Consider the following 72,089-nt stretch of genomic DNA (forward strand, 5'->3'; position numbering starts at 1 on the left):
TTCCAACCGCAACTTGCACATAGACTTGTACATAGACTTGTACGGAGCACGCAGTCGTGTTCACACATTGCACACGCTCTCTGTGGGGTCCCTATCTACTTACCCTGGGTGGTTCTGTAGGTACCCAGCAATTCTACGTCCTCTCGAAATTGTCCTGACTCGAGTCATGGTTCTTATACCACTTTCTTAGTATATGGTTTGGTCCCCCCCTGGTGCCCACTGTGTATTAGTGCTATTTACTGTGATTTCTTTGCTAAAGTATTGTGCGCTTTGTGTCTATCTCGTGTAGGAGATACTGTCACGTACTAGAGAGTGTTTTATAATAAATACATATTTTTATAAGTACTATGTCTGGTTCTCCTTTCATTTAATCTATACTATAAGATTACATTCTGGTAAAACAAGCTGCTTTACACTCCTTCAGGACTAAGTCTGAAGGCTGCTCTCCACAGCTACCACTTGGATAGCTTTCTAAGGTTGTCTGAGTCCTCTTAAATCACCATAAGGGTTGTCTGGGCTGGTGCAAGGTGCCCACTTACATTCGTGGGCATCATATACCAGGCCAGCTTCTCACAGTGTGGATACATAATAATGTGTTTTTTGAATGAAGAACTGTCACATAAATGATAATTCTACAAGTTGGCTCAATATTAGAGTTTATAAAACTCTTCCTCCTCCTCCCCCTCCCAATGATACTGTGAGTTACCAGAGATATAATCTAATAGGCAAGTGTGTTTTCCAGTGATTCCTTTGGATTGTATGTACATTTACATCACTTAAATGAATCTGCAGAAAATGATCTATATATTTACACATGTACACACACAAATATATATGTGCACTTGTTAGTGTGGATGTATACAGGTATGTCTCTATTTATAAGATTTGTGCACAAATTAAAACAGAAAAATAATTGAAATTTGCTAGTTATGATCAGCTCTGTGGTCCATAATTCTCATAACAGCTACGGAAACCATAACTCGCAAACCAAATCCAATCCTCCTGTGACAGATACAATTACAAAAGATATAATGAATATTGCAGGTCAGATTACTTATCACATTAGTAGTAACACTACGATTGAGAGAACAATAAAAAAAAATCTTTTTTTTAGATTATCCATTATTATGTATTGCTGTTGTATGTTTATGAGGCGTTTATTGGTTTTATTTTTGTGCGGTCACAAGCATTGTATTTGGTGTGCAAGTTATGATTTCCATGGCTGTTGTGAAAATTATGGATTGTGACATAAAGCATAACTTGTGAATTTCAGTATTTTTTTCTGGGCTAACTTTTTTCAACTAAAATTCATTGTGTTTTTTAAACATACATTAAGGTTTCATAAATAAAACTAATTAAAAATTGACTTTAATATTGGTTTTTCTCAGTGCATTTCTGGGATTTTCTTTGCATGTACCATACTCAACAATCAAGCACAGGGGATGGTGCTGGGCAGAATGTGCTTTGGGCCGCCAACACTCGCTCCGCAGAGTTTTAGGACAAATTTTACTTTACCCTCTAAAATATAGGTTTATTCATCATAATGACAGCCCCAAACCACTCTGCAGACCTTTCCATTGTCAGGGTTACTAGGATTATGATGCCTGGAGAACCAAATTATACAGCAAAGTTTTGTAAATTATGGTGCAAAAAATTTAAATTATATGGCATATTATTTGGCAGTACTATTTTCATCAATTTGAGCTATAAACAACATTTCTGTGAAATCCATAATTAGGCAGTAAATGTTGCAAACACAGAATTGCATGAATACACTGGCCCTCACCGTAGTACATTTTAAAATATTTTATCAACAATCTATTCATGAAAGATAAACATAAAAATTCTAATTAAAATGAGTGGTGACTGGTGGCTATACTTTGCATAAAACAGACTTTTCAAGCTATCTACACCAAACTGAACAGACCTCATTGTGTATGTTACCACCAGAACCCATGCCTCAAACTGCACTCCAGAAGGTATTTACTGAAGCCCCCTGCCGCTCTTCACAACAGGAGGTGTTTCCCCTCCTGCTGCTGGTCCCTGCTAAGGAGCGCCTTGCACCTCCTCCCTTCCACCACCGAACCACCGCACTACATGTCCTAGTGGCCCTGGAGGTGGGGCCAGCTGGGTTCCTAATTTGTATGCCTCCCAGTGCCTTTATAGGCCAACTGCAGCTCCCGCATCGCGGGAAGAGATCTGCTTCAATCAATCAATCAATTATTTGTAGAGCGCATTAATCACCCGTGAGGGTCTCAAGGCGCTGAGCGTGGGGAGGGGGTGCAGCTACTGCTCAAACAGCCAGGTCTTGGGAAGTCTGCTGAAGGTCAGCAGGTCCTGGGTCCGTCGCAGCTGTGTGGAGAGGGTGTTCCATGTCTTGGCAGCGAGATAGGAGAAGGATCTACCGCGGGTGGAGGTCCTGTGGATGCATGGGACGATGGCGAGGTCGGCGGAGCGAAGCTGGCGGTTCGGGGTGTAGAAGATGAGAAGCATGTTGAGGTGTGCTGGTCCGGCGTTGTGTAGTGCTTTGTGGGCGTGGGTGAGGAGCTTGAAGGTGATCCTCTTCTTGACTGGGAGCCAGTGCAGGTCTTTCAGGTGGGCAGTGATGTGGGTGTGGCGAGGAATGCCGAGGATGAGGCGTGCGGAGGCCTTTTGTATGCATTGGAGCTTCTTCTGGAGTTTGATCGTGGTCCCTGCGTAGAGGGCGTTACAGGAGGTTTCTTCCATCCTGCTGCTGATCCGTGCTATGGAGCACCTCGGACCCCCTTCCTCCCACCACCAAACTACAGCATTACATTTCCCAGCAGCCCTGGAGGGGGGCCAACTGGGTTCCTGATTTTCTCAACTCACGTTGCCTTTATAGACCCCCATGCGGCTCCCACATTACAGGATGTGCGCTGGTGGCGCTCGGCAAAGTCCATGTCATGGACGAGCCTGTCTGCACTCTACAGAGCTGTTGAAGAGGCAGGGATGGGCCACCCCTCTTTGACTGACCCCAGCCTATGGTACTGTACCCAGCCCCGTCCCTGAGCTGCTGCTCCCTCTGTGCTGTCTCTGCACTTATTTTCACTATATTTCCAACTAAACTCACACTCATTCAAGCTAACATCGCTCATGGAGGGAACAGAATAACTACACGGCCACATAATGACACAGTTCTTTTGTCTGTTGTATGTACTCTCCCTTTTTAATGTGTTACATGTTTTTAATATGAAATTGTATGCAATTGATGTTTTTATTATGGCAATGATGTTCTGATCAAACAGAAGTATTGATTACAAATATATTATAAAGCTTATGCCTCCCTTTTTTTAAAAGATACACCTGGATAAAATTGATGAATAAAGTGATATATTTTTATGAAACAATTTTTATCGACTTACAAGTGATGGTTTTGGGCGTGTAGTTATACTGTTCCCTCCATGAGCGATGTTACCTTGAATGAGTGTGAGTTTGGTGTCTAGTTGGACATATAGTGAACAGTATTAGCCTTAGAGTTCTTTCCAAAGGAAACACTTTTGTTAAAATGACTGTATAGTACCCTATTCCTTTGGTATAAGGGGTCCTTCTCAGTTTTTTACAATTACAACTGTCTCTGCACTGCCTGCTCCTCCTGCGCTACCGCTCCCACGGTGCTGACCCTGCACTGCCTGCTGTCCCTCTGCTGCTGCTCCACCTGTGCTGTCCCTGCGCTACCTGCTGTCCCTGCCACGACGCTGTCACTGTCCCTGCACTGTCTGTCATCACTGGGCTACTGCTCCCCTGTGCAGTCCCTGCACTGCCTGCTGTCCCTGCATTGCCACTTCCCCTGCGCTGTCCCAGCGGTGCCTGCAGACCATGTGCTGCCACTACCCCTGTGCTGTGTGGTGTCCCTGCCTCTGCTACCACCCCCCCTGTGCTGTCCCTGGGCTGCAGCTCTGTCTGCACAGTTCATCCACTGTCTGCTGTTCCTGCACTACCGCTCCCCCTGCGCTGTCCCTCATTGCCTGTTGTTCCTGCTCCTGCTCTCAAGCTCCTCCTGTGCTGTCCCTGCACTGCCTGCTGCCCCTGCGCTACACCCACCAGAACCACCAATACAGGCCGCTGCATGGTCACACAGTGGACACGTGCATCGGGCACACTGACAATGCAACGCCCTTTGGACAACAGCCAGCACCGGGACCCTTGGCCCTCTCACCACCCAGAGGTATATGCCAAGAAACTCCTGTACCTGGACCCCAGATGCCGAAACAACAGCTGCGTCTCCTCCTCCCCGCTATCCACCAAAAGACCCTTCACCGGCCGACACTGCCATCTCCTGCAACACAATCTACGAAAGATCTAGCACCACTTCTGTACACAAGACAAAAAGACACCCTGCAACCGCTCCAGTGTATCCTGCTCAACGCCTACTCCCTCAGCAAGCACGCCACGGAAATCTGGGACACCCTTACCACCCTCGCCACGAATGTTGCCTTCATTGCTGAAATGTGGCTTAACCACTCCTCGAACCCTGACAATACCACTGTCACTCCCGAAGGCTATAAGATGATACACTGAGACCACACCAACAAACAAGAAGGCATCACCATCATCTTCAAGGAAACCATCAGATGCAGCCTCACCAGTGATGACCCCACGCCTCTCATGGAACACCTCAACTTCCTACTACAAACTGACGCAAAGACCAGGATAAGAGGCACCCTCGCCAACAGACCTCTGGGACCCCGAACAACATTCTGTTAAACCATCCCTAACCTCATCACCCAGAGCAATCAACTCTCAACACTACGTCCTAATTGGCGACCTCAACTTCCACATCGACGATCCAACGACACAAAGTCTATCGCCATCCTGGAGTAAATGAAAAATATCAGCCTCACCCAACTAACCACCGAACCCACACATTAAGCTGGACACACACTCAACCCCATCTAAACCTCCAGTGACAGAATCAAATTCAATCACACCACAGAACTCACCTGGACGGACCACACCATCGTACACTTCACCATCACCGAAGCCCGGCACACCATCACCAGGGGTCAGATACACCCCAATGCAGAGTGAGCAAGGACACTGAAACTCAGTGGTCACAGGCCCTCACCACCTCCCAACCTAAGACCTCAACGGACCTTGACCAAGCAGTCCAGAACTTCCTCGCCTGGATCACCAACAGCACTGACAGAGTCGCCACACTGAAAGCTACAAAATCCGACAAAACCTCCAAATGCTATGATATGTTATGTTATGGCAGTTCTTAAAGTGCATTGGTTACTCCATTATGGAGTGTCCCCGTGCTGAATTCATTCAGAGGCTAAGATCATAATTAAAAGCAAGTGGTTAAAAAAATTCTAGGGAGCAAGATTTTTCTTAAACAACCAAGTTTTAATTTGCTTCCTAAAAACTGATTCTGAGGTCTCCTATCTTTGGTATATAGGAAGAGAATTCCATCTTTTAGCTGCCAGATACCTAAAAGATACCTCCAAAGCGTTTCCTGTTGAATTTAGGGATGCAGACCAGTCCGGTTCCAGCTGATCTTAGACTGCGCTGGAATGATAGGGGTGTAACAAGGGGTGTAGGTATTTCGGGCCCTTGCCCTGCAGTATCCTGTAGACATAACACATGGCTTTGAAGGAGGTCCTCTCCTCAATAGGGAGCCAATGGAGAATCTCCAGAGCATTCCCTGTTGGAAATAATCTAGGGATGTTTAGAAGCATTCGAGCTGCAGCATCTTGGACCCATTGGAGCATATATATGCTCCTTTTTTGTTCCCCCAGATTTAGGACATTACGGTAGTCCAGTCTAGATGTCACAAGCACCTGTACCACTGTCTTTCTAGCATTGTCCGGGTTATGTCCTAGGATTTTCTTCAGCATCTTTAAAATCCCGAAGCAGGTACCTGTAACAGTTGAAATCTGATCAGAGAAGGATAGGGTGGAGTCAAACCAAACTCCAAGATTTTTTAATTTCTGACTCGGAGTGGGAGGAGATGCTAACAACATAGGCTACCACCTTGCGGACCAGATGGAGGGTTGTTTTCCTACTACTAGAATGTCAATTTTTCTGGCATTAAGCCTGAGGCAACTGTGTTTCATCCAGTTAGCCATGTCCTCCATGCAGAGCTTAAAATCCTCTGCTGCTTGCCATTGTCCTGGGCCAAAGTGAGGATCAGCTGCATGTCATCTGCATATGACAATCCCTGCACCCCATGTTTGCTCAACAGATCTGCCAATGGCCGCATATATAGAATAAACCGGGTCAGGCTCAAGGCGGAGCCCTGAGGCACCCCTGTTTCAGATGTTGAATAGAGGAGACATAGGGTTGCAGAGTAGTTTGAAAAGTGCGACCCTCCAGAAAGCTCATCAGCCAGCCCAAGACCAGACCTCCTATACCCGTCTGGTGTAGTCTGTACCAGTTGGTACACCCCAGAACTCAGGACTACCAAGCGCAACTGCCATCAGCAGGAGAAATGATGGCGCACCACTAAAAATCCCGCCGACAGAGCAGCTAGCAACCCAGCCCCCAGCAAATATCACTGGCACATCAAGGAAGCTCAGAAAGCAGCCATCACCACCGCATCAGCTCCGCGGCCAACCACACAAAGGAACTCTTCAAAATAGTGAAAGAATCTTCCAACCCAACAGCTACAGAGAACCCCATCCACCCCTCCCAAGAACTCTGTGACACCCTCTCAGACTACTTCCACAGCAAGATCACCAACAACTAATAATTTCAACCTCCAACCTGCCACCCTCAACCCCAACGACCTCTACCAACCAGCGAATATCAGCCAAACCATCACCACCTGGTCTCTGCTCGCTGCTCTGACCACCTCAGCCATAATGTCTACCAGCCACTCCAAGGCGCTCACCGAACCCTGCCCCCACCACCGTTACAACCTCACAAAGAACCCAGTCAGCACGCAACTCACCAGCATCCTCAACACCTCCATCTCCACAGCAACCTTTACGGACAGATGGAAACACTCAAACGTCAGAACCCTCCTAAAGAAAGCCTCCGCCGACCCCAGAGATCTCAAAATGTATTGTATAGCGCCGAGACACCTCCTGGTATTTGTGCGCTTTACAAGTTGTTAAATAAATAAATAAATAAATAAATTGACCGATATCACTGCTCCCCTACCAATCCAAAGGACTGGAGTAAGCCATTAACCAGCAGCTCACATAATTCTTGGAACAAACCCACCTACTAGACACCTCACAATCAGGATCCCATGCCAACCACAGCACTGAGACCACACTGCTTGCCACCATAGACGACATCAGAACACTCCTCAACCACAGAGAAACGGGGGCCCTGATCCTCCTCCACCTCTACACGGCGATTCACACTGTCTCCCACAACACCCTTATCAACAGACTCTACAACATAGGCATACAGCAAGACGCTCTCAAGTGGAACACCTCCTACCTTACAGGATGCACATAGAGCATCCACATCATATGTGGCATATCATAAGGATCATCCCTCAGCCCCACCCTTTTCAACATCTACATGGCCCACCTCACAGACGTCATCAGATCCCACAGACTCAACTTAATCTCCTACGCAGATGACACTCAACTGATCCTCTCACTCACGAGGACCCCTCCAATGCCAAAAAAGAATTCTGGAACACCATGACCAACGTAGCCAAATGGATGAGTGGCAACTGCCTCCAACTCAACACCAACAAAACTGAAGTACTAATTTTCAGGAAGAACACCTCTACATGGGACAACAGCTGGTGGCCTGCAGAACTCAGACCTACATCAACACCGACCAACCATGCACGCAATCTCTGCATCATCCTCGACAGCCAACTGACCATGAAACCACAAGTCAATGCAGTCACATCCTCCTGCTTCCAAACACTTTACATGCTCCGCAGAATCTTCAGATGGATCCCTACCACCACCAGAAGGACCATCACTCAGGCCCTAGCCACCAGCCGCCTCGACTATGGCAACACCCTCTACACTGGCATCTCCACTCAGCTCCTCAGAAGACTCTGGACCACACAGAACTCCACACCAGACTCATCCTGAACCTCCCCAAACAAACCCACATCGACCCCAACCTGAGAGACCTCCACTGGCTCCCCATCCAGAAGAGATGCCAGCTCAAGATTCTCATAAACGCCTACAAATCCCTCCACGACCTAGTACATGCCTACACCAACCCTCTAGACACCTGTGCTCCTCTTCACTTGCCCTCACATCCGTCACACCACAGCGGTGGCCTCTTCTTCTCCTATATTTCTGTCAAGACCTGGAACAACCTTCCCCTCCAGCTCCGTACATTCCCTTCACTGGCAGACTTCAGAATGAGACTCAATGCCTGGCTCTTCAACAGAGACACAGCGCCCAGCTACCCCTAGGGGTGACAGTGTTGCGCTTTACAAATGCTGATTGATTTTGATGCTTTTTTCAGTGATTACTGAATAAAGCATCAAAATACCATCAGGGTAGGGCTTTTTAGGATGCTGAGAGGCCCAGTGTTTATTTGGAAAACAGAACCTTGCACCAGATGACTGTAACTGGAGGGGTTGTAAGGAACATATATATCAACAAATACTATTTGGCTTGTCAATGAATTGTGCTTACACAGGATGCTGGTATTCAAAGTGTCTATTCAGGTAATTTCAGCTTGCTGACACATTTCGGCACACAAGTCTTGGCCACTGTTTGTGAATGAGGCCCTTGTGCTGAAGCATGTCATCAAGCAGCAATCACCTGGATAAACACTTGGAATACTAGCATATTGTGTGTAATTCATTGTGGAGGAGAGCAGGCTATGATTGTTGATTTCTCTGCAAGGGCTCCTCTAGCCCAGCCGCATTTTCACGCTTCGATCTTTCCTTGTCTGGGTCCAATTATGACATTCATGGAAGGAAGCATGATATATATATATATATATGTGTGTATGTACACACACACACACACACACATATATATATATATACATACACATATCTCTATATGTACACACACACACATATATATATATATATACACACACACACATATCTCTATATGTACACACACACACACACATATATATATATATACACACACACACATACCTCTATATATATGCACACACACACACACACACTTTGGCCTTGAATATAAATGTGACCCAACAATACCACCTTATTTGGAGCAACTCTACTAATAATAAACATTCAGACAATTACTACTATAGTGCAAAGGTTTGGGTTCATTACTACAGTAGAGCAACATTGATATGAGAAAAATATGCTTGCTTGCCTCACAGATTGCATGTAACAAATAATGTACAAGGATAAACAGCTATTATAATAGTTACACAGCTTCTTTAATGTAATTTTAACATACAGAACAAATACAACCCCTTACATCCCGGTTTCTGCTAAATAGCTTAATATTTAAACAAATTATCATGAGAAAATACCATGGTGTAAACCCTATATTCAGATGTGCAGAATATAATATTCTATTTATTTTCACTGTTGAAGGCAGGGAGGGACATCATGACTCATTCCAGGCTTTGCCTCTCCTGATTCCCTGTCCCTGCCGACACTGAACAATGGTAATAAACTGCATCACACACACACATATATATGCGTGTGTGTGTATGAGTGCAGAGAGGAGTCATAATTCATTAGAACCCACCACGCTTTTTTTGTGATGGTACCCACTTCACAGCCCTCAACAATTAAAATAAATAGCATACTACACACACTACATGGATTTGCATGTATAGATTATGGCAATCTGTCTTTTTATGTGCCAAGTAGTTCTGAAAGAAAGGTATTTAACCATAACCACAACACAAGAGTTTAAATGCAGGCAGCCATTTTGAATAACAACAACACTAGGCCATAGATGGATGGCCTTGCTTATTTTCTTCTGCAAACTTATTCTACAAAGGAATCTGTGAGAAGATAACCATTGTATTCTCAAGGCACAAGGTATACCTTGGTAATAACAAAGTAATATTTTCACTGAAGCAATTGTAATTGCATTTATATAGCGATTAATACCCCTGACGAGACGCTGAAGCGCTTTTCGAGGAGTAGCATGCTACTCCAGAACCCAAAATGCTCAGTAGTGAGTTAGTATAGGGAGATATGAAATTAATTTGAGCAGTTGACATGTGAGTTTGTTATTTGGTTTGAAAAAGGATATTGGAGAGATGGAAGAGGGAAGGGTTTGCATTTATATAGTGCCTGCTACCCCTGATGAGGTGTCAAAACGCTTTTTGGCGGGTAGCAGGCTACTCCAGAACCCAAACAGGATTAGTGGGGAATTAGTATAAGGAAATATGAAATTCATTTGAGAGGTGGACATGTGAGTCTGTTAGTTGAACTGAAAAATTTAGTGGACGGATAGAAGAGGGAAAGGTCTAGAAAGTGTTCTTAATTCTTTTTTGGCGAGCATAGAAGTAGGAGGAGGTTTGGGGTGAGTAAAGGGGAGGTGGAGGTGGAATAATCAGAGGGAAGGGTTTAGAAAGGCTTGTTGGTAGATCTGGATATTAAAAGAGGTATGACATGATGCAAGAAGAGGTAGAGGAGGGAAGAGTACAGACAGGGTTATTTTGGGGATCATAGTAGTAGAATGGGCGATCTGAATTTTAGAAGAGTTTTGAGATGATACAAGCAGGGAAAAGTCTAGAAAGGGTTATTTTGGGGATCATAGTAGTAGAATGAGGTTTGGGATGAGTCAGAGAGTGGAGGTAGAGGATATATTGAGAGAGGTATAGGGTGAGATACAGGGTAATATTTGGAAATGCTGAATTAGAAGTAAAGTCATAAATATAAAGATACATATGAACATGGAAAGTATATATGTATAAGGAAGGTGTATATGTAGATTTAAGTTACATTTAATAAACTCAGACTTTCAAATGTTTCTGTACTGTAAGCTAATTGTATTTGTTGTTATAATGTATAGATTTTTCTGAAAGAAATGTCATGATTCAATGGTGAAGCAATTGTAGATAAAATAGTTATGATAAAAATGTACTTATTTATGCAGTGACCTATATGCATGTTAAACATAGAATAATATAACTATAAGTAATATGTAAATTTGTTAAGCAGAACTAACGAATATCAAAATATTTATAAACATAATTATTATACATGTTCATACAAAGGAATATACATATCTAGGCACAGATTTATAGTCCCAATAAATGCTGATATACACAGGGATATGCTGTATATTTATGTTTGAGTATGGTGGTTATGTGGGCAAGAGCCAACTCTTGCGTAGTCTTCTGAAGATAAGGTAGTAATCCGTGGATCTTATGCTTAGCAGAGGCGGCTCCTCCGCTAAGGCGGAGGAGCATTGCCCCAATGGGAAAATAAGATGATAATAACTTGCGTTATCATCATTTTATTTTCTCCTACTTCCGCCCGGTTTGTGTTAGGGCGCAGGGTTGGAGTGGTAGCACCCTCCTAAAGTGCACAGTGACTGCTTGGCCGGCCCTCTCGGGCCACCCAAAATAGTCTTGCACATTTCACATGTTCTCCATGCAGGCTGCATTACAGCCTACTGGAGTACATGCCCAGGCCCCCACCGAAACAAGGCACTCAGACCAATCACAACGCTGCTAAGGCAGCGTTGTGATTGGCTAACTGGTCGCCTGGGTGTGCTTCCAGTAAGGTCGAGCGAGGTAGGACTACAGAGGCGAGGAAGTGGCAAAAAGGTACGTTTTCATTTTCTTTTTTCATTCATGCTTCCCCACATGTCCCCCCTCCCGCCCCTACCTCCGGCATACTCACCCCTGCCACCCCCACTCCCCTACCTCCAATCAGGGCCGGTTGCTGCTGAAGCTTGGGGGATAAGAGTTCCATAGTTTGGCTGCTTTTACAGAGAAGGATGTGTGCCATCTATGGGTTTTTTAATTGTATGGTGGGATTTTGTGGGAAGGTGCCAACCTACAGCGAAGGTTCCTTTTTTAAATGTATTTAGTGATTTTACTCCTGATGAAGAGCGGTCCTGTTCCATATATTGCTTTGTGGGTGATACACAGCAGCTGGAATGTGGATCTTCTGGCAACTGTTGACCAATGTAGGGCTTTCAAGGCAGGGGAGGTGTGATAATGTGGCTTTATTTGTAAGAGCAGTCTATCAGCAGAGTTCTGAATCTGTTGGAGTCTTTTCATGGTCATTAAAGGTGATCCATGGTAGAGGGTATTGGCATACTCGAGTTTAGACAGTTCAAGAGAGATGGTACCCTGGGCCATGTGTGGAAATCCCAGGTGGGGAGAGATGCGTCCCAGAGTTTTTATGGTAACAAAGCTTGATCTTGATAGTTTGCCCACTTGGGCATTCATTGATAGTTTGGAGTCCATGGTCATTCTGAGGTTTCTTACTTCCTTAGATACTTTATGCTGTGTTCCCAGCTCGTCAGGCCAGGTGGCGAGTGGGTCATAATTTTTCTAATCGCCACATGTATTTCTGTTTTGGAAGCATTCCATTTGAGATGGCTCCATGTCATCGACTGATCAACAGCTCTGAGACAACTGAAAAATTGTTTGGTTCCAATTTTTAGGGGCTTTCCAATTTAAGGAGTACTTGTGTGTCATCTGCAAAGTTATAGCATGTGAGTTGAAATTGATTGAGCAGGGCTGGTAATGACTTCATGTAGATGTTGAAAAGCATGAGTGAGATGATAGAGCCTTGAGGGACCCCTTTTGTGAACTATGGTTTGGATGAGAAAGGGGGGTATGGATGACATCAATTCTGTTTTGCATCTAGGATGTGACCCAGTCGAGAGCAGTCCCCTCTATGTCTGCTTCATAAAGTCTTTGTATCAGAGTGTCATGGTCAACTGTGTCAAAGGCAGCCGAGAGGTTCAAGAGAAGTAGCGCAGCAACCCCGTTCTGGTCAACTGTGTTCTTAAGGTCATCCCAGATGGCAAATAGGGCATATTTTTTGCCTCTTCCTGGACGGAATCCTGTTTGGAAGTCTGAAAGTATGGCATTCTCTTCAATGAACTGTGACATCTGGGTGATTGCTGCTCATTCTATCAGTTTGCTCAGTAAAAGTCCATTTGTAATTCATCTGTAAATTGTCGAGGTTAAGCGGGTCGAGGTTTGTTTTCTTTAGTAACGGGCGCAAGTATTACTTTTTTTTAGATCTTCTGGAAATATTACCGTAGTTAAGGAATTGTTGATGATTCTTCTTACTGGTGCAGCAGCAGAGGGAGTTAGTAGAATAATCCTTAAGGTCTGTGGTGGAAAGGGTCAGAAGGGCTGCCAGTCGGCCTGTTTGCTTTGACCAGGTCCATAAATTAATTGTGTGATATTTGTTAGAAGGAATGCAGAGACTGGGTTAGCCTACTCTTAGCGGGGGGGGCTGGACAAGGGTTGGTGCTGGTTGTTTTTCTTTTTTTTAAATAGCAGTCCGTATCCGTTTTGGTCGTGTAATGATTAGCCAGTTTGTTTATGACATCTTGAGTAATGGGATGAGCTCCTTTTTTTTCTACATCTTTATTTTAGACATCCAACACATACATTAGGCTTAAAATAATAATACATTTATGCAATGGGCATTTCCGTGCCTATGTACAGGATGTCAGTTATTTGTCTTAATCCCTCCCTTCCTTCAACGCTAAACCCCCCTAACATACCCCGCCCTCTCCACGAAACCAAAGAGAACTGATTTGGGTTACACCTATATGTGCTCTAAACCATGGAACTTAGATTATAATAACAATAAACATGTAGCCACCTTTCTTTGGTGTCTCAACTAAAAATGAACTAGCGTACTTTAAGTTATATCAAGCTGTGGACTCGTTGACCCAGTTGGTTATTGTTGCCCAAATTTCAAGCCCCCTATTCTTGACTTTTGAACCAGATCGTGCATATATCGCTTTCTCCCAGCAATAGGTGGCTAGCAATTTCCCCAACCAGCAATGAACTGAGGGGGGTTCTTTATCTAGACAGACAGTAGCCAAACATAGCCTAAACATTGTCATCGCAACAAAAAGCAGAACCCGATTTGGGTCTGTCATTACTTGATTGCTTACTCCCAGCACAATAACTTGCGGCGTGAGATCCACCTCAAACCCCAGCATGTGCTTGATATAATTGCCCACTTCGTCAACCAAAGCTGATATTTTGGGGTAAGTTGCGAACATATGTAACTATCTGCGGCATGGCTGCTGCAGCGAGAACATTGTGTGCCAGTGGAACCGCCCCATTTAAAAATCCTCGCTGGGGTAATATATAGATTCAGCCAAGTTTTAAAACATTGGACTTGTAAGTTAGCCGAGAAAAAAGCAGTCTGGCTCAATAATAAAGAATCCTCACATTCCCCTACCCCTGCTTGTACCAGATCCTGCCAACGATCAGTATGTTTTGTGAGATCGTCCTCCCTTAGATTACTAAGTAATTTACAAAAATTGGATATTGATGTGGGAGCCCCTAGAGCCAGCTCCACTAAGGGAACTTTGTGACCCCTGATTGCTTTCTTAGATAAATAGTCCCTAACTTGTAAAATTTTAAGAAATAGTTATTTCTGATCCCAAATGTCCTCTTGATTATATCAAACGAGTGTATAGTGTTATCCACCATAAGGTCACCAATATGTCTGATACCCTTCTCCATCCACATTTTCGTATACCCGTCTCGGAAATTTTCCGGCAGTAAATCGTTATCCGCCAGAGGGGTATATCTGTGTATCCTATTCATTTTAAGTTTCTGCCTTACTACTGTCCATGTCTTGAATGCTCCCAACAAAATTTTAAATCTCATTTTTTTAAAGTAAGCAAAATCGATGTGACGCATAAGACACCCATGGACCTCCGCCCCTAATACTAACCTGTATATTGAGGTATAGGGTGTTTCCTCTGTTACTACACTCTCTTTTCCCAGCAGTTCAGACATATGTTGTAAAGCTGCAGCCCAGTAGTAAATCTGGAGATCGGGAACAGACCACCCCCCCTATCTTTGGATAGAGTCATATATCTTAGCGCTCTACGGGGGCGTTTCCCGGCCCACAAAATTTTTGAAATTAATTGATTGAAAGCAGAAAACCAGACCTTGTTCATTTCCACAGGGATAGCTCTAAAAAAATACAAGATTCTAGGCAAAAATAGCATCTTAGTAGCAATACACCTTCCTAGGAGTGTAAGCTGAAGACAGTTCATTCTGTTAAAATCGGCTTTAGTCTTATGTAACAGAGGCTCCAGGTTAATTTGTGCAATTTCATCCACGTTAGCAGAGATCTCAACCCCTAGGTATCTAGCATTTCCCACTACTTGTGTATCATTCAGGTCTGCTCTGGAGTTTTTCACAATCATTGTCTTAGTCCTATTGAGAAAGTATCCTGAGATGTTGCCAAAGTCTTTGGCTTCCCTTTCTACCTCCTTGATAGCCCCCGAAAGATTAGCTGTTATTATAGCGAGATCATCTGCATAAGCTAGTATCTTTGTATCTCCGCCGATACATTGAATGGCCTGTATTTTGTTATTCTCAGCAATTTTGCGAATTAGAGGATCTATATACAGCACAAATAGTAACAGGGAGCAGGGACACCCTTGCCGTGTACCACGGGTAACTTTGATTACATCGGATGTAACAGTCATCAAAGCTATCCTAGCCACGGGTTCCTCATACATACATCTAATGGCTCCGATGAAACCTTTACCCAGACCTTTCCTTTCCATGATTGACCATAAAAAGGACCAAGAGACCCTATCAAACGCTTTTTCAGCATCGAGTAGTATTGCAGCCATAGGGTCTCCTGACACCTTTGTATAATCAAAAAGCGTATTTATGCGTCATATATGTTCAGTCGTGCCCCTTCCTGGTACAAGCACATGCTGAAAAGGGAAAATTAGCTTTGTGATGACTGTAGCTAATCTTTTTGCTAAAATGTTTGAGTATATTTTAACATCGCTGTTCACCAGCGTAATTGGCTGATACAATCCCAATTCTGAAGCTGGTTTACCTTTTTTAAGAAAGACTATAATATTAGCATTTTTCCAGGAATCAGGGGCAGCCAGATCTAATTGTGCACTACAGAATACCTCCAGCATTAGTGCCGATAGCTGAGTCTTAAACTTTTTATAAAATTTCCCTGGAATTAAATTAGTGCCCGCGGCTTTGCCTGATGGGAGAGAATCTATAGCTTCGATTACTTCATCTATTGTTATTGGCTCATCTAGACTGCACTCTCCTCATTAGATAGCTGACCCAAAATTTGCCCCCTTAAATAATCCTCGATTTCTTGGTCCCCTGCCTGGACATCCTCCGTATATAATCTTTGATAAAAAATTTGAAAAGCAGCGAGAATAGCATCCGGCTCGCTTACCATACCAACAACAGGACCTCTAATTTCCCTGACCTGGGTTTGTACCGTTTCCTCCCTAATGCGTATAGCCAGCATATGACCCCCTCTCTCGCTGTTCTCATAGACCCTACTCTTCCAGGCCATATATTTACCAGCCGACTTTTTGAGGGATATCTCAGTAATGGCAGATCTACCAATAATAATCTTTGATTGAGCCACCTCCGAATCACCCCCTACAGACAGTACCTCAATCAGCTCGTCTTCTGCCTTAACCAAATACTCATACAAGGTCTGTAACAAGATTTTGTCCCTTTTTTGCTCCAACCAGCCATACTTGGATGTTTCCCCTCTAACCCCTGTCTTTAGTGTATCCCATACTATACCTAAATTATTAAATGTCCACCGTGTCTGTAAGGGTTGGCACCCGATATCTAATTCAATCAACAAGGGCTTGTGATCTGACATGACTTTGGGAAATGTGCCTATCATACAGCCTATTAAGAGCTCATGTGACACTAAAAAGTAATCCAGTCTTGTGTGCATTTGATGAGGTGCAGAGAAATACGTAAAACTGGGTTCCAGCTCCCTTTTCGCCGCCCATACATCTACTAGCCCATGCAGTGACTTAAGTTGTGACTATGATTTAAAAACTCTGGGTTTTCGACTGTGATACGTTTCCCTACGGGTGGTGACCTGGCAACTCATATTGATGTTCAAATCCCCGCATAAAATCAGAGGGAGAGGCCACCCCACAAGCTCCACCTTCAACCAATCGAAAAGTGCAGGGTAATCCAGCACTGAGCCATACACTGAGCAGAGAGTAAGCATTTTGTTATCAAGGCAAAGTTGCACAATTGCCCATCTTCCCATTTTATCTAGGAGCGAGCGTGGAAAGCTACCCATTCCCTTTCTGGCCAATATCCCCACCCCTTTAGTCCGAGTTTCTTGTGTCGTATTAGCAATAAGTTGGTAACCAGCCATCTCTAAAACCCCTTTCCTAAAGCCTTCAATATGAGTTTCTTGTAGGCATAATATATCTGCCTTCAGAAATTGAACATCAAGACTAATTCTCCTTCTTTTTTGGGGGTCATTTAGCCCACATATATTGATGGATGCAAGTCTAATTTTCCTCATTGCAGAATCAACAGCAGTTCCCAGACATACAACAACACCATAAAGAAAAATACCAAACTAAGATACCAGGTGTTCTCCCCCCCCCCCCCCCCCCCCGTGAAAAAAATCCCTCCCTGCCTTCGTTTGGTTTCTACCGCCCTGCCCCCCTCTCCCCCTCCACATCCCTTGTGATGCCTCCTGCATGTCGTTGTGCCCCTAGCCGCCTCCTACCAGAAAAACCGAAAATATGAAGAGAAAGAAAAACAACCTAAAGAAAAAAAAGAAACAGAAAAAGAAAAAACAAATCAACAGCAGCTTATTTGTAAGCATTTACAAGTCTCGAGCATAACTCAGTTCCTAGAAAGCTCCAGTAAATACTCCTGGGCCTGAATCTCCGATGAAAATACTCTCGTTGAGCCGGGATGAGCTTCTTCTAGGCAATTTGGTTAATGAAATTCGGGAGAATTTTATAGAATTCTTTATTTGCACATTTAGCATTTTGAATTCTGCCTGAATAGTATCTTTTCTTTGCTTTTTTGATTTCAGACTTGTATAATCTGCTAAATGTGTCTTTTTTCGTGTTTGTTTTAAACCAGGTGCATTGCAGCTTTCTAATTTGCAGTTTTAAATATTTGAATCTTTGCTTTTCAGTAAATCACGCAATTATTTTAGCTGGTACACCAATAACCTCTCCCACTGTTGTGCATTCACCCTAGTATGGTATGCACTGTGGTCACACTGAGAAGTCTTTGCCCCTCCTCACACTGAGCAATGGTAATAAATAACATATTACACTCCTACATCTGTGTATAGATGCTTCTAGGCACATACCACGCCAGGCTTGTGCTTCTACATCCAAAGTCACAACTCGCTGTGAGATGACAAGCATTCTAGTTTGAAAGCAGCATGACTCTTGTGCTATTATCCATGCACACATTACAAATGCGACAGTATCGGGTTATGCTAAAGATGGTTCCAACTGTTAGAAAGGGGCTGTGGGTTAGTGTCATGCCATACTCTCTTCGATATCATGGTTTGTTGGGGTATGTGTATTTTCCTACTGGTCATTTGTAACTCAGAAGGAAACACAATATTTCTAACACGTGCTAGTGTAATTTGCCTGCAGCTCTGACGCAAGTAAAATAATCCTCACAAACCCACCATTGTGCACTCCATATACACAGAAAAAGTAAAAAAACCTCCCATATATACTCAAGCCCAAACATAATCCAAGACTCCATCCATGCATATACAACAAAGCTGCATACAAGCAGCACCCCACAAGCCAAGGCACCCTACCGCGCGGACGTCCACAAAATACACGAACATACAGAGAGACGTGAAGACACCCACAGCAGTGGCAGAATTCTTACAAACAAAACGAACATGCGTACACAACGTGCCGCACGAAAACCCGATGCCCGCATCACGTCAGCACGCTTAAGACACACAACATTCCTACCGACACACAGCAAAGACAACAAACCCACCCATGAACACAATGCACACAAGTCCACATTGGAACAGAACACAAATACACCCTCCATGCACACATTCCAAAGCACAGAGAGCACCCCACACGCTCTGCTGGCACAGATGCGCAATATACACAAACACACACGGAACTATGTACACAATGCCAGCAATAGCTACTACACACAGGCCCAGCCCACACAAAATATACACCACGACCCCTCATCCGAGCACGTCGCACATAACACCACAGCAACACACGACATACAAATTCAGCTTGCGGCACACAAACGCAACACAACCCCACCCTCACGTACATGCATGAATATAAATTCAAATGTGTGTCGAGTGCAGGGTGCGGACCTCCGTAGAAAGAGTCGTGTCCTTCCTCCATGGCTGACACTTTCTTCCACCTCCTTGGTAGACTGTGGAATTCAATGGCGCCCGATCCCTCGTCTTGCGAAGGGACCCTTACATAACTGGTGTGTAAAGTCCGCCACGTCTGTAAATCTGCACACACTGGCGCTGCTACTTTGTATTTCACTTGTGTCTTTCTAGTAGTGTGGCCAAATGTATGTCCTGGCGGCAGACTGGCTTAATTGGAAGGAATCCCGTCTTTTGAGATGTTTCTAAATGTTTGGAGAAAACTTCTTGGAATTTCTAGATAATTGTTTGTCGAGGGTTCCGGGGTCTCGATGGAACCGCTCCCAGCAATATATAAAAATCAAACGATGGCAGGTTGAAGGTGGGGGCCCATCGGTGCCAATGCAACGGGTTTGGCAAAACAAGTGGGTTCATGAGGAAATCTGTAAAGTCGAGGAAAGGGCCAGGACTCGGAAATGCCAAAGGACGCGACTGGGGGGAAATGAAAGTGATATGTTGTGTGCACTGGGAGTCCTGTACATGCATTGTAACAAGGCGCAGCGTCAATCTCTAAAAGCACCGACTATTACACGTTTGAGAATCAAGGACAGAGAGACAGTTATGGAGGCTGTTACTGCGTCCAATTCATGGTCCGCGTTAGATCCGCGGACGAGTTTCTAATCACTCGAACTGAAAATCGTACTTCTGTGTGTTTTTTAAACGAGAAAGAGGCCGTCTTTGTACACGAAAGCTGCCAGCTGGGATCAGATGCTGGGAAATAGCAGAAAGGGATACATGTGAGTGGGGTGGCGGCTGTTTGCTGAAGCCTTAAGTCGCCAAAGGATCGACTACTCCATTTCAGAAGCACGCCAACACGGCCTTCTGCCCCGGCTGACATCAAAACAATAGTGTGGGTCTCACCGAAATAGCGCAGGGTTCAGTTACCCGAATTTCGGCGTAGAAATGATCCTAGCGCGATGAAAAGAGCGTTTCGAAAACACGCAGAACTAGTGAAATAAATATATTTTTCCACATACAACCTGATTTGATTTTACTTAAGAAAGAATAATCATAAAACGACGTTTTATCCATATAGGAGTTACGATTAAATACGCGCGCGCCCAGCTGCACGGCCACGTGGACTTGGGTTAGGATTCGTTCCTTTTTTACATTTCAGCTTGTAGAAATGCTGCGCTAATGGCGGGCAACAGGATAGATAGATAGATAGATAGATAGATAGATAGATAGATAGATAGATAGATAGATAGATAGATAGATAGATAGATAATCAATTAATTAATCTCGGGTACATGACTACAATACATGAAACGCATTGTATAAGTGAATACCATTTTTAGCTATACACTCAAAATAAATACACACACATTAAAAAGCGCATACATTAGTACACGAAGCCACGGTTAGTTTTTATGTTTCATCTTTTTAGGGGACTAAGAACATAGATATCAGTAGAAGGCGAAATCTCTGTTATAGAGAAATATGTTTGTGTTGAGACACAGGCAGGCATGCAGAGATAGAGAAATAGACAGGGAGATAGATAGATAGATAGATAGATAGATAGATAGATAGATAGATAGATAGATAGACTGCTTCAAAGAAGAACAAAAAGCGGAAAGGCATGTACAATAAAACCGCGGAGAGAAGAAAGCGCCGCTGGATTTGGTATTTTGCCGCACATTCAAATTGCCCTGGATGAATTCCATGTAGACTCCTTTTTTCGTGGCGTCCTTGTTCAACTCTCGGGCCGGGCCGCAGAGATCTCTTTGTCGTCGAGTGAATAGTGGGAGTAAACAGTGCACAGTAAACAAGAAAGTGCAGATGTCCAAAAACAAAGGCCTTGCGCTGTAAATGCGGAAAAATATAATTCTATATTAATATTTCACAAAATCCATATCACCTAAAAATTATCACATCAAAAAAGGACCTTAAAACGGCAAAACAATCATAACTTAAACAACCACGTGTGTGAAGGAAAGAAACGAATTCAGATATTCTGACCAATCAATAACAGGTGTCTGAAGTGTATTTAAATACAGGAATATATATAGGTGTATACATATACACCTTACGTAGTAGTTTAATTATTCTGGTTAAGTTGCTCTTTTTGAAGGGTTTCGCCATACGTTCGTGTACATATATTTTTCTTAATTTCCGTAGATTTAGTCCCCAGAACCCTGGCCGTATGTTCTTGACCGTAAGCAAGCGTTCACGTCTTGAGACGTTGGCCATCGGAGCAGAGGCCGCCTCGGTTCACACAAACATCCTAGTGTCGTGTCGACATCTCTGTCCTTTTCGCTGGTGACTGCTGCGTGACATTCGTCCTCTACTCTTCATTTTTTTCCTTAGGTTCTGGTTCACCCGCTGCTCGGGCTGTCGCGTTATCAGTGCAGTTTCATTTTTAGTGAAAACGCGCCGGTCGCGCTCTTGAGCCTGGGTTCAAGGGCTGCCCCCACACACACCGCCTCCTCTGCCATCCGAGAGCACCCCGGAATCTTGCCATCTTATTTTGGTGTTGATTCCGAGCCCCCACCCCATCCCCGCTGGTTCCCCACTCTCCTCGCCTTCCCAAAGGCCGGCTCGGGGAGCAGTGACGTCACTCGGGGCTACCCTTGACATTGACTGTGTGCTTCTGGCCGCGCTGACCTTGACATCACGTGAGTGACACTCGGTGGGGCGACGCTGTCTGGCACACAGCAGGCTCAGCGCCCCCTGTTTACAGACAAACACAGTGCCAGGCCCTGTCTAGACAGAGCGCCTAATGACGGCCAATAAAGCCGGGGAGGAGGCCCCCCCAAGTCCGGCCCTTTGTCTCGGAGGCTTCTGTGCCACCATCTCCGGCTCTGCCACCGTCGCGGGGAGGAAGGACGGCGTGTGACACCTGGGAGCAGGTCCGCGGCTCTGGAAGTGTCTGCGGGGTGAGTAGACGCGCCATTAAGGCTGTTTCCGCCGTCTTCCGAGAGATAGCCAGCTGCACATTAAACTTAATGCTTTTTTACCACTGTGTGAGAAATGTTGTCTGGGAGAAAAAAAGCGCAAACTGCCTGTAATTGCACCGAGCCCCGAAATGCAGGCACTTGTGTCGGGAAGCTGAGTGTGACATCTTATCTCGGGGCTTGCATCTTAAGTGCCGGCTAATGTCATGAAGACATGCCCCTTCCCCCTTTTAAAAACACAACATGTGGCTTTGCTGCGTGACGTGCTTCTGAGTCTGGCTTTGCACAGAGATGCTTTGCGTGGGCAGTTTTCTTGGACTTGTAAAACTCACCCCCAGTCCTACGAGACAGCCTCACTGCGCCTTAGAAGACGTGTTTCTTATTAACGCCGTGGCCTACCTGCTATTTAAAAGGGGGCGGGCCGCGCTTTTTTTCATGGAATTTAAACCTTGGAAAAAAAAAAGTGGGACCAAGTGAACATGTGACGCGCTTGCCACATTTGGGGTTTGGCAACAAGGGCGGCCTAGCGTGATACAGGAATTGTGGTGTTTCCGCTTTCTAAGCGTGTCACTGGGTGACTCGATAGTGCCTACCCACTGCGTCGTGTCCTAGGTCGAGCGGGAAAGAGGACCGGAAATTAGGCTTGGAATAGAAGCCCCAAGACGACTGGGCCTGTAACTCCTCGTGAGCTCGAAGTCTATTGAAATGTATTTTTTTCATCCGTCACTTGTTCAACACTTTTTGGAAAAAATTGTCCGATACTTGTCCACGGCTCTAAAAACAAATTAAAATTATTCGTATTTTTCTATTTACACAAATTCGAAATCAAACAAGACACCAGAGATTTTGAGAGTCAAAGGTGGAATTAGATCCCTACTGCTAATTACCCTGAATTGAACTAATTTGTGCGACATTATGGGATGGTGGTGCAAGACCTGTGAGGGCCTAGCCAGGCCAGTGGGATACACAGAACTTGTTTGTATTCATTTAAATAACTCCTCGCTCCGTTCATGGCAGAAGCGACGGTGTCTTATTCATGTCTATCTGGACACAGGCGCTGCTGTTCTAGGACTGCGGCGCGCTTTCCACAGAAGTAGCAGCAGAATTTACATTTTGATTTATGAAAAGCAAAGCTGCCTCGTTCCCACCCGAAAAATGCATTAATATAAAGAAGTATGCACTGGTCCGTGATTATGTGCCCATTTTAATGTTGAATTGTCCACGCTAACAACACTCAGCGTAAGGTAAAGTGGCACGCGACAGGCTCACCGCGGAGAATTGCCTACACCTATAGGCGTGAAGCGCGCACCATAGCTATGCAGACGAGTACACGTACTATATATATATATATATATATATATATATATATATATATATATATATATATATATATATATATATATATATATATAAATATATACATATACACACACACGACGTGAGCACCATAGCTACGTAGACGAGTACACACACACACATATATATATATATATATATACACAATATATATATATATATATGTGTGTATGTATATGTATATATGTGTATGTATATATATATATATGTGTGTATATATATATATGTGTGTGTGTGTATATATATATATATATATATATATATATATACACACACACACAAATGACAGGGGCACCATTGCCACGCAGACCAATACAAACACATATATTTTGTCCTTGGCGAACCAAGGAAAAAACGGGCACTCCGGACAGCATGTGCGTGTCTGTCTCGTTACAAACATGTTATTGGCAGCAACTCCAACACGGACGTGTTTCGGCTTCCACTAGTCTCTCTCAAAGTGTGTGTACATATATATGTGTGTGTATATATGTGTGTATGTATGTATGTATATATATATGTGTGTATATATGTGTGTATCTATGTATATATATATATAATCTATATGCCGTGAGGAATATCCGAGCTGCCCGAGCGGGTTTATTCCATTCTCTCTACTCCTTAAGTACGAGGGTTTCAGGATTGTATTCACGTTGGACTCGATGTATAGAATGGGCGTGTTGTTCGGCTGAGCGCACACACTATATGATTAATAGCGTCTAAATATATAGCTAAACAATGGGGCCCTCGTATGTAATGACAAAACGTTTAATTTTCACTAACTTTATGAATGAGCGGTGCCTCGCACATGGAAGAATAAAGTGCATGGACACATCTATAGGCAGGGTGGGTGGCGTCCCTCTACCTCAGGTCATATTTACGTCGCCGAGTCCGGTGAAGTCCAGGATTCGGAGCTTTTGGGGCAGCTCCCCGGGTGAGAGTGCTGAGGCCCGGGGGCTCGCACCGAGAGGGTCGGCCTCGCCTCGCTCCTGGGCGGCATCGGCCCCTCGTGGCAGTCAGACGGTCCTGCCCGTCTCCGGGCCGGCGAGACAATGACCTTGAACTGAGACGGAAGGCGTTGCGTTTTTCGGTTTTGTTCGAACATATCGCCCCTCTCCTTAAGTTAAAATACATCCATTTATGGATTCGAAGATATGAGTCACTCAAAAATGTTCCCCTGCTATTTCAACACATTTTTATACTTCAGGTTTGTACGGAATTTCAAATCATTTTTTTCCGAAATGTCCGTGTCTGAAATCACCTTTTCCATGATGTCGGCCTTTTTTTTTGTTGGAGACGAGGGGTTAAGCCCGGCCCCGGTTCCACAAATAACGAGTTCCCAGGCCGCGCTCTCACAGTCAGTAAAGCACGTGACTTGTGGTGTATTTTTCTTCCTCCCGAGGCCTGCGGATGTCACTGTATGGGAGCCCGGATTGCCCCATTCGCGTTTACTGGAGTTACAGGAGTCAAAGTCATGTGCGTGCAAATGTAAACATCGGCCTGCCCTGGGTTCCCGGCGCAGCGCGCGCGGGTGGGGATAGGCGCCACCTGGCGCGGATTTATTGACTTACATTCTGAAATTTCGAGCGAGAACTTCAAGCCCTAACGGCAACTCCTTCTCAGAGAACTGGAGACAAAGATTTCTAGGTCCCAATTAGCGCACACAGCACCACGGCATGTTTTTATTTTTAACGTATACACAACTGTGATTTTTTAATTATTATTATTATTTTATTTAAAACTGAAAAGGAGGCACAAGGGGAAATTATATTTAATCCCAAAACTAAATCAATCGCAACGCATTATAGTTTATCCAGGGTGTATATTCATAGCGCCCTGAGGCATACACACGCAGCGCAGAATGCCCCTTCATTATCCTCTTCAGAGATTACTTGGAAATGAAATACAGAGCTGAAAACCGGGCGAGGCAGTCATGTATGTACTGTGCATCTGAGCAGAGGGTCGGTAAAGCAAGGTCGGAAGTGTGCACTTTATTTTCGTTTATTTTTGCAGTTGTATAGAACACGGACATGGCCCGAAGGCATCAGAGCGCTTTACACACGCAGGAGATGAGGGTCGCAGCAGGTTACATGAATAGCAGTACTTTGGTGGGTGTGTGCAGCAGTAACAGCTAGGACACTTACAGCAGTTGGGCAGAGGGGATACACGGTTAAAACATGGATAAAGATGGCGGGGTCATCTAGCGCGTGCAGGTCGGATCCAATCACTGGAGTGTGAGTCGAAGGTGGATTAACCAAGATGTCTGTTGACAAGATGCACTGGTCTCAAGTTTGTATCAGAACTGGTTTCTGTGACTGGGCGGTGACGTCAGGGCTTCTCCTGTCCCCGGACTTCAGATATGGTCATTGATCCCCACGGCCGGCAAGCGCCTCAACGCAGCCTTCAGTGCACTCTACATAGATGATCAAAGAGACGCTGCAGCCGGGCCAATACACAGGCTCACAATAGCTGCACTCACTTGTGGGGATGGACTGTGTCGCCCTGATCTACAAAATCGGTCCTTATAAGGAAATACTTGTAGTGGAAGCACCGTTTAGTCTCGGTTACTAATGCGAGGAAAAGTCAGAAACCTAATCTGAGTTGTCTGAAAGAAACAGACGACACGATCATTGAGCACGTTATGTCAGGGCGGGTACGCGCTGCTCGTACTTACGCATAAGTGTAGATTCACGGTAAGTGTGCAGCGCCCATGGTATGCATGCTGGTTCTCGGGAGTATGCGACACTAAAGAATGCTTTGAGCACAGATAGATAGATACATAGATAGATAGATAGATAGATAGATAGATAGATAGATAGATAGATAGATAGATAGATAGACACATAGATAGAACGATATCTGACCTATTATTCTGGGATATTGACCAAGAGGTGAATTTTTAAACTCGCACTCTCGCTCTGTGGGAGGAATATATACAAATGTGTGCGGAAATAACCTAATAAATTCATAACACATTCCGCATCATTAACTGTATGGCAAAAAATTGCATACATGGGCAACGACTGCATCACCATACAACTGAGTGGTGTACCTCTAATGGAAGGTCTGAGGGTTTCACTTTGCATGTCAATCTGTATATATATATATATATATATATATATATATATATATATATATATATATATTCCCCACACCTTTCCCGCAGATAAAGGCTCCACCACGTCAAGGGATAGATGCACGCGTATTTATTGAATTACAAAGTATACGGGACTATGACGTCTTTCGGCTGGGTACAGTGGAAACCGTCCTTATGCTTTGTAATTCAACACATACACGAGCATCTACCGTTGGTGTGCCAGAACCTTCATTTGTAAGGAAGGTGTGGAATTGTTTGACTCGAGGGTGTTGCCCCTCTTATCCGAGAATTGTTCAGGAGCCGGTTGAGGAAACCACCAGTCAAAGCTATATATATATATTCCATCTCTGTGCGTCTTCCACTGTCAGTTGCTCGTCGCTAGTGCTTCCATATGTTTACATGTCTCAGAGTCCGTGGCCTATGTTGAGAGCCGTGGCCTATGTTGAGAGCCGTGGACACCGACTGACATGTATAGAGTGCGCGTGTCCATTTGCCACTTCTGTGGTGCGGACGGAGCTGCAAGGCGCGGTCCCGGGGAATGGTCGCTGAAGCCCCTCTGCGCGGAGGAGCGGGGGGGATCACGGCTCCACGGTGGCCCGGCGAGAACCATGTACTGCGGGGCGAGTGCGGGCTCCCACAGACCCACGGGCGTCCGGACGCGAAGCAGGCGGTGCTGCTAGCTAACGGGCCTCTGTCCCCCGCCTTGGCGGACTGGCGGCGGCTCAGGCCCGCTAAATCACGGATGAACATTGATAGCTCCGACGAGATCCTTAAATTACAGGCTTCGCGCGGCTTTGAAGCCTCCACTTAGGCGGAGACATTTACGCGCCCGGTGCCTCTGCCTTTGCGATCCGAGGAGTATTCGCTATAGAGACCTGGACGGATTCTACCGCCTAGAGATGCCCTTTAACCCAAGAGGCGCATGGCATCTCTGCCTAGGGTGCGTTTCTGGCTCCATTCAAGTAGCTTAAGCATCGTTTAAGAATAAGAAAGTCAAGGCCAGGCCCAGGATACCCGACGGGTGGTTGGTGGCCTCGGAGTATTTACTATTTATCCAGCTCTGTGACAACCCACAGAATCTATGTGGAAAGCGACTGATTCTAGCGTCTTGCACTCGCCCAACATTTGACAAATGAAAAAAAATGGCCACAAAAAGCCAAAGAGAGTGGCCCATAAAGAAGCATGTTTGGGCGCTTGTCTGTTTGCACTTCGTGGCGCTTGCAGATGCCCGCGTGCGTGACGTCGAGCAGAGCTACTGTTGAAAGGGGATTATTTTATTTATGGGGGTCTTGTTAAATGCTTTAAGACGTGTGGAGGGCTCGGGGCCTGTAAACAAGGAGCCTTGTTGCGGTCCGGCGCGCTTGCCTGGCCGTTAAGGAACCCTGTTAACTTTATATGACACCAGATCTGACGCTAATTTATTGGGAAATACTGTACATTTCTCGTTTTTAGTTAATAAACGGGCTAATTAATGAGCAAATAATGTTCCCTTCTGGCCAGCCGTCAGGCAGGCTCGGCTACCCCCTGGAAGGGGGGCTCGCCTTTTGTTTTATTGCAGTGCATTTCTTTAAGTGGTGCGAGCTTGCCATTTCTTATTTAATAATTGTTCCAATGTTGCCTGCGAGATGATCCTCTTTAAAAAAAAGACAGCAGGAGGAGGCCGAGCCTAGCGCTGCGCCGGGTCTCGGGTTGCCGAGAAGGGGGAGGCGGCCTGAGGCCCGGGCCCACGTGAAGCCCGGGAGCCAATCGGGGGCACCCCCAGGTTTAACTATGTTTAATGTCAGATGGCAATAAAGTAGAAGGCTCGGGCAGGCCCGCGGAAATGGGCGAGCACAATCTGCTGAACCCGGGCTTTGTGGGACCTCTGGTGAACATCCACACCGGCGACACCTTCTACTTCCCCAACTTCCGCGCCTCGGGGGGGCAGCTGCCGGGCCTGCCGCCCCTCTCCTACCCCCGCAGGGACAATGTCTGCTCCCTGCCCTGGGCGCCCCCCGAGCCCTGCAACGGCTACCCCCAGCCCTACCTCGGCAGCCCGGTGTCCCTCAACCCGTCGTTCGGCCGCGCCTGCGAGCTGGCCCGGGTGGAGGAGAGCAAGTGCTTCTACCGGGAGCCGTGCGCCGAGAGCCCCGGCCTGAAGCGGGGGGACGGCGTCCTCATGCCCCTCGAGCCCGGGCTGCTGGGCGGCTACGGCAAGTACGACTCCTACCCGCCGGCCGAGGGGCCGCCGCACGACCCGCCCTCCTGCCAGTCCCTGGAGTCCGACTCCAGCTCGTCCCTGCTCAACGAGGGCCCCAAGGGCCCGCCCCACGAGCCGGGCCACCTGACGTCCCCGCTGGGCCCGGGCGGCGGGAGCCTCGCCGGCGGCGGTAAGTGCTGGGCTGCGCCTGGGATGGGTGCCTGTGCCTGTGCCTGTAATATGTGCATGTGTCTGCGCCTGTAATATGTGCCTGTGCCTGGAATACGTGCATGTGTCTGCGCCTAGGATGGGTACCTGTGACTCTCTGCGCCTGCAATATGTGCCTGTGTCTGCCTGCGCCTGTATTATATGCCTGTGTCTGCCTGCGCCTGTAATATGGGCCTGTGTCTGTGCCTGGAATACGGGCATGTCTGCGCCTGGGATGGCTGCCTGTGACTCTCTGCGCCTGCAATATGTGCCTGTGTCTGCCTGCGCCTGTAATATGTGCCTGTGTCTGCCCATGGAATATGTGCCTGTCCGAGCCTGCCTGCTTGACGTGTCCACAAGTTTCTCTGCGTGTGTATGCGCATGTGTTGTGCTCCTGTGTGCGTATGGCTTGTGTGTTTACGAGCCTGCCTCTCCCGTCAGTCTCTATGATGCTGCCACCGGCAGGAGCTGGGCTCTTCGACGCGCAGCACTTGCACGCTAGTCCCAGACCGCTAGGGGTAGCAGTAAAACACCTGAACACGGCACTAGGTGCTGTCCCTTTTAAAAGAGAGAGAGCGAGAAGGCAACCAATAAACATGTAAATATCCAGTAAACGGGACAGGGCGCCTGTATGCGCCGGAGGGGGCGGGTAGCGCTGTTCCCATTACATAAACCACGTTAGGGCTCGCGGTGCCAGGGCGCTTGGTGTGCCCAGAGCCACCCCCCTCTGTCCCCTGCACACAACCCATGGCCGAGGCCTTGTGCCGCATAAGTCTTAGGATGAGAGACTTGGAAGTGCCACACATATGAACCCCCGGGTTCCCACAGATGGTGACCACGTCCACAGCTACAATGTTTACCACATAACTCTCCACACACCTGAGAAACACCTCTACAGCGCTTTCCATATAACGCAGGAACGCGAGGTTCCCACAGGACATGCCCCAGTCTATGATAATAAGAGGGTAAAAGAAACCTGCCGAGGATTTCAAGGTTTAAGAAGGCACGTCTGTATCAAAACATATTTTAAACAGAGGAGAGGTGTGTTGGGTTTTACATGGTATAGACGCACACCTATGATCTTTTCAGATCACCGGATATGCACATTTAAAGTACATGGGGTTGCCCAAACAAAAACTCACCTAAGCGTCACATCACAGGCAATCTACCATATGCCCCATACCACAAACACACACACACAATAAAGCTACGCCATGGTCCCTGTAGCAGACATACGTTAATATTACAAACACACGCCTCTGGTGCTTCCCACATAATATGCATTCACTTATACGGCATTTCACACATAGTTCACACAGGTGTACTGTTTTAAACGTACCCGTCAAATATAGCCACCGTGTTTTCCATAAACAGACACACACTTGCCATGCGGGCATCTTTCAAGTCCAGGCACATGGCGCGAGCATCTACAACCGTGTCCTTTTCTTACACTCACACAAACCTATAACTTGTTCCATACCACGGACACCCACAGTACATTTATCTGACACACTTCTATGAAATGTTACGGTCTCTGTATTACTGATATGACATGATCTGTATTACACAAATAATGTATATCGTTGCTATGTGTTACACACACATATCTACAGAATATTCCCCATTAGGCATCCATATGTTAGCTACTCATATATTTAGCACCTGTATTACAAACATCCAAAGACATTAGAATTTCCATGTCAGAATATGCAGGTTGTTTTGTTTCTGTATATATACTTGGCTCTCTCTCGCGTACACATACGCACACACACACACACACATGTTTTCCATGAAGCGCGTGAATGTTGTTGTAAAACATATATTTCATCTTTTCCTTAGAACAGAAAACTGAATTTAATGACATTTCCCACATCCCAGACACTTATATAAGTGGTTTTCTCTGTAACATGTACTCCTTCCTATATGTTGTATTAGACAAACAGGCCCCCGCGTCGGTTATTTGTTGCTCTAAACTCACACATCTGTAATGTTTTCCATAGAACAGGTTCTAAGGAACAAAGACGCACCTATGATAAGACACACATCTGTATTATTTCCCATCAGACACACATGTATCAATGAAACTTTACTTTAAAAGACACGCATAAATGATGCGTTTCCTCTAACAAACACACACATGTCATTTTTCCCTCTAATAGACACCCATCTATGATGCGTTCCATTTAACACACACATCCATGATGCGTTTCATCGAACACCCATCCATGATGCGTTCCATCGAAGACACACATCCTTGCTTCACTCTAACATACACACGCCCATGATGCGTTCCATTTAACACACACGCATCCATGATGCGTCCCATCTACAGACACACATCCATGATGCGTTGCCTCTAAAATCCACACATCCATGATGCTTCACTCTAACATACAACATGTCCATGAAGCGTTCCATCTAACAGACACATCCATGATGTGTCCCATCTACAGACACACATCCATGATGCGTTCCATCTAACAGACACAAGTCTATCATGGTACCCTATTTTATACACACATCCATGAGGCCTTCCATCTAACGGACACACACTCACGATGCGTTCCATATAACAGACAATTCATGATGCGCTCCATTTAACAGACGGACATCCCAGATGCCTTCAATCTAACATACACACATCCATGATGCTTCACTCTAACATACACATATCAATGATGCTTCACTCTAACATACACACATTCATGAGGCGTTCCATTTAACAGACACACATCCATGATGCGTTCCATCGAACAGACACACATCCATGATGCGTTCCTTCGAACAGACACACATCCATGATGCCTTCCAACAGACACACATCCATGATGCCTTCCATGTAAAATACACACATTCATGAGGCGTTCCATTTAACAGACATCCATGATGCGTCCCATGGAACAGACACACATCCATGATGCGTTCCAACACACACAATTCCATGATGCCTTCCATCTAACATACACATATTCATGAGGCGTTCCATTCAACAGACATCCATGATGCGTCCCATCTACAGACATCCATGATGCCTTCCATCTAACACACACACATTATGCGCCCCATCTAACAGACACAAGTCTGTGATGCGTTGCCTCTAACAGACACGCACATGCATGATGCTTCCTTTATGACAAACACGCATCTACGCAGATGTTTGTAAATCCATTTCTATTACTTGAAACCAGTCATACCCCTACGTATTTCAAACATTACAGACAGATATCTAGAATGTGTTTCCTACAACAGACCCTAGCATGTATTCTTTAAAAAAAAACTCATTCTTGGAGCGTGTGTAAATCTAACATGATGCCCACAGGACAGACACGCTCGCGTCCCTTGCTTCTGACATACTACATATACATACATCTCTTTGCTTTCTACACACCACACTTTCATTAAAGGGCTGTGCGTATGACAGACACACGTGTATGCTATTCTACAGAACAGGCCCGCCCATGATGCTTTTTGTAGAGCACATACATCTAGGGTGACGTTTATAAAGCCATACATGTCCATCTAGCAGAAAAATTCTCACGTTTAAATATTATTGAGACACAACTGTAATATTTTCTCTTCATCAGACACATAGATATGGCGATGCCTGGTAATCTTTTAAAAATATCCCCGATGGCAGATACCCTGCAATCCTGTTTTAAAAACCGCACACGGCCATTCATAATATTTCCCACACCGTACTACAGACACGTGTGTCACTGGTGAGGCCCGTGTACAGGACACATATACCCCGGATATTACACACGTGCTGCTCACGTACACCTGGGGGCCGTGAGCAGTCCACGTGCTGGCGCGCTGTGTGATCTGTCACCATTTGTAAAGGGTATGCTGCCACGTGCATAGCCTCGCGGCCTTTCAAGTCACAGATGCACGGGGGGTTCCCGCACAACGGCCGAGGTGTAAATGGGGGCTACTTCTGAATTCCAGGTTTCCACAGCTATGATGCTCTCCGCGTGCCTGGCGCGCGTGCCTATGTTGTGTGACATAGAACACGTATACATATATCACACTAACTTCATAAAGCCGGGCGGTCTCTGGTGCTGCTCTTCTCCCAAATCTAGAAGCGCAATTTACGCAATCCTACGCATATTTCTAGGGGTGAAATCGGCCCAGACAGATGGTGGGGTAACAGGGTCCCCTCTGCACCAGCAGGCGCGGTTGAGGAGTGCTCCTTGTGCGAGTGAGTGAGGGCAGTCACCGCTGCCTTCCGGGACAGCCTCACACTGGAGTGATAGGCACTGGGGCAGGCTCCCTCCTCTCGGCATCCTTTTATTATAGTCCCCCTCTATCCATCTGTCTGTCTGTCTGTCCGTTACGCCCATCTATCTACTTATCTGTCCGTCTATCATCTTATCTTTTATTCTATCATCTTTCATTCTATCTTTTATTCCATCCGTCACATGTTATTCTATCATCTTTCATTCTATCTTTTATTCCATCTGTCACATTTTATTCTATCTTTTATTCTATCTTTTATTCTATCTACCATCTTCCATCCTATCTATCTTTTATTCTATCTAGCATCTTCCATCCTATCTTTTATTCTACCTTGTCATCTTTTATTCTATCTATCTTGTATTATATATCTCTATCTTTATTTGGTTTTACATATCTGTCGGTGTCTGGTGTGTGTGCGTGCTTGCTTTAAGATGTTTGCAGAGTGCCCGGTTAGATGCAGACGGGATCGCAGGTATACTCGCTCATGGGGTTACCAACCCCTTCAATGTTAAGCGTTTCACCCTTGGAACTGGGCGCGCTCACCCTATGTAGGAGACAGTTGTATAGCGCACAAAAACAGAGCGGGGGTTTCAGAATAAATGTCTAGGTGCTGCTAAATCCCGCAAGCAGAATGATTATCTGTCTATCTATCTATCTATCTAACTATCTATCCGTCTATGTAGTCATTTATCTAATTTATCTAGCCCTCTGCATTTCTATATATCTAGTGATGTGTCTACCCCTTCTAAATTTCTATATAGAGATGTATCTATCTATCTATCTATCTATCTATCTATCTATCTATCTATGTAGTCATTTATGTAATTTATCTACCCCTCTGCATATCTATCTATCTAACTATCTATCTATCTATGTAGTCATTTATGTAATTTATCTAGCCCTCTGCATTTCTATTTTATCTAGTGCTTTATCTACATATCTATCTATATATCTATCTAGTGATTTATCTATCTCTATTTAGTGATGTATCTACCCTCTCTGAATTCCTATCTATCTAGAGATTTATCTACCCCTCTGCATATCTATTCATCTGTCTACCTTCCCCTCTATATTTCTATTTATATATCCCTCCCTCCCTCTATGTTTCACTATAGCCACCTATCTGTCGGTGTCATACTATATCCATCAGCTATCGGCATGTAGCTCATTGGATCTGTCCCCGTTTCTCTAGCGGGCTGCCTAGCGATGCTCCAGGTTTCCTTCTGTCTCTCTGTGTAACCCGCAGTATGTCTAGCTAGCGCTGCTCTGTCTTCAAGGCGCAGGGAGAGGGCCCGCTCTAGAAAGGCGGCTGTGGCGGGAGACAAAGACAGCTAGCCGAGAGGCAGGCAGGGGAGGCAGCTGCTCGTCCGCCCATGTACCCCGCTCTCTGACTCTGCCTTGTTCCCTCCCTCTTGGTCCGCAGGGGTCCCCTGGTACCCGATGCACACCCGCTCGCGGAAGAAGCGCAAGCCCTACTCCAAGCTGCAGCTGGCGGAGCTGGAGGGCGAGTTCATGGTCAACGAGTTCATCACCCGCCAGCGACGGAGGGAGCTCTCGGACCGCCTGAGCCTCAGCGACCAGCAGGTGAAGATCTGGTTCCAGAACCGGCGGATGAAGAAGAAGCGGCTGCTGCTGCGGGAGCAGGCCCTGTCCTTCTTCTGAGCCGGCCGGACGGCCGGGCCGCTGCCCAGCCCAGGGACACCCTCGCACCAGCTCGCTGCGCTTCAAGGCAGCCACGCATCCACAGGAGGGGGCTCACCCCCTCCCGCCCACATGGACCGAGGCACAGTCACAAGAACGCACCCCTGGGCTGGAGGCGAGCACCGCACCCCCTCGGGTCCCTGTGTGCTCCTGGGCATGTACTCGCTGCCGCCATTCCTTGGCGCCTTTGTTCTTTCTCCCTGTGTGAGGGCAGGCTTCCTGCTCAGCGAGGACTCCTCACACAGCTTGTAGGTGTCGAGGTTCCCTGTGGGTGGGGCGCGGACCGCTGGAAATCACTTCAGGAGAACTGCAGTCACCCCAAGTAGGCAGGGGGTGCAACCAGCGTTACACTTGCCTGCCGCCCCCACTTTATAGCAGAATATATGCTCTCCTAAATCAACCGAGAACAGAGAATGGGAGACGAAGGGCAAGCTTAGCGCTTGATTTTTTTCAAATGGTCCGTGTGGGCGCTAAGATTGCACCTCGCAGTAAACATGTTCGTAAAGCTGCAGAATAAAACAGGCGAACGAGCAGTTTTCACGCATGGAAAGACATTTTATGTCACGAGGGCGGGGGTTGTTCTGCATATGTCTTACTGCCAAACATTGTTTACACATTTCATATTGACACAAAACACTTTACAATGAACATGATTGTGGAGTGGGTCCACCATTTCTATTCTGTATAATGTGAATCGACAATTAAAGAAGGAATGTTTTTAGAAAAAAAGTAATCTACAGCCAAAGGCCCGGCCCCGGGGTCTGTTTTCTCTTAAACGTATAAAGATTAAAATAAAACAGAAAGGAGGCGGGGTCGAAGGATAAAAGAAGTCTCTTAAAACTATAAACATGAAATAAAATACTAATAAAAAACCCACCAATGTATCCTGATGGCACAATGAATGTCTTTTTTCCCGGGACTACAGACCGTACAAAAAGTAGCATTTAATTTGACATTTAAAAGGACTTTTTATTTTGTTAAGTGTGTTCATAGGCACGATAAAGGCGGCAGCCTGATCCCCTCTTAAAAGGGGCATGCTTCTCCTCGGCATTAAGTGGGCCTACAGAGGAACATTATCCGCGCTGCATTTTCTGCCCTCCCTGTCTGTGTGCGAGGGAAATAACCATTAGCTGAGTAATAACTGTCAGGTATGTGTGTCATAAAAATGTTTATTGTAGTCCGGGAAACGCAGAGAAAAGGCAGGCTGCTGTTGAAGGAAGAGGACAGAATAAACACACAGATGCACACTGCAAACCTGCTGCAAAAATAAAATCGAAGCATTTGTACCGTTTGGTGAAATGAACATTATAGCACGCAGCAGGAATGAGGTAATACAGGGAAGCGCGTTATAAGGGCGGCCTGACACCACTTTTATTTCAAAAAGGGATTAGGTTTATTAGAAAACGTTAAGGGGGTCCGAGCTGCCACCTCGTGCTATGGTTTACCAGCAGCGGAGGGAGGCCCTTATTTACGAGTTGGCAGAGGGGCGGCCAGTGTTTAGAAAACCCGAAGCAGGCCAACAGATGCAGAAAGAGCTTAGCAAACGCCCCCCTCCCCCTCGCGCCGCAGGGTTAGGTTGCAGGGCGCCCAGCACCACCGCAGAACGCAGGCCTCTCCCCTCCCCTGCCGTCGCCCAGCTCTGAAAATAAACACGGGTTGCTCTTCCCAGAGAATGTGAATCTGGCCGCTCTTGTGTGGCTGAGCGAACCCCAGTGTTTCCGTGGAATCGGCGTCAGTGCTGCTGCCGCCTCTTCCACAGGCCGAGGAGGCCATCTTCGGTTGGGAGCAGTGCGCCGACGAACACGATAGGCCAAGCTGATGCTGAGGAAATGCAGTGGTACCAATACAAACACCTGGTACTGTTCCTATGCCGCCGCGGAGATGCAATGTAACGTCCCTCCGCTGCACGAATCCGCATAGGTGACCTCGGGTTGCCAAATGAATGTTGTCATTTTAAGAATAGTCTGTTTTCTCTTTTTATCATTCTTTTCCCAAAACATGTGAAACACAAGGCCACAGCGAAAATGCAAATTAGAAATCATGTGGATTTTTAAACTGAGGCATTTAGACTTTTTGTTATTCAACAAAGTAGGTAGATTTTATATTGCAGTTTTTTCCCGGGGTGGGGGGGGGGGGTGGGGGAAGAGGTGGGGGGGGGGGGGGGTAAGTGTATTAGGACACCTCCCGCTGTCCCTAAATTAAAATAAATACACACGTAAAAAAAATACCAGCAACAAAATAAGAACTGTAGCCTTTTTAGGTCAGTGCCTGTTTCAGGAATTTATCTCGTATCACGCGTATTAAGAAAAATGTAAAATAAATATATATAAATGAAATATCCTCTTACAGATGTTTTCCATGCCTTCGGCGCGAGGGCCATGTGTTCTTGTGATAGACGTCTTTCTTGTCCGTTTTTATCGCCTCTGTATAATTCAGTTTATTGCTGTTGTGAATATGCTCCGTGTAATTTCAGTGTCTTGTTTACTTCTAGTGTAGGGCGCTCGCGCCTGTGTCCGTCTTAGCACGTTCTAGGTTCTATTACAACCTTGTAAAGAGAAGGCTTCACCGTATACAAAGTATTAATAATGAATGTATCATGATGTGGTTTCTAATAATAAACACAAATGTGACATTATGAAATGTGTTCTTTTTGCCGTGGTACAGAGCATGTCTTGTGTTTGGGGCGCGGTCCATTCTCCAGTCAGGTGGGTGCGAGGAGAGAGGGATGGGGCAGGGTTGGCCCTCCCTGGAAGGTGGTGGGGGGCACGACGCAGCGTGAACCCCGTGGTTCCGATGGATGGAAGCTCACACTACAAATCCACTTCCTTTCAAAGAAAAGGTTTGCTGGCGAGAATAGTATGGTAAATCTGAAGTCCGAATAGGGCCTGTGGGGGAAACAGCCTTTACGACATATATTCGTAGTAACGACATATATTCGCCTGTGGTGTGGGGGGGGGGGGGGGGGCTCTTTTTATCTGTCGTCGAAGCTCTATTGGATTCTGCTCCCAGCTCTGAATTTTACCACATTTAGTAACATTGTGCTGAGTTGGTCAATAACGTGTGGACATGAGAAAAACAACAACACTACCGTTTTTGGCGTGTCGGTGGGGAAGACACGTCTGTCTCCTTTCTGAATAAACAGGCCTCCGGGCACGCAGTAATCACCAATGCCAGCATTTAAATGCTGCCATAAACCTATTGTGGCCCCATTGCTATCAGTACAAGCAGCCGAGAAAAGGAGGGGGGGGGAGGGGGTCCCACGCTTCTGGCGACGTTTCTCGCTGAGGCGTGGGCAAGGAATGCCTACTCTGAGGCAAACACGACCAGCCACAGTTCCGTGAAAACGGAAAACTACTAACCGTTCGGGGCCTCGTGTCAAGAGTGTAAAACGCGGCAGCAGGCGCCTAAACGCAACACGCAGCGCTTTGTCCACACTGCTCTTAAACTCTACTGACTTCCAAAGGGATTTTGGCAATTCCATGACCCAAACGATCTTCACTGGCTGAGAAGTGGCTCTAGGCGTCTGTGCCAGGTTTGGTTCCACCCGCACCCCCCGTTTTTCAAATAACACTGTCTTGTAAGCGCGGAAATCTGGTTTAGGCACCGGCGGGGCCTATCTATTTTCAGTGTTACTTGTTGATTACGCGCTCGCTCTCCTCGTGGCCTGCAAATTAAAGTTCACGTTATCAGTTTCGAACAAAATCTGAAAATAATATCCTTCAAATATCACATCCGAGCCTTTTGAGGCCTGCCTACAACACCATGAAAGATAAAAAAAACAAGGGGCAAGGACGAGAGGGTTACTAGCAGCAGGCCGTTCCCGGAAGCAGAGCACCAGTTACAGTGGGTTTCAGCAGGGGAAACATGGTCATTGTAATAGTGATCGTAAACGCACCCTGCTACAGAGCAGCGCCTAGAAGCACACTAATAAACGTATTACACTTGTCAATTTGCGCCCCTGTCACATCAGAAATGGCAAATAAAATAGATGACAATTCACATGTTGCACCTGCGAAGCAAGGGCGCTAAGCACGTCCGGGCAGGGCCTGTTCCCGCAGACCCGGGAATAGCACACTGACGGCCACCATCATGTACAATATTCTTCTCAGCGCTACATTTCATGCATGCCACTGGCTGTAACCACGTTTCTCTCCCAGATCTTGATGTTTTGCGCACATTTTGTATGTAGCGCCTTGCACTGTTTGTGCTGCTGTTGTATTTACCTGTGCAATTGTAGTGACATCATCCGTACATGGCAGCTAGGGTGGGTGCACAGAGGTTGCTCGGTCATGCAACATGGTACATAAAGCACCCTGACTCTAAGTACCCTCCAAACTGCTATGTACCGCATTCTACGTACCCACCGCAGCCGCCCTGTGAATCCATTCAAGTCTGTGTGCCCACGCCAGCTGCTACGTACCAAACTCTATAAACCCACCCCAACAGCTGTGCCCATTACTGCTGCACCCACCTGAGGCTAGCAATAACACACAGGGACTCAAATACAAAAAATTGGCGTAGGGCAGCGCTGCAAGTCTTTTTGCGTAACTCCCCTATGCCAATTTGGAAGGGCAGGATTGCACCGTATTTACAACATACGGCGCATTCCTGTCCTTTCAGCCGGTGCACACTTTGGTGCCTACCGCCAAAGTAGGCACCCTTGCCCCATAGTGCATAAGTGTCTGTGTTGTCAGCATTGTTTTGGTTTTTCCAGCACAAAAACATTCCAGAGAGGCGTTCTCCTCTTTCTATGTATGCAACACACATGGACAGAGGAAAAAACCAAGAGAAATGCAAACATTTCTCTTCATTACCCCTGCTCTGGGGAGGGGTAAGACTTTGGCGCTGCACGAAGTTTGTGATTTTGTGCATCTGGGGCCGTGTCAAATTCCTTGGGTGTTGGGTGGGAACATCCATCGCAACACCCATATAATTCCTCCTTGACGCAGAGTAAGGCAACGCAGCGCTTTGCACTGCCTTGCCTTACTCCATACCTACGAGGCCATGCGGCCTCAAATATGATTGAGAGGCCTGCAGCACCGGAGAGGCAAAAAAGAGTGATGCTCCTGCAGCGCAGGCCTCTTGTAAATAGGCCCCTCAGTTTCTACCTCCTATGCTATCTGCAAGAGTTTAGTTCGGCGTACCCGCCCACCTGCTCTGTACGACACTCTGGCTCTATGTATACGCCTCAGCAGCTATTTACGACACTCTAGTTCTAACCACACAGCCCAACTGCTATGTACGACACTCTAGTTCTAACCACCCACCCCAACTGCTATGTGCGCCACTCAAGTTCTACCACCTGCCCCAGCAGCTCTGTACAACACTCTAGCGCTAACCACTTGCCCCAGCAGCTATGTACAACACTCTAGCGCTAACCACCTGCCCCAGCAGCTATTACAACACTCTAGCTCTAACCACCTGCCCCAGCAGCTATGTACAACACTCTAGCTCTAACCACCTGCCCCAGCAGCTAGCTCTAACCACCAGCCCCAGCAGCTATGTACAACACTCTAGCTCTAACCACCTGCCCCAGCAGCTAGCTCTAACCACCTGCCCCAGCAGCTATGTACAACACTCTAGCTCTAACCACCTGCCCCAGCAGCTATGTACAACACTCTAGCTCTAACCACCGGCCCCAGCAGCTATGTACAACACTCTAGCTCTAACCACCTGCCCCAGCAGCTATGTACAACACTCTAGCTCTAACCACCTGCCCCAGCAGCTATGTACAACACTCTAGCTCTAACCACCTGCCCCAGCAGCTATGTACAACACTCTAGCGCTAACCACTTGCCCCAGCAGCTATGTACAACACTCTAGCTCTAACCACCTGCCCCAGCAGCTAGCTCTAACCACCTGCCCCAGCAGCTATGTACAACACTCTAGCTCTAACCACCGGCCCCAGCAGCTATGTACAACACTATAGCTCCCTGTACCCACCATAGCGGCTATGTAGGACATTGTAGCTCTATGTATTCGGCCCGGCTGGAAAGTCGGACACTCTAGCTCTACATACCTACCCAGTGGTGTCGTGAACCCCCACGCTTCGTCAGCTGGAGGAGGGGTAGGGATCTGTAGCTGATGCCCTGCTGTTCTGGCGGTCTCCGCAGTAGAGCAGACTGTGAGACAAAGGCACATTTCATAACAGGTGCTGATCGGGTGCCCGGTATGATCAGCTTGTTGTCACGAGTAGGAAGCCTAAAGTCACAGGGGCAAACCAAGGGTTTGCAACAGGAACTCATTCTTAATGTCTACTTTTTGCAATTCAGCGCTACATCAGAGTGCTGTCTCGGGGCCGGAAGTTTGCCCTTTGTCTCTTCATACTTGGTTGGTTTGTGCCTGAAAGGTCAAAACACACAACACAGAGATAAATATTGCCATTACTAAATATGCAATTATACAGGAACAATGGTTCCTTACAACATAATCAACACAGTAATATAATAAGAAATGTGTTATAGAATTCTCGATTAGAGAACACATACTTTGATTTACATCATAATAAAAGAAAGTGGGATAGTGTCATGTAGAGAAATTAGAAATCAGGGATGAACATATGTGGGCAAAATACAATCAACAATCAGGCCACAGATATAATGAGAGCCCCATTGCACGAGTGTACAGTAGTTGTATGAGCAATTCCGTGTCAAGGTACTAAAGTCGAGGTGTTTCGATCCCTCAAGTAATAATGGGATCATCATCAGGACAAGAAAGTATTGCCTTAGAGGATGCCTGCTAATTAAAGCAAAGCGGTACAAAAGGAGGTGGTGATGGACGGAGCATCAGAACCAATCAAACACTCACACCCAGTCAACAGATCTGGGTTTGATCCATCACCGTTCTTTAGCCCACTCTGCCACCCCAGTTCAGACATGGCCATATGCAAATCAGTCTGATCCTGTGCCTCATAGGAACAGTCCAGCCCAAACCGCCAAGCCATACCTTCCCTGGACCGGAAACAAGCTTCCTAGGACCGGTTTCTGGCATTTCAGCCGTCTTCAGCCAGGCTTGCTTGAATCCAGTGGCAAAGTGAGCAAGGGACTCACGTCTGAGCATACCCTGCCAACTTATGGCGAACAAAGCGGTACAAAAGGGGGTGGTGATGGACGGAGCATCAGAACCAATCAAACACTCACACCCAGTCAACAGATCTGGGTTTGATCCATCACCGTTAATTAAAGCAGATAACGATAACAACCGCAATGATAGATGGGGCGGAGGACGACACCACGTGGGTCCATAGAGGAATGCATAAAGGGCACAACGTAAGTATGTGCGAGTCAGGAGTCAGCGCAGCGGTAGCTGACTAGGCAGGTGTCCTGTGGCGAATGAATAGGACGACAACCTGCACGGAAACTGAAGTTGTCAGGGATTCCTGAAAGAGAGTTCAAAGGCATGTGGAGGAGGATTGATGGAGTCCTGCGTTCACCTAGAATCGTGAAATTGACCTACAGGTAAGACAGCAGTGGCCTCATGAGTTGGGGCATTCTCTCCCTTTGCAAATTTGTAATAGAGTTGCTACCTATCATGAAATAAATCAGGCGAAGATGAACAAAAACATTAAGGGGAAGAGAGTGGAGGGAGGATGAAAGGGAGCCTTTATACAAGAAAAGTAAAATCCTTTTCAGGGATTTCAACCTAGTTGCTGAACTCAAAACTCTTATGCAAACCTCTGTCAATCAACTGCTACCTGGCTTAGGTGTATAAATGCTAGCATAACACTGAGTCTCCATCACTAACTTTGCCAGTGCACCACTGTTCTGCCCTGTGATACAAGACAAATACTTGCCAACATTTCATGAACCAAATGAGGTTGTTTTTTGTGGTTACAAAAATAGTCATTATCAAATGATGATATTCCTTCTCCATAAATTATTTTACATGGTTTTGCCTGATGGTAAGAAAAAACCCAAAACTAAGACAGCTTCTTTTCTTTCTATCCCAGAGGTGTCCAACATAGGTCAAGGAAAGCGATGTAAGATTTCCAGGAATATCTACAATATATCTAAACGTTTATCTTTTACATATACAGTGGTTATTTTGAAAAGACGGCATGGGTCTGGTGCTCCTGGACCTACGATGGAAAATCCTGCCCTAAGAAATATGTAGGTTTCATCAATGTTGTTTCAGCATGTGATTTGTTCTTGCACATCAGTTGCTCAACCTATTCAATTTTTAAGAAGACTATAACAATATAAATTAGGTTTAGCAGCTTAAATGTGCATAGCAACAAGTCTTTTAGGAAGGGGCACAGCTCACAAGTTCTCTAGTTATGCAGAGATGCGAAGATTATTATACAGGTACAAAAGTAACTGAAAAGTATTTCCCAATTGATTTCTGAAATTGGGCAATGGCGTGGCACTTTGTGGAATAGATTTTTTTTTTTCAGCTTGAGAGAAATTTGCTTATTTCAATGAATACAAGGTAAAACCATTTCCTCCCAACATCACATGGTATTCAGTGTCTCATGAGTCAATGCTTTTCAACAGATGCCACAAGATAGCTTAGAGGGTTCTCATGTTGTAAATTACTACTTAACCATACCAATTTCATTGGTGCATGATGTGCATTCAATTATTCGACACATCTTAAACTTCAAAATAGTTTGCATTCATTGTCTATGTGTCCACTTGGGAACACTGCATTAAAGAAGTTTAAATGACGGGTCTGGGGAGATGCATAGGCCTTAGGAGAGGGGTTCATGGTTATACTAAAGTAGGGGGTTGTGTTGGACCTGCTACAGGGTATTGTGACTCACAAAGCAAAATGAGGTGGACAGAGGTGTCCCAAAAGACAGAAATGTAGGAATCATATGCTCAGGGAGTTATTGCATCCGCTGCATAGTTAGTTCTCTACACACATCTTTGTATCACTGTCTAACAGCATTTGCTCGGCGGAATGACAGTTAGGCCTCACTTTAAAAAATAAAAATCTCAAAGGGACTACATGACAACCCAAGAGACTCCGAGAGGCACGAGCTTGCTTGCTAAGCTCGCTTAAAGCCTTTTGGCACATACTTCAAATGGGGGTATAACTTTTTCCTGGCACCACCCCTCTATCAGCCCCAGATGCTATGTAAAAAACTTTCTCTGCATACTCACCCCCGCTGCTATGTATGACACTCTAGCTCTACCCATTCACTCCTGCTGCAATGGACAAGTCTCTTGATCTACATACATGCCCTAGCTGTTATGGACGACACTCCAGCTCTACGTACCCGCCCTAACTGCTATGTAGACACTTTACCTTTACATACCCGCATCAGCTACTATGTACAGCATTTTAGCTCTATATACCCACCTCAGCTTCTATGTACAACACTCTAGCTCTACCTACCAACCCCAGATGCTAATGATGACACTGTAGCTCTACATACCCGCCCCAGCTGCTATGGATTACACTCTAGCTCTGCCATGGACAACACTCTAGCTGTACATACCTGCCCCAGCTGTTATGGATGACACTCTAGCTCTGCCATGGACAACACTAGCTGTACATACCTGCCCAGCTATTTTATCTATACCACTCTGCGTTTCCCACCGTTTCTTTGATTTAGCATCATGTAAAACTAACCGAACACACCCACAAGAGCATGATGTCTTATCTTCATTCATTTTTTTAGTTCGCAAAGCATCTATAGAGCTAGTCACGTCACCTCGATTAACGTTGCATTCTGACTAACTATATCCTCACGCTTTAACACCGTAAAACACCTACTCGGTATCACAAATGAATAACTCCTTACGGCTTCTTTTAAAGCTCACTTAGCCTAAGATAGTGTTTACTAGCAAAATCACACCGCTAGACACGTCGTGTACTTGCACTTAACATCAATTCACCTCGTTTTTTCACGCATAATTATTTATCCTACCTACTACCTATATTTTCTACCTTGCCACCATATTAAAGCACCTGAATTCACATTGTCTATATTAACATGATTCACAATATTTGGGTGAGAATATTTCCCCGTGTATCATATACACTACATTCATTATAAAATCATTCTTTTCAGAACATCCCCTGATGAAGGCAATACCGCCGAAATGCATTGGGATCGCATAATATCATGATAACTCAGGATTGTATGTTACTCGCAATGAATTCTGGGAAATGAAGTTTTCAACGTTTGTGAAACAACAAGCATCAATAAAGCTTTCATTGAAACAAACCAAATAGCTTTTTCTTACAACATTGAAACAACAGCGAAACCTCTCAGAGGACTTATTATTCAGTGCCTGGGGGACATACCCACGTGCATGGGGATGCACCAATATCATATTGTTTACACTCTCGTTCGGTGAGTGATACCCCGGAGCACGAGACAACTATAACAACAAGGCCAACATAAAGATAGTTAGTGCGCGCGCTATACCCCTTTGCTCACAGCTGCTATGTACGACACTCAAGCTCTACCCATTCACTCCTACTGCTATGGATGACACACTGGCTCTACGTACCCGTCCCTGCTGCTATGTATGACACTTTACCTTTACATACCCGCATCAGCTACTATGTACAGCATTTTAGCTCTATATACCCACCGCAGCTGCTATGTACAACACTCTAGCTCTATGTACCCACTCCAGCTGCTATAGACGACACTCTAGTTCTGTCATGGACAACACTAGCAGTACATACCTGCCCTAGCTGCTATGTACGACACTCTAGCTCTATGTAACCACTCCAGCTGTTATAGAAGACACTCTAGCTCTACGTATCACCCCAGGTACAAAGTACAACACACGTCTAGATCCCAGCACCTATGTATGATACTCTATCGCTACATACCACCCTGGCTGCTACGTACAACACTAATTCCATGAATCCACTGCAAGAGCTATATACAATTTGCTGTCTCTAAAAGTAACCCCAGCTGCTATGTACAGTATTCCAACTCTGAACAACCGCACCAGTTGCTGCGTACATCACCCACCCTGTGTACCCAGACCAGCATTTATGTTAAACCATTTTATGCATGCAAGTACAACACCCCTTTTCTATGCACCCACCCATCATGTCCACAACACTAAGTGTTAATCCCAGCTGCTATGGAACTCTCTCAACATTTGCGAACCCAAACAGCTTCCCTGTACAACAGTCCACCTCGGTGTACTCGCCCCAGATGCTGTTACGTCCCGCAAATCAATATCAAGCAGACGTTAAGTGCAGATAATTTCTGCTGCAGCTCTGAAAGATTGAATTTGGAGCTCGACCACAGAAGTGAGGGTCGTCTTGAAAGCTTGCAAATAAATGTGTTTGTCAGCCTAATTACATGTTTGTGCACCTATGAGAAACACACAAATAGTGTGATGTCCAGATAAACAAACTTGTTCATCCATTGTTTACTAGGCCCACGAATGCATGTGTAAATGTGTGTTAGGCTGGGTAACAGGACATATGATATTTTATGGCCGCTGCTTTTCTTTCACCCCCCCCCCCCCCCCCACACACAATTATGAATTTGAAATACAATAGACCACTTGCTGAACAACTTGCAGTTTTACTAAAACGTTTATTTCTCAAAGAGATCAAAAGTTGCTAAAGAGAAAACGCCCACTGTGCTTCTGTGTAGGAGCCGGCCTCTGCAAAGTTTAACTAATCCCCATTAACTTGCTAACTTCGGTATTCAGATGCTAAACTGACACTAATGTGGAGCAATGTACCACACACTGAATTCATTATTGCTAAAATAGCAAAAAAAGAACTAAATAACCACTGCTACAGATTGTGCCCTATAATATATGTTCTCGCTGAATAAGGTTGTCATCCCTGCCACATAATTTGGTATTCCACTGCCGCACAATTTCTGTGGCCCTGTTAGGTATCTGCAAGTAGGTTCTTAGTAATTAAGGGAGTCGTTTCCTATTGGCTATTTATTTCCGCCGTGACTCCATAACTGCAGACTTAGCTTCGCTGACTGTACAGTAATATATACGAGAGCTCGTGTTCATACGTATAACCGACATATCCTGTGTCTGTGTAAACGCGCACACCAGGCAGCGCTCACGGATACCCGCACCAATGCGTGTGCATGACTTTAAGCACGTTCATTACTGGATGCCGCAATAGTACTCCTGCATTTTAACCTTGTGTGACACTGTTGGCAACCGTAGTGCTCTACACTCCATCCACAGAGTCCTCCAACCCCTGCCGAAGCTGGTGGCCGTTGCACACTACGCCATTTCTTGACAGCGCCCCCAATGACGAGGATGGGCTAGGCAGTCCGATGGCGGCAAGCCCTCCCAGTAATGTTAACGTTAAAAAGAGCCACTTGCTAGGTGGTTCGGTCGCTGTAGCTAAAATATTCATGTACAATATTATTCACAGGGCATGCCTTGGTTTGTTTGAAATTCTTTGTTGCTCCTGGACATACAAACGTGTGAACAGCCCAGCATTCTTCAGATGTGGGGTTTTGTTACGTTGTTTCCCGAGATAAGTGAAAAAAGCCTGCCTTTGGCAGTTGAGGAGCGCGCTGGCAGGCGGCGCTGCTCAGTGCAATCCTGGAATTCTTCTCCACCCCAACCCCCGCCCCCCGCACATGTTGCGCTTCCCGTATGCAAGACCCCCAGGGGCGCCGGACAATCCTGTGATCTTGGCCTTCACAGAGAACTTGCCTTTTGCCATGGATCTGGTGGGGGCTGGGGGTTGGTTGCTGGGAGGAGGTAGACAGACACACAAGACAGCCGGCATTCTGCCCCGTCTCCCCTGCACCATGCAGAGAAAGAAAGCCTTCCCTTTTAAGAGCCTCCTACAAATACCAGAACTGCCCATTTAAAGAGGCCTCAATCACGTTTTGTTGCTAGGCTTACTTGAGAAAGGATCCATTTACGGGCTGAAAAACAACTTGTAGTACATTTAAATGAACTGCAAAAGTATGTATACACACACGTCTCTCTGTGTGTGCATGGTACACACACGCACATGTGCAGCTTTGTAGAATATAAATATTATGCTTGGCTGTTTTACTGCACAAAATTAAAGTGGTATTGAAAACCAAATTTTACAAAGAGCTGTGAAATATGAAAAATATGTGGAATTGTAAACTGTATTCATTAGCGCTTACTACCCCTGATAAAGCGTTGGAGAACTCTGCAGCAAGAAGCAGGCTACTCAGGAATGTAATTTGTAATATGTGCTTTTATTTTTCTTGCGGTAAGTTTGTGCTCTTGAGATCTCCGGCTTTTAGTGTAGTGTTTTGAAAGGGCTACCTTCATCGATATGGATTAGTAAAGGGAAGACGTGAGCTGGTCCTCACCCTCTGTTTCCCTATCAAATACGGGTTCATCAGAATATCTACTAGAATTATGTGGCACATTTATCTAAATAATCTGACAACGTTATCGAAATTATGCAGCACGTTCCCCTGCAGAATTAATTTCATCCATTTGAGCTAAACAAATAATTTTTGGAAAAAATGAACATTGACTAACTATGGGGAAAATTGAGTAAATTCATAATTACAAGACATGCGCTGCAGCCTCAGAACGAATTAAAGGTACGGGTTCTGATCATCAATATTCTGTATGTAAAATATTTAATAATTTTACTGATGTGTTTTAAACCTAATCTCTCGTACCCCTCTCATTACCCCCTTACCGAACAACTCTGATTATCATTCCGTGTCACATTTTTTCTCCATTCATATTCTTTTACTCAATATGCGATTACTGTTATAATGAACAGCGCTTTAATGCATATAGGTGAAGAAGCGCTTTACAAAAACACTAACTAGTCTGTTGTTTCTAAGCGGTTACTTTCTACCACAAGGCAGCACATCAAAGCTCCTGCACTTCTATGTGCACAGGAAAGGCCTATGCCACCGAGCGCTGTCTTTTACCCTTTCTGTTGATAAAGAACAGCACATATGGACAAGGCAGAATAGTTACAGCATTTGTGCTGTTGTGAAAAGCACAACTTTCGAATGCCGTGACCGGTTTCCATGGGTGGCCACTTCATGTGCTCACGGACAATTTCCAGGTGCCCTTATGTGTTTTAATGCCGTATTACAGACGGAAGCGTTTCACTTGTGTGGGCGCGCGAGGGGCATGGGCTCAGTAAGATTCCTTTTGTCTGATGACGGTTCTGTGCCGAAGCTCAGTCACAGGGACTCCTAGTGGAAGAATCGGGGCTGGCACCTTCCAGCAACAATTTACAGAGCTAGAGTGAAAAAAACTGGCAGCGTAGGTCTTTTCTGTTGTGTTTTCACAAACTGTGCAGCGCCTTCTGCAATTAGTGTAGCACGGCTTCGCTTTGGGGCTTCCCAACTTCCTATAACAACCCAAGCTGTTACCCCGCTGAGTACACTTCAAGCCAAACGACACGGAGGGTGCCTTTCCAGACAGGTCCAAGCCGGAGTCCGAGTTACCTCAAGATCTCACACCAATGGAGGACGGAATGTACCTTTTCATTGCCCTTTTACGGCTTATTAACATGTAGGTTTGTCTATTCTTTCAGTTACACTGGGATTCCCGCATTAGGCATGTCCACAGATTTTCTACATTTTGCTAGTGCGTTTGCCTCGTCACCCCTGAATGTAAACTCATTCAAGCCCTCTTTTACAGGATAAATATTTCACCCCTTCCCTTACCCTAAAAAACGTCGTTTCTGCCGACATATGGTCAATGAGCAGGTCACCTAATGTTAAAGTCCTCATGCGGGGTCTGGGCGCAGCAGACTTCGCACTGTACTTTCACAGCCCTGGCGCAGGTCTCAGAGGCACACAAGAATTGTAGGGCACCGGCAGAGAATTAAACGGCAGAAGGAAGGGCGAGGTGGGCGCAGAAACGTCCCAGCAGGTAGAAGCGAGAGGTCTTTGCGCCCTAGACCGACGAGCAACACAGCCGACATGGAAGTGAACCAGGGAGAAAGCACGCTTCCGGGTCACCACGCCCTCAGCAGGTCGGTGGAGGAAAATAAATTAGTAAAAACAAAAACGGGACTCGGTATTTGAGGGATCAAAAAACCTCGGTGGGTTACTATCTCATACATAACAACATTTTGAAAACAGGAAGAGGGAGATTTTTACAATAAAATCGGGAGAGGGTAGCTTGGTCAGTATGAACACCACATGAGATGCAGGACATGAGTACGTTTAAGGGACAGTGGAAAGAGAGGATTGTGGGTAGAGACTACTTAAAATGCACTATTTTTCAAACCAATTTAAAAAATGTAAAGCCTTCAAAACATAGACGGGAGAGAGTGTGTGTGTTTTTGTGTGGATGTGTAAGAATCCAACAGACACTTCACATCATTCAATCAATCAAGAAACGTATAAAGCGCACTACTTACCCGTGGGGGTCCCAAGGCGCTGGATGCTACTGCTCGAAGAGCCAGGTCTTGAGGAGTTTTCTGAAGGTGAGCAGGTCTTGGGTCTGCCGTAAGTAGGTGGGGAGGGCGTTCCAGGTCTTGGCGGCGAGGAAGGAGAAGAATCTGCCGCCGGAGGTCGTGCTTCGGATGCGTGGGACAGCGGCCAGGGCGAGGTTGGCGGAGCGGAGCTGGTGGGCGGGGGTGTAGAAGTTGAGTCTGTTGTTCAGGTAGGTTGGTCCGGTGTGGTGGAGGGATTTGTGTGCCTGGGTGAGGAGCCTGAAGGTGATCCTCTTGTCGACGGGGAGCCAGTGCAGGTCTCTCAGGTGGGGGGTGATGTGGTTGCGGCGAGGGACGTTGAGGATCAGTCTGGCGGAGGAGTTTTGGATGCGTTGTAGTCGTTTTAGGTGTTTGATTGGGATTCCTGCGTAGAGGGCGCTGCACATTACCCGATGGAACTCACTTGTAACCAACTATTTACTTTAGAATACATTTTTTAGGGGGAATGACACACCCCAAACACCCCCTCTAGACCTACACCCCTGACATAATTTTCCCCAGTGACATACATTAAAGCAGAGACAATTTTAGGTGGAAGACTGCTAAAATAAAGCGATTTTTCGTCTTTAAAAAATCCTGCCTGAATAGGTCTTTTGGCTATCTGGATAGCACCCCCACCACGTCCCACCCCCTGTGTAATTCACAAAACACGGGATGTAGAGTTCAATGCTAGAAGTTTCACAATAAATTTCCCCAAGGCTGAATTAAAAAAAGAAAATTGGGACATATCATAGACACAGTTAGGACCAGGGCTTTCTGTGGGATGAAAAAAATAGGGGTTGAGGGTGGTATCTAGAAGCGACAGTGATATCTGAAGCAGAACTAAAAATCTTTTTCAAGAGATGTAGCCTGTATAATTAAAGGTGTGTCTTAAACATGTAAATTAAAATCTTGTGCTCGCCTTACCATGCCACCCACCCATTATTCTGGTGCATCTCTGTGATGTTTCTTTTAGTGCATCCAGATATATCACACAGTAACAAACATGCACTTAACCCCTTCAGTGCCACGCCCTTTCCCCCTCCTGTGCCGGGCGTTGCACTAGTGGGTGGGGTTCATGACGAGATAGTCTCGTCATGGGCACAGCGCAACCGTGCTCCATGACGAGACTATCTCGTCATGGGCACTGAAGAGGTTAATAGAGGGCTGGACTGGGTAAACAATTCAGCTCCGGCGAAAAAGCTAAAATCAGCTCCACTCCCTTTATATCCCCGCACAATTTCTCACTTTCCATTGATCCATTCTCTCTCTTCTCTTCCCTTCTCTCTTCTCCCTCTCTGATCGCTTTCTCTATCTACCGTCTCCCTATCTCTTTTTGTGTCTATCTTGAAGCTTCTCTTTGCCTTCTGCAATCAATCTTGGGGAGCTGGGAAAAATGCTTGTTTGCGTTTTTCTCTGTGCCCATAAAACACTATCTAATGAATGGAAGTGCACAACTGAAGCTAGGCATTAGATCAGTGCATTTAAATAATATGAAGCACATTAGACTACACAAGAAAGGCAGATAACTGACAAGTTTCAAACCATAAAGGTTTATTAAAAGGTTAAAATATTTACTGATTGAAAATCATCAAATTAATGTCAATCAATACATGAATACATTAGTAAATATGAAGTTCAAATCAATAAAAGGCATATAAATAAATGGAAGAAATATAAAGTCACCTCAAGGGGAAAAATTAAGTACATAAGTACTCCCATAAAGCTAGTACTTTAAATCTCCGACTCTGCTCAGTAAGCGTTCTAAAAGAGTTTTGAACTATAACCTACTTTGCTATAGCTTAAAGCACACTATTCTGTCATTTGCTACACTTATACATAGTTCCCACAAAGTGATCCAATCAAGTTAAAAGGATAAAGAATCAATCTCAGACTCATTAGTGTCCAGGGTCGGACTGGGAACCCAAAGCAGCCCTGGCAAATTTTGTCAGACGAGCCCCATATATATGGTGCATAGTGAGTGCAGTGTGCAAGCCTGACCACTACAAAGATTTTTTTTTGGAAAGGGAGTACCCCCCCCCCCCCCCTAAAAAGCTGTGGAAAATGCTGCATCCTAAAACATCATTAAATATATTCAATGGTATTAGCTTCTAAAGCATAGTAAATTATATTATGGCCTTACTGTGTACCAGGGTATGACAATCTTTGTCAGGGCTCTTCAACAATTCCCACACTATCACTTTCCAACAGTGCCTCTCATCTCTCCATATCCCCTCTCTCACATGTATTTTATTTGCTTTATAGCATCTCTCATATCAGTGTAGGGCGTCGGAGCACTTTACACGGAGAGCCTTAAAACATTTGGATTTACAGATGAAGATTTTGCCAAACTGGTAGGTACGCACACACAATTTGATAATCTGACTAAAACTAACCCATCCAATAATGAAGATTTCAATAAATTGATTTATAAAAAAAGAAAATTGAGAGGATAGAAGCACATGGAGAATTTATGTTCGAATACTTAAGAGCCAGAGTTATTCCTCAAGGTCCAGAGAGTAAGAAATATTCCAGGCCTATTTGTACATATCCGCCAATTTTTGGAAAAGTGGTCCATGATAGCGAACCATTGTTCTTGAGATTTAATGATGTTACTAGTAGAAACAACCAAAGAATTAATCCAAACATTGATCAGTGAGTTAGCAGAATTAGAAGATAAGATCAAAAAGACTAACACATTAGAAGATGTGAAGAAAAAACTGGAGGAAGTAGTTAGTGAATTAGCATCGTTTACAGATTACCTCACAAAGAGGAAAACCGATAAATTGAAAAAAGACATCAGGTATACTACTCAAGAGAGAACATATCTGGGCAGAACAATATCATAATCAGGGCCAGTTTAACGACACAGATAATTTTCGGCCTAATTACCAACATAAGAAAGTACTGTTTTTTCAGATACCTTAGATTCCCGAAAATGAGGGAAGTTCACACCAATTCGATCAAGCAGGAAGATGATATCCAATTGACAATAACCAGTCAGGAGCACAGCCATTTTTAGACAGGCGAGGCACACAAAGGGGCCGTCAGAAATCTCGGTACCAGACCAAATACAGGGGCAACTACCAACAGACTAATTACCAACAAAACAACTTTCAAATGTTAGAGGCCCGAAATGCCCAATACTGAAGACAGGGAAATTAATACCTATTTTCAATTTATCTTTCTAAAATTGGCCCTTCTATTAATTCGTTGCTATATAAAGGGTTATGCTTTGTACCTCACTCTAGAATCAACATATTTGAATTGCACAAAGACATTCTAGCCTTTTTTCGCAAAATACATTCGAATAACTACTTTGCAGGAACAGAGTAATCATTTGATAATTATTCTAACTTATCAGGACTGTTTCCACCTTCCACCTTTACTCCATCTCTAGATCAGGTAGAACCAGAAGTCTCAGTTTTTTAAGATTCTGTTCTGAAACGGTTTAATCAGACAACAAAATATGTTCCCTGTCCTAAATTCAACCTCAATCAGGTACAACAGTAGGCTCTTCTAACACTTCAAATTGACAAATCATTAACTATCAAGAACTGTGACAAAGGAGGTGGAAGCTTGATTTTAAACACTAAAGATTATGAAGGCAAAATGCTTTCTTTGTTAGATGATCATATTCATTTGTAGTGCTTGTAATTTGACACAAAAGGACACACCTAAACCCTGCACTCCAAGAGCAGGCAAATGCACTGCTGCACCTAGAACGGCGGGGCCGGCATCGGCCACGCCAAAAGTATGGCGGTCGAGCCGGCCCCCTCCGCTACAGCTGGTGGCGTGCCTATCGCGCACCTGGTAATGCGGTGGGCGCGCCCCTACCCCCATTGGCCTAGGCGCGACCCGGAAGTGGCCGGACCAGTAGGGTATAAAGGGCTGGGGAGCCCAGGAACTGGTCTCTTGGTTCCTGACTCCCCAGCTTGCCCCCCACGCCTCGCTAGGAGGCGTTAACCTTGTATTTTTTGTATTTTATTGCAGGTCGGGTTCGGCGGCGAGGACAGGCACCGGACGTAGGATCGAAGCCTCGGATCGGTTTGAAGCCGGAAGAGGGGGAAGCCGTCGATTGCGGTTGGCCTTCGGACGGATCCACAGAGGACCGCGTCAGAGGCTGGGAGAAGGAGCCGTCGGTTGCTGCCTGGACATCGGCAGAGTCAGCGAGATTGAAGGGGAGGCCGCTTGTCGCGCATGGAGGCCGAGGGCAGGAGCGTCGCGAACAGGTACCCGGTTGGGGTTGTGCAGGGCCGGTAACGGCGCACACCCCTCCGGTTTTGGCACTGTGAATTTGCACCGTGGTTTCTGTTCAGGCGCTTCCCTTGTTTAAGATCCTCACCGCGCGCTCAGTGATAACACACATGCACACTGAAAAGCGGGCATTGATTTGTAGTCGGTTGGTTTCTTAACGCGCAATTGCTGGGTCAGCGGCCGGGGTTGTAATATTCCCCCTTTTCATGCTGGCATAGTTTCTTGATAAGAATCCTCGCACCCTAATTTTAGTAGCGCCAAAAGGTGCATTATAGGTGGCATTGAGGGGTGGAGAGCCGGAGTTGTTGCTCAGAGCCATTTACGTCAGACTTTCTTGTTGCGGGCCGAAGACTACAACAATTGTTTATGAACATATACAGCTCAATACAGACGTTTTGGGGGAAAGTATTTAAGGCTCCAATATTCTGAAGACGTTGCCTGGAGGCTTGCCTGGTGGGGGTCTTTGATTTACTTTCAGCTGTACGCATTTTAGAAACAATTGTTGGCTTTATAATTGTTGGCATTGTTTGAGTGTGTTTGAAATTTCTAACGCGTTTGTGCGGGGCATCAGTATTTTGGGGGATGTTTTGTGTACAAATTGACCATTTCATCTTAAATACTCTGCGAGGGCTACCCTCCGTACACATTTGGGCGACTGCAGTAAGCTCAAGTTAGGGAAAGGGTCTTTTTTCTAGTGGGCAATCTTGTGGTTGTGGTTTATTGGGATATAGTTGCCTTATGGCAGGGAAGGCTAAGAGGGGGGAGCAGGGCTCTCGTATGGAGAGGCTGATGGAAGAGATGATGCGGAAGGTGACAGAGATGGGGCAAGATCTTGCTAACCTCAGGGAGAAAGTGGAGGGACAGCAGGGTGAGAGGCCTAGGCGCCCACATGTGCCCCCCAAGGCTGGTTTTCCATCAATCCCCAAAAGGGTGAGAACCAAGAAGCGTGTGGCAAAGGGAATACCTTCACCCACTCCCCTGACCCCGGGAGGTACCGACCCGGTGCCACCTACCCCTGTCCCAGTACCAGGCCCAGTGAGCCCTTTGTCTCCAGTACCGTCAACAGACCCACCAGGACCGGCACCACCGGTGGTACCAAAGACCCCACCTCTGCATCCAGGGCCACCAGCAATCCCCCTGGTCCCAGTGCCACAACTTGTCCCCTAGGGACGCCAGTCCCAGCGACCCCGGTCCCCGTCCCGCTACCAACACCCGTGGGGGGACACCACTGGTTGGGGGGGGGGGGGGGTCCCTCAAGATGTAGTGTCACATCTGGCGGCAATTCTGCCTTGGTTGGGGAAGGCGGACATTTTAGCCCCAGCGGTGAGAGTAAAAGAGTTGGGTACCGATGCGTTAGCAGAAGCAACGCAAATTGTGTGTGAGTTCAATGCAGGGCGCAAGGAACAGATCACTGCTGGGCCTGTCGCTTCGTTACCTGTCATTTCAGGGGGGGGTTCCGCCACCCTGGAGAACAAGGGGGTGTCAGTCTCCAGTGCGACAGCAGGGATTCTACCGGAGGCACCAGGGACAACGGTAACAGGTAAACTGCCAGCATTGCCAATGTTGGGTGTGGGCGAGATCAGCTCCGAGCGCGAGTTCTTGGGCAGGCATGTGTCACAGGAATTAAAGAACAGGATTTGGGCTGGTGAATATATTAACATGTTTTCGCTACTGATCTGCGAAAGGGAGAGGGAGGCATCAAGGAAGAACAAAGATTACATGCTCCCAAGGGAATCGGCTAGTGAAATGCTGAAGTATAGGGTGGAAGAGAACTTACTTAATTGGATTAGAGCCTTTTCCATATTTATGGCAGTCACAGCTGAGGGTTTCCCAAACTTGCAGGCGCAGATGGCTTGTTACCAGAACAGGATAGTTTTAGCCCATGATAAATTCGCGCGCGGGGGGTGGTTGGTTTATGACAAAAATTTCAGAGTGGCCAAGGCATCCGACCCAACTCTGTCATGGGACCGAATTTACACAGTATCTTGGTTGGATCTCTTTGGGGGCGAGGGACATGGTAACACAAAGAGTCAGTCCTTTCAGCCAGCTCAACCTTTTCAGCCCTTTCGGTCACAGGGTAACAATAACTACACCGCTAGTTCAAACAACAATAGTGGAAGGAAGGGGACGTGCTGGGACTTCAACAGGCGGACGTGCACCAGACCACAGGGTCAGTGCAGGTTTAAGCACGCGTGTTCCATCTGCGCCAACCCATCCCACCCCGAATCCAAATGCCTTAAAAGATCGAAGGATAAGGGTAGAAAAAAGCAGGAGTGAGAGGGTATCCCCGCTCAAAGCACGTTCCCCCATTGATGTGACGGCTCAGACACCATGGCTCAACAAATACCTATGCCATTGTACGGCAAGAACTCTATTAGAGGGTTTCAGGGATGGTTTTAGGATTCCAGCCCATAACTATGTGGGGTCATCTGAGTGCCAGAATCAACTCTCGGCTCGGACTAATCCAGGTATAGTCTCCTCAAAGATTGCCAAGGAGTTGCGCCTGGGTAGGGTCGCGGGTCCTTTCGAGTCTATGCCGGTTGAGAACTTTGTCTGCTCCCCGTTGGGTGTAGTCCCCAAAAAAGTAGAGGGGGAATTCAGATTAATACACAACTTGTCCGCACCCAGAGGTAATTCATTAAATGATGCAATTGATGATGATTTCTGCAGTGTAAAATACGCGTCCTTTGACCAAGCGGTGGAGATCCTCAGGGGCTTGGGCCCTGGCGCTTTGATGGCAAAATCTGACATAGAATCGGCCTTTCGGTTACTCCCGGTACATCCGGACGATTATCACCTGCTTGGTTTTAAGTTTCAAGGGAGTTTCTATATGGATATGTGTATGCCAATGGGCTGCTCTGTTTCATGCGCATATTTTGAAAAATTCAGTACATTCCTGGAATGGGTTTTCAGACAGAAGACAGGGCATCAGTGGGCCATGCACTACCTAGATGACTTTTTTATCCTGGGGATACGGGGTTGCCCTGAATGTGGGTGGGCGCTGCAGGAATTTTGCGCACTCATGCAGGATTTGGGGGTTCCTTTGGCTCCAGCAAAGACAGTTGGGCCTGTATCTACGATAGAGTTCCTGGGCATTGAGCTGAATTCTGTTAAGAGATGCTTTAGGCTACCCTAGGACAAAGTCAACAAATTCAGGGCCGCTTTACAGCTATGCTTGGGCAAACAGAGGGTAACACTACACCAGCTGCAGCAGACGGTAGGGAAACTGAACTTTGCTTTAAGGGTCATTCATATGGCTAGACCTTTCTCCAGATCCATCTCCCAAGCCATGGCGGGCATCAAAGAGAAACATCACCACACAAGGCTGTCAGCTGAGGTTCGGCAGGACATGCGGATTTGGATGGCATTCCTGCAGGATTTCAATGGCAGGGTAGTGTGGCCCGGTCCGCCCACTGCGGCCGCGGAGTTGGGTTTAATGACTGACGCCGCGGGCAGTGAGGGATTTGGTGCCATATCGGTACCGAGTGGGTGGTACGGCGTTGGCCGGAATGGTGGGTAGAGAATGGCCTAACAGGTAACATTGGGTTCCTTGAGCTCTTCCCCATATGGGTGGCATTGACAGTATGGCCTGAACAATTGCGTAATCAGTCAGTAGTTTTCTGGTCTGACAACATGACCGTGGTGGAATGCATCAACCAGCAAGCGGCCCGGTGTAAAATGATTCTCCGTCTCTTGAAGGAGATTGTTCTCACATGCATGAAATTGAATGTGCAATTTAGGGCTAAGCACGTGCCTGGTGTCCTTAATCATGCTGCTGATGCACTTTCTCGCTTTAAGATGCAGGTTTTCAGGGCTCACCTCCCAACAGCAGCAGAGTATGCCACCCTCTTCCCAGAACGACTCTGGCAGATCGGTGCCCCCACCTACCGGACCTCGTGGCAGCCAGCCTAGCGACCAGGAAAGCATACGAAGGGGCGTTTTGGCAATATTGGCACGACACTGGGGCACTCATTGCATACTTAGGTTGTTTGAGGACCAACGGGCGTTCGGCGGCAGCAGCTAGGAGACAGGTGGTGGCGATCTCCTTCTTCGCTCAGACCAGCGACAGGGGGGATCCCACTAACAGTTTCACAGTAAGGAAGGCTCTGAAAGGGTGGCAACGCCTCCAGGGGGCGGCCCCAGACTCAAGGCAGCCTATTGGGGTGGTGCTTCTGACGTCAATACAAGCAGCCCTCCCCGCAATTTGCAGCACATCAGGGGAAGTGCGGTTATTCACTGTGGCCTTTTCATTGGCCTTTTACGGCGCATTTCGAATTGGGGAACTAGTGGCTCAAAAAAAACTAGACATACACGGCGGCCTGCAGTTTGAATCCATTAAAGTCAGGGCCAACAACTTATTAATAACGATCAAGAAGTCCAAGACCGATCAGGAGGCCCGGGGTGATGGGGTAGTTCTCCACCGGGCACAGGGTAACCCATGCTGTCCTGTATCAACGTTGAGAGCTACTTACAGGTTAGGCCACTAAACGTAGGGGGGCCTTTCCTGATCCATGCGGATGGGGTCCCGCTGACACGCTTTCAATTCCAAAGGGTGTTGGACATGACAATTCTAAAGTCAGGTCAGAATCTAGAGAGTTTTGGTACCCACTCCTTTAGGATAGGGGCTGCCACTGAAGCAATGACCAGGGGTCTATCAAACGGCGACGTACAGAGGATAGGGAGATGGGTGTCCAATTGTTACAAACGTTATGTGCGCCTACATATGCTGTGAGTGAGAGTGCCGCACAGCGCTGATGCATGGTTTTTTCTGCTTCCATTACAGTTTCTCAAGCCGGTCACACAGGGAAGAAACTCAAGACACTGCACCAGCACCATTCGGCAACACGGATATCATCTCCACGGAAGGAAAGGCTTCAGACTGTGTGGATCATAGGCCATTCATATGTAAGGAGGCTGTCTAACCTTTTTTCTACAGGTGATTATAGGGAAAGGGCGCGGCAGGCGGGTTTTGAAATAGCATGCCATGGTAAAGGGGGGCTATGTTTTGATCGGTTCAGGGGTATCATACTGGACCTGTTAAGAAAAAGGGGTCCACCCCCTAATATAATCATACTGCACTTGGGGGGGAATGATTTAGCAAGACTGGGAAGAAGAGGGTTGGTGGAAACTATAGTCACTGAAATAGGCTGGTTAGCTAAGACTTGTCAGGGCTGCACTATTGGGTCGTCTCAGATGATACCCCGATTCCAATGGAGGGGGGGAATCTGTAAAGGCTTTGAATCACTCTGCAAGGAGAATAAATAACAAGCTTGAGAGACTTTTCAGGGCTCCCCACTTACAGACCATCGCCCATGGATGCATTAGGGGCGAACCGTGCTTCTTAAAAGACGGCGTTCACTTATCCCAGGTAGGCAACGAGGTGTTCCTGGAAAATATGTTGGCATGGTTGAGGGGTCTTAGTCGCAGGGGATGACCTTTCTAGTGAGCACAGGGGGGGCTAGATAGTCGGTCAACTATGCTAGCCTGTGGCGGTAAGGTCATGATTGGTGAACAGTAAATTTAAGGTCCTTAGAGGGCGGCGCCATTCACGAATGGTGTCGCCCAAGTGGGAGGGACAACTGGTCTCTCCTAGAACTCCAGGGGCAGTTGGGTGTGGGGAAGGAGGGAGTCACGCTTTCTCTAGGCTGATTGGCCATCCCGCACGTGCACAACGGCTGCAAGGGCCCCTTTATGGAGATCAGGTACAGAGCGTACGGAGGTAAGCGGGGGGGGGGGTGGGAAGTACCCTCACGGTGAACGGGCCCTCTGCGCATGCGCATTCCGGCTGGAGGGCGTGGTTAGAAATTGATAAGGATCTGACGCCAGTTAGTGACCTTGCCGTAGGCTCTATTAGGTACGCAGAAAATAGAGTTTGTACAGATTAACAAAGATATGTTTAGATATGGATAGGAAACCTTTGTATTAGAGTTATGTTAAGGTTAGCCATCGGATATCTGTACTTGTCAATTATAATCCGTGTAAAGTATATATTTTCTGCTACGTTTTGCAAATATTGTAATTATGATTAATATGTATTAATTGTATATAATAAATACGGCCGGGGGGTGTCATGCCCCCCGCATCCAAAAACTTCTCTCCTGTCACGGGTCTTGAATGGGGAGGAGGGGGTGTAGGTAGTACCTGGCCATATAGAACGGCGGGGCCGGCATCGGCCATGGCAAAAGTATGGCGGTCGAGCCGGCCCCCTCCGCTACAGCTGGGGGCGTGCCTATCGCGCACCTGGTGACGCGGTGGGCGCGACCCCTACCCCCATTGGCCTAGGCGCGACCCGGAAGTGATTGGAATCACTTCCGGGTCGCGACGATGGGCAGACGTCCGGCCAATAGGTCTGGCGGGACCAGTAGGGTATAAAGGGCTGGGGTGCCCAGGAACTGGTCTCTTGGTTCCTGACTCCCCAGCTTGCCCCCACGCCTCGCTAGGAGGCGTTAACGTTGTATTTTCCCACCCACCATCCCCTTAGAAGCAAATGGTTGTTAGGTGTTTTGGTAATCAAAGAATGTTGAATCTATTTTAGTTCCGGGAGGACAAGATGATTGTGAATCTTGAGTATAAATGCAAAAGTTTTGTTTTTTACAGGTCTTCTATTGTCGTATTTTGATTTCTGTTGGTCAAGCGGTAAGGTCATGATTGGTGAGCAGTAAATTTAAGGTCCTTAGAGGGCGGCGCCATTCACGAATGGTGTCGCCCAAGTGGGAGGGACAACTGGTCTCTCCTAGAACTCCAGGGGCAGTTGGGTGCGAGGGAGGAGGGAGTCACGCTTTCTCTAGGCTGATTGGCCATCCCGCACGTGCACAACGGCTGCAAGGGCCCCTTTATGGAGATCAGGTACAGAGCGTATGGGGGTAACCGGGGGGGGGGAAATACCCTATTAATTGTATATAATAAATACGGCTGGGGGGTGTCTCGCCCCCCGCATCCAAAAACTTCTCTCCTGTCACGGGTCTTGAACGGGGAGGAGGGGGTGTAGGTAGTACCTGGCCATATTTAAATAACACACGTAAAATCGTAAAGATCCTACTAAGCCGCTATCTCTGTGGCGAAAGGTCTCTTTTATGCCTCTCGTATTGAGGCTGCTAGGAACAACTCTAAGGAAATCTCCAGAAATAGTCCAGAGTTTTACCTCTCCGTTGGCCCAAACAAGTGTGACTCCCTCTTCGTTTGACTGGTGCAACATCTTGTCTGGGTCCTTCAGTGATAAAATTACGGCCATTAAGGCCTCCTTCTCTCCTGTCTTGCGGGACCTGCCAGGGTCACAGTATGTTCGGCCGGCTCCTTCTACTTTGCTGTCCGCCTTTACCCCTGTTCACCCACTGGAAAGTCTTAAAATCCTCAGAGGACTTAAATCGGGGTCACCTGTAGATCCATGCCCGGCTAGACTGTTGGCAGCTGTAGCGGAAAGCATTTATCTGGAGGTCAACCAGATTATTAACCTCTCCCTACAGTCCAAGGCGGCTCCTCGGGTTTGGAAGGAGGCTAAGATTTTGCCACTGCTTAAGAAACCTTCCTTGGACCCGCTTAATCCTGCCAATTATCGACCCATCTCTCTCCTACCAGCTATTGCAAAGGTCTGTGAGAAGGTGGTGCATAAACAACTGTCTGACTTTGTGGAGTCAGAGGCTCTCCTTCATCCATCTCAATCTGAGTTTCGATCGGGCCATTGTACTGAGACGGTCCTTGTTGAGGTTGTGGAGGCCATCCGGACATGTCTGGACGCTGGGGGCAGGGCCGCTCTGATTCTGCTGGACCTCTCGGCGGCCTTTGACACGGTCCCGCACGATCTTCTCCTGATCCGTCTTGCGGAGATTGGCGTGTCGGGGGCCGTGTGGGGCTGGCTCAGGTCCTTTCTGGAGGAAAGGGTTGAGCAGATCTGGCTCCCTCCATTCTATTCTTCCTCCCGCGAGGTTACCACGGGTGTCCCGCAGGGTTCTTCCCTTAGTCATTTGCTCTTCAACATTTATGTTACGCCTTTGATCCATCTGGCTGAAGCTCTTGGTGCTAAGGTGTTGGCCTATGCAGATGACACCCAGCTGCTTTTCACTTGGGATAAGGCCTCCAGCTCGGTCCTTGTGGCCCAACAGTGCCTCCGTTCCATTTTCACTTGGCTGGCAGGCGCTCAGCTCAAGTGTAATGAGCAAAAATCTGAGATCCTGCTGTTCGTCACTTTTCCGTCTGATTTCCGCCAACAGATGTGGCCGCAGGAGCTTCCTCTTCCCTCGTCCAAGGGTTAGCCCACCAAGAACTTGGGCGTTTGGTTCGAGGAGAATCTGCTGTTTTCCACACACATCAAGAAAACTGCGGGCTGCTGCTTTAGACTCATTAAAACCCTGAGAAAGTTTTTTTCCTCTCCTTCCGCAGGCAGCCAGAGTCACGGTTACCTGCGCCTTGATCCTCTCTCGGCTGGATTACGCAAACTCTCTCTATATTGGGTCTCCTGGCTACCTAATTAAGAAACTGCAGGTAGTCCAGAACACAGCGGCTAGATTGCTCCTAGGCCTCTCTTCGAGGAGGAGTGTCACTTCTCATCTGTTTTCCCTCCATTGGTTACCAGTTGCGACCAGAATCAAATATAAATCATTGGTTCTAGCCCATCGGGCTCTCCATGGTCAGGGTCCTCTCTACCTTCAGAGGCGCTTCTCTTTTTCCGTCCCTTCGCGGGCCCTGCGCTCAGCCTATTTAGGCTTGGCCTTAATCCCGAGATTTAGACTTCAGAGGATTGGAGGCTGCTCTCTGGTGGTCAGAGCCAGTAGGGCCAGGAATGCCCTTCCCCTCGATCTTCGTCTTACTCAGGAGCTTGCAGCTTTTAAAAGGAAGCTCAAAACATTTCTCTTTGTCTGATAGTCTCTGTCTGCCTCATGCTTCGCGCCGGGATACTCGTGAGTAGCCGAGCGCGTTATAAGTGGAATATAACAATAACAAACAGCACTCCCAAAAGACAAGGTGATAAAACAAGACCCAGCACTCTCTTAAGGCGAGGCAAGAGAACAAATGCAGGTGCATTTAGAGTGACACATTCATGCTTATTAATTCAATATTTTGAAAAGGAAGGCAAAATATATTGGTTAAGGCAGACTCCCAAATATCAAGTAACTCAAGCACAAAACCAGAATAACATGTAGTAAATATACATGTAGCAAAGAGCAAAGAAACTTAGAAATTATATACACAAAGTAAGTAACACTTCACTGATCATTCACTCGACATCCTTGACAACTCCAGCTGGGGAAGCCGTTGACAGCTGGGCTTGGACTCTCGACCGGGACTCGGGTTCCGTTCCCCTTACAGCAGTACATCTACTCCGCAAGTGAGCCCTAATCCACCTGTCAACATTCTCCGGCTTTAATACATTTTACTCACCGTGAGGCAAAGGTTCTAGAAACCTCGCCCCCTTTCTTGTATTGAGAAAAACCGAGCTGGCCGTACTGGTCTGTGTCAAGGTCAAGACAGAAGGTGGCCAGGCTCCTGTATTTTCAGTCAGAGACATTCCGCACATTCCCTGAAAAGGTAGAAAGCACACATCCCACACAACATGTTCCAGTTCACTCTGATCGGTGTGGAGCGAAAACAAGTGAAGAGTGAAAACATCCCCTCCCCACTTTGCATCTACGTGCGAGCACACAAAATGGAGTCTGTTACACAAGATGGAGTCAGTACAGAAAATGGAGTCAATTATACCAAATGGAGCCAATGGTCAATATATCATTCTTAATATCACTACATCATTGTACTAGGATACATTCGGACCCCTCACTTAATATAGTGAAAACTATTAAACGGGTTACAACACTGGCTCTTCAAGCTGGAGATATTTGTAAAAAAAGAATTTGAATATTTGAACAACAAAAATCCTCATATGGCAAGCATTTACGGGATTCCCAAAGTACATAAGAGCATAGAAGATCCTCTGTACCGGAACATCTACAATGAAATAGCCCTCTTTTTGAACCCATCATAAGCTGGTCCTGTTACACTGACGATATTTGTTTCACTCTGTTGAGTAGCTGTGCGCTCTATAAATCCTTGCTTAACATAACATAACATTTGGATATATTCTGAAGAATCTCTACAGGAATTTTTATCTTGGCTAAACGTATGTGATTCTAATATGAGGTTTACTAGCCACTTCAGTCGTGACCAAGTCGAGTTTATTGATCTATATTAGGCATAATACAGGCTATCTAGAAGTAGATCTCTACATCAAACCTACTGCGTGAAACACTTTGGTGCATTTTGAAAAGCTATCATCCTAGAACTCAAAGGAAGTGCATTCATTTTGGACAATTTTTGCATTTATGCAGTAATTGTACTAATCTCTCAGATTATGATCTTAAATCGGTTGCGATGGAGGAGAAATTTCTTAGAGGCTCCCTCAGATGACTAGTTAGGGAAGCTTTCAAAAGAGCACGATTTTTTGACGGAGATCATCTTCCTAAAAAATCTAAACAACCAAGTCAATCTCGTTTGGTCTGTGTCACGCGCCAGTCGCCGATGGATGAAAAGATTAGGCAGATTATTTGATCCAATCGGCACATTCCAAACAGCGAAGCAGACAGTAACTCTCAACTATCTAAACCAATGTTTGCACATTGCCGTAATCGAAACATTAAAGTTTTGGTAGTGCGTTCTTGCTTACAAAATTCTGCTTCTCTCGTTCAAAAAAACCATAGAAGGCAATGTTCCAGTTTTCGGCACGTACAGATGCACTCAATGCAAAGCATGCGATCATGCGATACACAATCAGACAGTATAACCCATAGCTGACGCACAGTGCAGTGAGGCAACAAAAATGTCTAACTGTAAAACTAAAAATGTCATCTATCTGCTATTATGTCCGTGTGGATTGGGATACGTGGGCGAGACTTCCCGTTCCATGTCCACACGTCTTACGGAACATCGTTCAGCCATTAAAACATCAAAAGTAACAGCCCCACTGGTAAAACATTTCTTAGAATTTCAACATACATCATAGGATTTGACAAGAGTGATACTAGAGAATATTAATATTTCAAAAGAACCCAAAAGTGCTGAGATAAGGAAGAGAAGAGAAGTTAATTGGATATTCACTCAAGACACCTTTAAACGAGGACTCAATCGCGATATTTCATGGGAAAACGCTTTTTGTTACAGTGATAACTAACATAGATTGTATGATTGGGTGTTTTTTCCTGATCTTAACAATAGGGATATTGTTACTGTTTTGATTTGTTCCGCTGGTCTCTTATACGGTCTTCTGGACTGTCGTATTTTATTCATTGTTAGATGCAGTATTCATTATGAGGTTATCTAGTTCATTGCAATTAATACATCCCTACTTGAATTCCCTACGATCGGCCACTTTTACGTGATGGCATTTACCAATCTTTTGAATTTTTTGCTTGAAATATATTCAACAAATGGAAATTCGATCTTTTATTCATCAATTTATTTAATTTGGAAAACGTTCCATACATCTATATTTTGATATGAGTCCCTTTTGATCAGTTCTCAATCATATGACCTATCCGCAAGGTGACCCGGAGGTCCCCACTTTTAACCATAACTCCATATGAGTCCCCTTTCATTAATTTGATTTATTTGACTATTGGTAAGGTTACCCAGAGGTTCTCATTTTTAGTTGGTGATACGCATATACATCCAATTGACATATATGGTCTATTAGACCCTTGCAGATTAGTCCACTGCTGAAGAGTTTCTGTCTAGTTGTTGGACCCACGTGATATTACGTTTTTACGTATCACGTACATCCACATTCCAGCTGCTCCTTACCTGGTTTCTATAAAAGGCGAACGGCAGAGAGTTTTCGGGTTGTGCTTTTTCGAATTCGGAGGTTCCATCGCCTGAAGCGACTGCATGAAAATAGCACTGGAACATCTCAAGTCTGCGAAGAGGTGAGCATGCGGTACGCAGTTGACTGATCTCTTACTCATCATAGCCAGCTTCTTTACCGGTCGCCTGATCTCACTGAACTAATTAGATATAGCTGTGAATTACCTTTGACATTTACAGTTATTTTGCATTAGAGGTTGTTATGCGGTACCTCAGGTCTTGATGGGGTGCATACCACACTAGATTATTCTAACCGAGCCACATTCGCCATTCTGCTGCATTTGCTTATAGGGTATGTCCCATCAGCTCTCATAGTTCAGCAGTGGTACGTTTGTTTTAACCACTTACATGACTACAGAGGCCCTGCAGATATTCATAGATGCGTGGCATTGGAGACACATACAGGTTATTTTTAGATTTCTAACTGCGTACCTATCATCGGCTTATTATCATGTAGTCTGTTTTAGGTCCTCATACATACAAGAACAGATTCCATTATTACAATTAAGATTATCAACTGTGTTTGTCTCAAGGCTTTCTTTAGAAGGTCTTTTATTTAACTTTATATTCAGGCTGTGCAGATTCGGGCATTTGTTCTACTCTGGTCTTTTCCACGATAGCCATGATTCGAGTCAAGAAAGGTAAGAGGGAGTGAAAGGATAAATAGGATAATTAAGGAAAACAAAATGGAGGTTTCGCCTGAAATCTTGAAGGAGCCCTGCATAGTAGGATAGGTACTATCGATGCACGATGCTTGCAAATGTGCTTCACATCATATTTTTTATGCATACAACACGAGACGAAATTCGGTGTCTCAAGTTACATTTTTCCATTATTTTAACATTTGCCTTTTCGAAATTAAGCTCTCTTGGTAGCATGTTTCTTTCTTAATATGCCTATTTTCGCTGGGGTGTCATAGCAAGCTCTTGCTCGGTTGACTATTAAATATCAGAGAAGATTTTTGTTCTCATCATCATAACCTCCGCTCTAACATGAATCATTACTTTCTGTCTAGATTTCAGCATGATCAGTAGAAACTTTTCTGAACTCCCTTGAGAGTCTTCCGGGATCCATTAAATGATTTCAAGTTTGAAACTCCATCCTAGTATACTGGAGATATATATCTATTCCATGATGGTTTATTACAGGTCTCTAAGACCTACAATATGTTCATATATTTATTACAATTTTAGTCACTGCATCTTCTGCTATTTGTTTTCTATATTTATTTAGATAACAATTCCCTGTAGTCAGAGTTCTATGGATAAGTTAGCTGATTTTTTGATCATCGGAGGTGACATAGAAGGTTCTACAAAATGAAATCAACTTCTCGCATCAACTTTGCATGAGCAAACCCTCAACTCTACTCTCTTCTTTTGGAATACACGATATTACATTCTTTTTTTATTTCTCAATAGCTACAGCATGACGATCTATCTGTATTTATGTTGTTCTCATTTTTTAAAGTATTTATCGCTTTGGGTGTAAACCTAAAACTATATTCTAGCAGAGATTGGCCTATTTGGGCTTTTTATTTCACCCCATATTGTTCCCTCACAGTCATTACCCTTATTGTCTACTTTTCACTGAGTTATTTTTCAGTGATTATAAATCATAATATCTTTATGTATTTATTTTATTTATTTGCAAAATTTTATTTAGCGCTGGCTAGACCCGTAGATATCAGAGCGCTTTACATGAGGATCAGCAAGTTAAAGATTACATAATTACTTCAGTTACAGATTCCAAGTATAGACATAAGAGAAAGATAGTGGGAAGGAAACATAAGGCGAGGAAAACAATGTCAGATGTCCGGCTGGGTAGGTGACGGCCGAGGGGGTGAACCAGGGCCAAACTCCTCTATAGCTTCATAGGACAGCTCCACTCGGCATCGGCCAAGGTTGTTCGGATTCCACAGTGAGAACAGACAGACAAAAAACATGCTATTACACGATAACATAATTATTTTCGCGTTACGTAGCAAAAACAAAACGTCTTATGTGGAGTGGAAGGTAGAGGGGGGAAAGGTAAACAGGGGAAAAAGGAATACAGATAGCGCCAGGTAGACCAGAGGGGGAAAGGGACTTCAGGGGAAACAAGCAGTCAAAGTGAAAGATAGACAAGACCGTGAAGCACCGTTAAGAACAATGTCCGATGTCCGGCTGGGTAGGTGACGGCCGAGGGGGTGAACCATGGCCAGACTCCTCTATAGCCGCATGGGTAACGGCCATTGGTATTTGGGATCAGCGGTAATTACAAACAGATTTGGTTTTTCACCCATGGGGCATCATCATACTTCAATTGAAGGCATCGGTACCGGTGTAATTGGAAAACACTCTTCGCTCCGTCCTCCCGCTAGCCTAAGTCTGTAGATTGATTGTGGGACAACCCATCGTTCTTGCCTTCAGGCCTCTAGTCTCTAGATCTAGGATCAAGGTAAGTATGTGGGGGAGCCCCACCGCATCTCCAGGCTAGAAGCACCCAAGCCAGAAATAGTCCGTGTGTCCAGGTCAGGCCACCAAGCTATTGCGCCATCAGGAGTTCCACACTTGGGCACCACACAATTTATGCCGCTTTTTTCGGTGGCATAAGGGCTGTGTTGTAGGCCTTCCTCTCTTGGGCGGGCAGCCCCCTCTCTGCTTTGCGGCCCCTTTGTGTAGGCCGATGCCAAGTAGTGGTTGTCAGGCGTGAGCCGAGTCAATGGTGGTCTTGCCAAGTTCAGCCTGAGGTGGCCATCTTAGGGTCAGGTGTGTGGTATAGCTTTGTTTGTGGCAGCGCAAAGTGCATCATCCTTTTCACCTAGCACTTACGGTGTTAGATGCTTCCGATCTATGGCTTTCTATGTCTGTCCCCTAGACTAGTAGCCAGTGTAATTAATTGTTCCCCTATCGTGAGCGAGACCTCCGCCTGGACGCCAGTCTGAGGTCAGGCGTGACTTCCAACCTTCCAATCAACTTAGGACTCATATGGTCCCGGTGCGGTGTTGCTTAGAGCAGGGAGTCCACTCCGCCTCATTTACCGGGCCCCGCTCACCTCCTTAGCGCAATTTGAGTCAGGTGAGGCGCCGCTATGTCGTGAAGCTCTGCTCTGGGACCGCGTGTCCCCTCAGCTGCGAGTGCACTGCATCGTAGGGGGGAGCCCCAAGGCGGAGTCACCATTATCCTTGTACTGGACCCGCTGCCGGATTCCTTCCCCGCCGCCTGGTCACGGCGATGATCACAGCATTCAGATTAGGTTTATGTGGCTCAGGTTTGTGTCATTACATTTTCCTCTAGGACTTTGCCGGGTACTGGCTAGCCTGTGAGCATTGTGCAGCTCTGCCCCGGGCCATTAGCTCGGGTGCTTATGGAGCATCTCGGCCAGGCGCCATTTTAAAGTCAGATGCCCAGCTTCAATCACTCCTGGCCGCCTCTGAAACTTCGTTGGTGGAGATGCTCTGGCCCCCAGACTTGTTAAGACCTCTTTCGCAGCCGCCACAGACCCGGGGCATCAACGTTCTCACTTCTGAGTATGGCCATGTCTGAATATGTGGTATATTTACAGGTTTTTCTCACAACATCTTCACCTGTGGCTGTTCCTGAAGAAGGCATGGGTTCACGCCAAAACGCACGTAGAAGAGTAATTGCAGATAGAAGAGTAATTGCAGATTTTGATGCACTATGCAACAGATGAATTGCAACTAATAGAAAGAAGAAAACAATTCTTTGAATTACTACATATCGCAATTTTAACTTGTATATATATATTTGAATTGTTTTGTATTATATGATATGTAATGTGTTTGCATTTGATTCGTCATGTATTATATGTATCTATTTGTATGTTTATTATTCTTGTAAAAAGTTGATTTTTCAGCTTTATGAAATTGTTGCGAATTTATCTGTTATCTGTGATCTTTTCTCTTTTGTTCATAAAAATATTTAAATGACGCATACCCCATATGGGATACATTTTGTAATAATGTTTTCTGTCCTATGAGACAATAATAAATTAACAAATATTTATTGACAAAAAAATAAAAAAGAACCATAAATACAACAAATAATTTATTCACACATGGTTTATTGTGTGATTTTATAATATTCTATTGGTTGCCAAGGGGTTTTTCATTGCATTGTTCTATGGTTCCCTGCCGTTGGGACCGCGAGCTTTCTTCAGAGGTCCTTATTTCTTTAAATGGGTGTTGGAGCACTTTACATCACACACATACAGAGATAACTGGGGTGGGCGTAAAACTATGTGGAATTCCGCGGAGTTCCGCTTCACTCTGGTTAAGAGAGCAGTGTAAGGCGGGCAAATATTTACACTGCTCTAAAATGACGGACCTTCCTAAAAACTGTACTTTGCACCTCAAAGAAATCAATCCCTAGGGGATGGAGGGCCTATGTCATAGGAACATCCAGAATTCTCACTCTACCAGTGATCAGTAGCAGTAGCATCAGCAGCGGAACATATTGGAAATTAGAAGATGAAAGGCTCACCACTAGTGCTCTGTTCCCCTATGGAGCCCACGCTTCAGTGCACTTTCACAAGCCCCTGAAGTAATATTGTGGCTGAAGCCCCAGGGCCCACAGAAGTTAGTGCCCAAGAATAAACAGAATGGCTGAGGCTCAGTGTCAATTGATTTAGCAATTTGGCCCAATATGATCGACGGAGGCACCCAAATTACCAGTGGATTTTATGGCATGACACAGAGGCCAACATTATGCAAATCTCCTTTATTGCCACAGCTCAGCAGCAACAATTGAAGAATACAGAACTTCAATGAACATTCCAACATGCTATAAAGCCCCACCACTAGCAGTCATCTATCTTCTTTGTTGCTGCTGCTCACAAAGATAAGTACTATCCTTTATGAGCTTAAGCTCTCTTTTATTACTTACATTATTAACTTCAAGCAAGCTGTTTATTTATACAGTATATGTAGCTTATATGTAGTTTTAAGAGTACTATCCAGAGTACTTTGTGTTTTCCTAATTTTTCTCCCCTCTTCTTATATCTTTAACTTTTAAATCTTTCTTTCTCCGGATTTGGGCAAAACGAATGAACAAGTTAAAACCCTGGACCTCAAGACCACGGGCCTCGCCGCTGATGTCTCGGAACTACAGACCGAGGTCCGTAAGTTGCGGACCGAGAGTGATCTCGCCGCCCGTCGGCTGGAGGACTTTCAGAGCCGGGCCAGGCGCAACAACGTGCGCGTTATAGGGGTCCCGGAGTCCTCGGACGAGACTTCTGTAGACCTGCTAGTGGAGGACTTGGTGCTTAATCATCTGCAGCCTAAGGGTCTTGGAAAGTTTTTCGCAGTTGAGAGGGCACATAGGGTGCCGGGTGGTAGGCCCAAGGTGGGAGCCCCACCGAGGCCGATTGTCGCCCGGCTCTTTAATTTTCGAGATCGGGACGCTATCCTGCAAGCATCGAGGGTGACGGACCCGGTCCCCTTCCAGAACGCTTCGGTGAATTTCTATCCTGACTTCACCCAGCAGGTGCAGAGGCAGAGGCAGGGCTTCCTGGGGGTGAAGAGGCGGCTTCGGGAGAGGGAACTGAAATATGCCATGCTCTTCCCTGCGAGACTACGTGTGGTGTACGAAGACCGAACATTCTTTTTTGAGTTGCCTGTCATGGCCGAGGAATGGCTGGACGCTCTGCCCCGACGACGGACGGGAGAGGACACTGCCGCAGATGGGGACAGTG

The 72,089-nt window shown here is 46.0% G+C and overlaps 1 protein-coding gene across 1 annotated transcript; it reads left to right on the forward strand.

Moving 5' to 3' along the window:
- The first annotated feature begins 28,404 nt into the window (after window positions 1-28,404).
- On the forward strand, window positions 28,405-37,089 carry HOXC12 (homeobox C12). The gene is made up of 2 exons (XM_085654716.1): window positions 28,405-28,995; window positions 34,672-37,089. Exons 1-2 carry the CDS (start codon window positions 28,449-28,451, stop codon window positions 34,908-34,910), a joined length of 786 nt encoding a protein of 261 aa, XP_085510842.1. The 5' UTR covers window positions 28,405-28,448; the 3' UTR covers window positions 34,911-37,089.
- The last annotated feature ends 35,000 nt before the right edge of the window (window positions 37,090-72,089 follow it).

The sequence above is a fragment of the Triturus cristatus genome, chromosome 4_1 (genome assembly GCF_964204655.1).
Source record: "Triturus cristatus chromosome 4_1, aTriCri1.1, whole genome shotgun sequence".
In the NCBI taxonomy this organism is placed as follows: Eukaryota; Metazoa; Chordata; class Amphibia; order Caudata; family Salamandridae; genus Triturus; species Triturus cristatus.

Excerpts from the sequence above, each read along its gene's own strand:
- HOXC12 (XM_085654716.1), top strand. The coding sequence starts at position 28,449 with ATGGGCGAGCACAATCTGCTGAACCCGGGCTTTGTGGGACCTCTGGTG. Across the intron at positions 28,996-34,671 it reads CGGGAGCCTCGCCGGCGGCG|GGGTCCCCTGGTACCCGATG; the intron begins GTAAGTGCTGGG and ends CTTGGTCCGCAG.